We start from the raw sequence: 72,089 nt of genomic DNA, 5'->3' as shown, positions 1-72,089 counted from the left end.
AAAGGCTAAGTTTCAGTGAACAAGTGTGAGTGGAGGAGAAGCTTAGTATTTAGAACAAAGGGCTCAGAAATCAGCAAAGCTCAGGGTAAAATCCCACTGATGCACCTTGTGGTCTTGGAAAACTCACTTCATCATATAATACCTCAGGTAACAGACTTAACTTGTAAGTCCTCTTAAGGCTGGGAAATAAAAAATATTCTACCTGAAAGTAACTTGCATTGAGCTACAACTGGAAAAGGTGTGAGCTAAATCCAAAAATGATGATGACTGTTTCAATGAAAGTTTGCCTCTTGTCAAGTGGGGGGAGGGGGGGGGGAGGGGGGGAAAGATTATGTATGAGATGAGATCCTAACTATAATATCCCTTTTGCGTAAAATATTCTAGAAAGCAAAAGACCAAAATTTTAAATGCTAAGAATAAATACAAAAAAAACCTCCAAAAATCTTATTTTATAGCTGAGAAACTCAAGCTCACAGAGTACAAGTTTGTAAAGTAATTTTTCTTTTCTATTTAAAAATGTGTAGTGCTAAACAAGTAGTTATGGATTAAAAAATGACAACCTTAGTGATGCTTAGATGGCAACTCCAGTAATTTGGAAATATGGCCAGACTTCTATGGTTTGCGCCCCAATTATGACTAGACAGACCTGGATGGGCTGGAGCGAGGCTCTGGTGGCAACTCAAGAAGTTTGGGAATAACTTCAGTAGTGGGAAATAAGATCTACACTGTCTGTGCCCCAAAAATGGCAATGACAGATCAAGTATTGAATAATATTATTATTTGGTCCCAGGCCTGACTTTGGTTCATGATCCAAAATCATAGAAAAATTATAGGCCTGTGTCTCTGACTTGAACTCCAGTGTTGAAACACTGCAGAGGAAGAAGAAACACGCAAGGGTGGGGGTCTAACTGACAGAGTTGCATGAATGTATGGTGGTAACAGATGTTCTTGAAAAACAGAACAAAGATGGCTTCACAGGAAGATGACCAGGTGTCACAGAAGGTGTTTTGAGGAAGATGTGGTCAAAAATGTAGAAATGAGTGGTCTTGCAAGAACATGACTTTGTCTTCCAGTAAGAGGTGGTCTATTGTTGGCTTTTCCAGTAAAATATTAACCACTTCATTACCATAGCCAATCAGTGTTAACTATGACATTAAACATGAATTAGGCCCCTCCAAAGGGACACCACCTTGTAGTGGTGGAGGGGCTTCTGTGTTTCAATGACTCAGAGGGCTATGCTGAAGGGTTACCCATATCCGGCAGGCCTCTGAGGAGAAACCAGACAAAGAGTGTCCCAAACTAGGGAGAGTGGAAAGATGGTGACCTGAAGCTCGTACACTCAACGGCCCAGCTGTCCTCTGAAGTTCTGTCTTTGTTTATTCGAAATTTCCTCTGCATTTGCAGTTACCTTAACTGAGAGGAAGGGAACAATGGGGGGTCAGCCGCCGATGGCCAGCGTTTTGTCCCCTGTGCAGCAAGTGTGGGACCACCGCGCGATGAGCTGCCCACAGATGACTGAGTTGGTGAGTCCTTTGATTAGCGCCGGCGAAGGAGCGTCGATGCTCTTGGACCTGGAAACAACTTCATCACTCCCGAATCATTTAACCACCATGTCCAAAGGAGTGGAGGAGTGAGTTAGGAGTGTATGCTGAAACGGAAGTCATTTACAGCTGAACCCGTGTTGGCAGTGCCACTCCTAAACACGTAAGAGCTATCAGCTTGGAGTTTTTGGCTCCCGTGGAGGTTACATTGAATATCATCTGGAAGGCGCTCCAGGACCTAACAGTGGTAGTAAATAACTTTGCTTCAGATATAATCTTATTAGTGAGCCACATGGATAATCTAATCGAATCCTCTGAGAATGAAAAATTGATACTGCAAATGAAGTTCTACAGGAGTAGGAAATGGTTACGATTTTGAAAATGATAATAGACCAGAAAAAAATTGAACAAAATGAATATTATTACAGATGATTAATAGCGAGATTGTTGTTTTCCCAGAGTTCCGGGTATGACTCCTAAAGTTTTTTCCTCTGAAATGATTCCTCTTAGTATATTAATTCAAAAGGAGTGAAGCCTGTGAAACTGGGATTACCTTAATCAGTGGGAATTGGATTAGAGACTCAAGTGTTTGTATTGTTAAATAATTTCTGGTTTTGAAAGAGAAAAAAATGAAATCAGGTGTATTATTTCCACTAACATTGGACAATAAGTATGTTTCCAACGAAATAAATTGACTATACACCATTTTGGGTTTGAAGAAGCCAATCAGATGATCAATATGGAATAATGATTCAGATAAATAATAACTGGGGATAATCAGGTTAATACTATGTTTTCTTTGTTTACTGTTGTTTAATTGATCTCCTTGTCTTGTTTCACTCTCCCTATTTTGTGGTCTAAGGAAGAGTATAGAATTACCTGATCGACATAATTCTTGTGTGTTATTTTCTCTGTATTTCTGGCAGGAGGGACAGAGATTATTCCTTCAGGGAAGGGAAGGAAGATTTGATATACTGCCTTTCTGTGGCTACAATCAAAACGGTTTACATATTATATACTGGGGCAATGGAGACTTAAATGATTTGTCCATTATCACAAGGAGCCGCAGCAGGAAATAAATACATAAATAAAATGTAATCAAGTGACTAATCACAATTCAAACATTTTAATTGTGTGATTACTCGATTAAAAATTTTAATCAAACTGCAGCCCTAGAAAGAAACAGACAGAACAGGATGCCATGTCCTCATCTGAAACACTGCCAAGACCAGACAGAGCTAGCAGACACATGACAACATCCTCACTGCTGCTCTGCTGGAAGTGGCCAAGGTTAACTAAAAGGTCTTCACTACTGAAAGCTAATCCATTAGTAGAAATCACCCCATGTGACAGTATCTGAGGAAACTTCCAACTGTGGACTGTTTTGGGTAATCTAATGAAAATAAAGCAAAAGTTTTATAATTATACACAAATTCTCAGTATCTATTTTTATTAAAGTTCTACATGTGTCAGCATTTTCAGTATTTCTAGTTCACGGTGTTGCTGAAAGCTCTTTCTGATTTGGAACTGGCTGGGGAAAAATAAAGAGAGAGAGAGAGAGCAGGAGCAGAATCAGCTCCAAATGGTGGAAGAGATTGGTTTTCCATAGTGGCTAAACAGTGATGGTGCCGAGCTGTTCATACAGAGTTCTGGTCCATCAGCATAACCAGTATACTGTTCGACAGACTACCTTAGGATGAGGGCTGAAAAAGGACCAGCAGTGAGGGATGTTTTACTTTTTGTTATTTTTTTCCAACTCAATTAAGTTGTAGAGAATTGTACAAAAGAGGTTGACAAAATGTTTCTCTGGGGTAAAATAACTGAAAATTTAACAGGATTAGCTGAAACTTGGCATGAGAGAAAAAAGTTTAAAAAGACACATGAAGTCCAAAAGGTGAGCCAGACCAAACAGGGGATTTCAGAGAAATTAGCCCTCTCCAACCCCACCCCCCAAAAGTGACCTACTGCCATTTCTCTGAGACAAGCAGTTCCACTACAGTAAAACATAGCAACAACCAACCTTTCCACAGAGATATTTCCTTAAATTACTCCCCAAATCTACCCTTTCAACAACAACAACAACAACAATCATTTCTAAAGCGCTACTAGGGTTACGCAGCGCTGTACAATTCAAACATAGAAGGACAGTCCCTGCTCAAAGAGCTTACAATCTTCCTTATTATCTGACTCCTCATTCAAGAGCTTCCTTTTACCTGAAAGAGGACCACCTCCTGTGCATTTATACCATGGAGGTATTTAAAAGGTTTCTATCATTTCACCGCCCCCACCCCCCCCACCACCTTCTTCCAAAGAATACCCACGTAGAGCTTTAAGAAAGTCCCTATCCTATATGCTTTATAATAATCATTTTGGTAGCTATCCTCTGGACCGACTCCATTATTTAAATCCTTTTCAAGATGTGGTATTCAATTGCACATGATATTTCACATGAGATCTTACCAGAGATTTAAAGGCACTATCACCTTCTTTTTTCTGAAAGCCATTCCTCTCTGTATGTATGTATCAAAGCATCCTTCTTGTTTTTACTATCACCTTTTATACCTTTCTTGGCCACCTTAAGGTCATCAGATAGATAACCCCCAAAATGATACTCACCTTTCATTCACCCCCCCCCCCCCCCCCCCCCCCCCCCCCATACTGCACTGCTCCCTTGGGCTGCAAAAAACCCCAAAACAAAAACAAACCCAACTCCATGATCTTGCACTTTATCTCAGCTACATTACTTTAGAGCAGGGACTCTCAACCCAGTCCTCAGGACACACCTAGCCAGTCAGGTTTTCATGATGCCGACAATAAAAATGTATGAGATAAGATTTACACAGAATGGAGGTAGTACATGCAAATTTATTGTGAGTATCGTGAAAGACTGGCTGGGTGTGTCCTGTGGACTGGATTGAGAACCTCCGCTTTAGACTGTTCTTCGAGCTTTGCTAACTCCTTTGCATGTGAACCACAGTTTCCAAGATGTTGCAGATTTTGTTATCACCAGCAAAGATGCAACCCTTTCCTCGACAGCTCTTCTGTAATATCACTTATAAAACTACTGAAAAGAACCAAGCCAGAAAATAATCACTGTGGCACACCACCGGTAAAAACCCCAATCCTCACAGTGAACTCCATTTACTACTACTCTTTGCCACTTACATTCAGTTTCTGAGCCATTCACTTTACAGGCCCATTCCCAATACACTCAAAGTCACCTATGCAGAACTGTGTCAAAAGCCTTACTGAAATCCAAGTACACCACATCTAGAGCTCTCCCCAATTCAACTCTCTAATCACCCGGTCAAAGAAATTGATCATATTTGTCTTCTAAACACCTACCATTAGTAAAATCATACTGCCTCAGTTTCCATGTTCTACTGTACTCTAGAAACTGTTTTGCCCTCTGTTTTAGCAGTATTTCCATTAATATACTCTCCAACCTATCGTTCCCAATCTCCTCACTTCTGCTTTTGCAGACAGAAACCACATTCTACCCTTCTCCTTCTCTGGGACCTCTCCTGACTCTAAAGAAGTGTTGGAAAAGTCAGACAGTAGAGCCATAAGAATCTCCCCAAATTCCTTCAATACCCTAGGATATATCCTATCTCGTCCAATCGTTTTGTCTAGTCCTAGTTTAGCTAGCTGCTCATGAACACAATCCTTTTAAAATCATTCAAAGTCTACCTCCGTCCAATTCCAATTTGTGTGTGCGTGGGGGGTATTTTTCCTGTAGTCCTGCTCCCAGCCCTTTACCTGTGAACAGAGAACAAAAATACTAGTTAAGCTTTATCTTCATCAGTATCTATGCATCCCTCCCTTTCCCCTTTGAGTCTTAAAATGCCCTTATGGGATGCCTGAGGATCTGTAACTCCCTCCACTTTCCAGTACTGCATCTCCTCATCAAGGAGGGGTGCAGCCCTCGCATGCCCCGAACCTTATCAAGAACTTGCACAGCCAGTCACACTTTATATTTATTTTTAAATCCCTATGGAAAGTGATCCCGACATCAGATAAGCACGATTTTCGTTGTGGAGGAATATTACACCAGTTCTGTATGTATATGAGCTCTAAATATCTTGAACTTGGCAAGTTGATAGCAGGCTCATTGGTGTTTATAAATCCTACAGGTAAGTGTCCGACATATTTTCACAAGGCAACTAACTTGAAGCTTTTCCAGTGGTCGAATGAATATGACGACTTATCAGCTTAAAATGTTAACAAAACTCTGTAAGCCACATTGAGCCTGAAAATAGGTGGGATACAAATGAAATTAAATAAATAAATAAATGATCTACAAGTAGGCACAATGAGACAGTATACCAATAAATAAAAGGTCAGCAAACATCTAGACCCGAGACCGTTCCACTAAACCAACCACAGTCTAGAAGCCAAAAATCAGTAAGATTTTATTTCACTAGCATCACACTGTACACGGTTTCTTCCCCCCTCTGTCCAGAGAGATACCAAGTTACTCGCATTTGACTGCTGAGCACCCGCTCGTCACGGACATCAACACCCCACCCCGACCTAGCGTCTCTTCCACTTGTCTTTCTCCGGCTCCTGTACCCCGCCCGCGATCTCTGGCATCGCTCCCTCATTCTCAACCCCCCTCCCCAAGTCCTACCTTCAAACTTGTTTATTCTGAGGTCGCCAGAACTCATGCAATTCGCTCGCGTTGCCTGTGGCAGCCCCGGAGTTTTCCCTCTTTGCTACTGTCTGTCAGGCCACCACCGTCCCGCCTCCCAGTCCCTCTGACGTAATTTCCTGTTTCCGGGGCTGGGGAATGGATGGCTGCATTGCTGGCAGCAACAAGGAGGTTTAATAAACAGGACAGGAGTGGAAGTGAGCCTATCTGGTCAATTGTAAGCAAGGAAGCCAACTAGGACGGTTTGAGTTTCCCCTTCCCAGCGCAGCCGTCATCCCCGTTTACTCAAAACAAAGCAAGCAAACCTATGAGCTGCTGCATCCACATTGTCGTTTTTTTCTTTTTTTATTGTTGGTCCATCTGTAACAAGTCTGAAGTTGTTTCAATTGGATAGGCAGTGCCTTAAAAGGTGGAGGACAAAAGTTTTGTTGTTGTTGTTTCTTTACTTATTATTGGACAGCTTTTTAATGTATTTGAGTAGAAGAGTGTGGTAGCCGTGTTAGTCCACTCTTAAGGTTATCAATAGAAATCAAACAAAATAAAACATGGAAAAGAAAATAAGATGATACCTTTTTTATTGGACATAACTTAATACATTTCTTGATTAGCTTTCGAAGGCTGCCCTTTTTCGTCAGATCGGAAATAAGCAAATGTGCTAGCTGACAGTGTATATAAGTGAAAACATTCAAGCATTACTATGACAGTCTGACAGGGTGGGAGGATGGGGGTGGGTCAGAGGTATGCATGGGGACATCAAAGCATATCACCTATCCACACCCATCCTGTTAGAATATCAATGATATGCTTTGATGTCCCCATGCATACCTCCGACCCACCCCCATCCTCCCACCCTGTCAGACTGTCATAGTAATGCTTGAATGTTTTCACTTTTATACACTGTCAGCTAGCACATTTGCTTATTTCCGATCTGACGAAGAAGGGCAACCTTCGAAAGCTACTACTACTACTTGACATTTCTAAAGCGCTACTAGCTAATCAAGAAATGTATTACGTTATGTCCAATAAACAATTTATCATCTTATTTTCTTTTCCATGTTTTATTTTGCTTGATTTCTATTGATAATGTATTTGAGAGCTTCCCATATGTAGATATAAATATCATGAAATAACGAATATCACTAAAACAGCTTTAAAAATTATTATAGCTGCTAGAAACAGCAATTTTAAACTCTGTATTTTGTGCTTATTTTTCTACACTAAAAACTAAATAAATACACTGTATACAATACATATGGCCAAATTTCAGTGAGGATATCCTGTTTCCTGATGGGTTCATCTTAAATGTTGTTGTAATCTGCCTTGGGAAGCCTGGTGTTAGAAAGATGATGGAATATATTGGAATTAAATGGAAGTAGAATTAAACTCTGCTTTCACTGGGGCACAAGTAATCACATCTTCATCTGTTTTGTAGAACTTTACCTTGTAGATATACAAATGGATTATTCTGTTGTTTGAACATGTTTCAGGGACAAGTAGTTTATAAGAAAATAATATTTTCTGTCAAACAGATCTCTCATCTGTGGAAACATAACTAAATGGGCTATAAGCCCCTAATGCAGCCCATTGATTTTCTTCTATTTTGTTCTTGTGATGGCTCATACTGTGCCAAAACTGGAAATATAGTGAGACAGAATAATAGAATTCAGTAACATCCAAAAATTATTTTTTATGTTTTAATCATCTTTATTAAAAGCAAAACATTTGGTTGATAAGCTTCATACAGAACAAGAAAAAAAAAAACAGTAAACCATCCAACATGGCACAATAACAACTTTTACTTTTACTCCAAGAACCCTTCCCCTCCTGTACTCCCCTCCCTCCTTCCCTATAAGCCCATCTGACTGTTTCCACCCGCCAAAATAACACAACAGATATACAAATCAGTAGGGGTAATGACTGAGAAAAATGCTATTAAAATTATATTATAAAGCATGAAATTGACTTGGTTAACTTCTGCTGTATATCTACCAGTAGTAAATAATAGTAATAAACAATATTAAGTGCATTTTTATAATATACCACTGCATTCTTCAAAACAGAAGGAGCAAGTTCCCACAAACCATCTAGGCACAGGTAAAAAAAAAAAAAAAAAAAAAAGCTTTCAAATGCTCCCAAGTTTCAACCTAATACATGTTAAATGTGGGATATGACTGTCATAAATAAATAGATAGAAACTCTGAATGTTAAGCACCTGATTCTCATAACATGTCTGTTTTAGTGGCCCATTACCAGGAGAAAATAATCTCTGCATGAATATAACACGTGCTAGGGTGTCCCTGTAACCAGCCCTTCCAACTGACCACTGATTAAGATTTATAACTAATTACTACTCTACCTGTGAAAAATTATCCTGTTTTTATACTTCCTCTGTGTACATCCATATGCTGCACAAGCTGACATGTTTGAAAATATAAGTGAGATTAAATAAAAATGCTGCCAACAATAAAGAACGACAACGTAGATGCAGCAGTTCATAGGTTTGCTTGCTTTGTTTTGAGTATACGGGGATGATAGCACCGCGGGTAAGGGAAAACTCAGACTAACCTAATTGGTTTCAACGTTTTGACGTCACTTCATCTCCTTTCTATTAAACCTCCATGGCTGGCAGAGAGAGATCGGAGCCAAGCAAGGAGGTTAATAGACAGGAGACCAAGTGACGTGAAAATGTTGAAACCAATTAGGTCAATCTCAGTTTCCCCTTCCCCGTGCAGCCATCATTGCCATTCACTCAAAACAAAGCAAGCAAACCTATGAGCTGCTGCATCTACATTGTCGCTCTTTATTGTTGGTAGCATTAGTATTTAATCTCACTTATATTTTCAAACATGCCAACTTGTGCAGTATACGGATGTACACAGAAGTATAATAACGGAATATCTTTTCATAGGTAGAGTAGTAATTTGTTCTAAATCATAATCAGTGTGCCATTTGGAGGGGCTAGTTATAGGGACACCTTAGCAGGTGCTCGTGCAGAGATTTTTTTTCCACATTAAACATGAATTAGGTTGAAACCTGGGAGCATTTTAATCTTTTTTTTCCTGTGCTTACATCAAAAGAAAAAGATAGCACGTGGGAACTTGCTCCTTTTGTTTTATGGATTGCAGAGGTATATTGTAAAAATGCATTTGATATTTTTATTACTATTATTTAAAAGACAGATATTGAATAATGAGGGCAGAGCTACGTTCATGCAGAAGTCCAGAATCAGTCTTATTGGTGAAACTTGGCCACATCAGGTCTGTACTAATAAAGAACCTATTTGGACTCTCAGTGTCTGCTTTCTGTTTTTCTTCTCTACCAGATGAATATTCCATCATTGTTTCATTATTGCTACCACATATTACATGAGGGCATTTGCAACTTTGATTGTTTTAATTTGGTTATCCAGACCTTACATACACATGGTTTGCTTTTTAAACCCAAAGGTGAATCCTAAGGGTGGTTGAACACTTAGGTATAAACTGTGTTGTTTCTGACTTTACTTGTTTTGGAGTACTTTGGGTCCTGCTGATCTGTACATCTGCTGTCTGGAATTCTGGAAGATGGACATAACAAAATAAAAATTAAATGTTAGATGTACTCTGTAGAAGTCATTGTTTACTTTTGCAATGTGATGGATGCCTGTTCTGGTGTGTGCATGTGATAATCTTTGAATAACTGTCTATACTTATGGCTATGATTTCTGAACATGTGGTATCATTAAATGTTGCAAAATAACTCTCCTCTCGTGTGTCTGGGCAAAAAACTCTTTATTTGGGAGTCAATCCCCTTCTTATATACTCTATGAATATTCATGGATATTACATGTATTATCATTACTATTGGTTACATTTTGCTTACACAACCATGATCATGCATTGCTTACAAGAACAACTCTACATGAACAGCTCGTGAACCTGCTCAGGAATGTACAAACATCACCTGCTATTCTGCTACTTTCTCAGGAAAGAACAAAAACATCACATGCTAGATTCTCAGGAATATACAAAACATCATCTGCTGCCTGTATCCAAATACATTCTATCTACATCTCCACCTTTTTTTTTTTTTTTTTTTTTTTTTAATGAAATCTCCGTGGTGTGCCAGCTGGAGATGGAGGTGGAGATGTTTGTAATAGCTTATAAACATATTGAGCAGAGTGACGTGTTGGAGCGAATGGACGAGGAAAACATAAAGAAAAAAGGTTAGGAATGCATTGTATACAACAGCAAAAAATAGTGAAAACAAAAATACCAATGACTAAATACTGGATAATAGGGCGGAGCCAGGTCCAAGGGATCCATTGCCACAATTGATCCCATACATCAGAGAGTAGGTTATTATGAATAGTAATATGAGTAGTTAAATTCCGTAGGAAAGCTAATTGTTTGTCAATGGCCTTTGAATTGTCAGATAAATTAAAACAGCACATGTCCTGAAACTCTTCGCAACCATGATGGTTAAGTAATAAAAGATAATCAATGGCTGCTCGATTTTGTAAAACTCCATGACGTAATTGCTGTTGCTCAGCATTAAGTAAACTAATAGCAGTGGAGGTTGCATTGATTGATTTAATTGCCCAACAGGCTAATTCACGAATATTTTTTGCATTTGCCGCTGCCAATGCAGGGACACCTATTAATGAAAATGCAAGTGCCAGATATTCAGTTTGACTCAGAAATTTAACATTATCATTGCAATTGGCAGCAAGGGTCATACGCTTGGATCGCATATGTGAGGAGTTAGAAAATAAAATATGTTTACTGGGAAGTACCATAGTGAGTCGACTTAGACAGCATGTAGTACCATCAGATATATTAGCTGGAATATAATTAAAGGTATACATTCCACATGACCAAAACCAGCCAGGGGGTAAATGAGTAAATTTATAAATATATGAAACATTTTCGTAGGAGCTACAATTTAACAAAGTTGGTCCAAAATTAACACAATTTGATCGGGTACAATTAACCATACGAGCACATGTCATATTGATACTAGCTATTTGATTGGTTCTCACATGCATTGCCAAAGTAGGCGGCAACAGGGTTTGTGTTCCCCAATTATGGTATTCATAAGAAGCATTTCGATAGGATGAATTAACAGGAAGCTGTGAATAAAACCAAGTATCATTTTGCATATCTTTAGGATCATGACATACTGGAATCAGGCAAGTTGCCAAAACTTCTCCAACTGCCTTTTGATGAGAAAGACAGAAATCAGTTTGGTTCAGTGAAATTGCAAACGCTTCCCAAATATTTTTTGTGGGAAGTAATTGTGACTGTCCACAAGGTATGTACAAACAACAACACAGTAGAAGCAATGTAATGGAATTAGCATTAAGCGCTGCAATAATAGCCACTACGAAGTTATCATCAGTCTTTTCAATATGAGCTTTTTCTAAAGTCTCTGTAGCTTGTTGACTCAAGGCTTTAATTTGTCCCCAAGTAACAGGAGCATTAGGTTGACGAGTCACTGACCGTTTGCGTGTTTGCATCTGCGGTCCTTGAAGGGTGAGTGTGAAATTGGGAATTGGGTTGTGAAGACCTTGATGCCACGACATGAGGTTTCACCCACTTTGCTGGAATCCACACCGGGCCAGAATCTGTTTGAACAGCAGCGTAACCACGACCCCAGGTAAGGAGAGGCACAGGGGAACTCCACTGATCAGAAGGTAGTTGTCGGTATATGACCAAAGGACGAGATAAAGGTGGGGCAGGAGTACGAAAATGTTGTTCAAATCTGGAAGAAAAAGTTTTTGTAGCAGGATTATTGATGAGATTGAGATGATTCAGTGTGTAAAGGATTTGTGCTAAGCATTCATCAATGCTTACTCTATGACGGAGAATACCGTCTTTTTTTGTAGTCAGATTACTTAAAGCAGTTTTCAGTGTGCGATTAGCACGTTCAACAATAGCTTGACCAGTGGAGTTATAGGGGATACCAAAAAGGTGCTCAATATGCCAGAGGGTCAGGAACTCCTGTAAGGAGGTGGAAGTATAAGCAGGGGCATTGTCTGTCTTGAGAGTTTTAGGAACACCCATGACCGCAAAAGCTTGGAGAAGATGAGAGCGGACATGAGATGTAGTTTCCCCTTTTTGTGCAGTGACCCACAAAAATCCAGAATGAGTATCAACAACCACATGAAGCTTAGACCATTGACCAAAAGGGGGAAAGTGAGTAACGTCCATTTGCCAGAGGCTATTAACTTCCAGACCACGAGGATTAACTCCAGGAAAAAAGGTAGTAGGAGCTGAAAAGGAACATTGTGGACAATTTTTGATAATAGCTCTAGCTTCTTCTAAAGAAATTTGAAACTGGCGAGCTAGGCTAGGTGCATTTTGATGATGAAGTTCATGACTGCAGTGTGCTGTGGAGAAAAAATGAAGATGGCGATCCGCTCGAGCATTCCCTTCAGACAGACCACCAGGAAAAGGTTGATGACTGCGGATATGACCTATAAAGAGAGAAGAAAGGCGATTCTCCAAGTAACCTTGGAGGGTTAACAGTAAAGCATAAAAAGAGGCATCCATTTTGAATGATACATAACTGTCGGGCATGCGACGGACAAGATTAGCACAATATTGACTGTCAACAATAAGATTCAGTGGTTGATCTGAAAATAAAGAAAGAGCCAGGATGATGGCAGCAAGCTCTGAACGTTGAGCAGAGGTTTGTGGAGAGGTAAATTTGACGTGCCATTTGTTCAGATTGTACCAAGTAACCACCCCACGAGTGGGACTACCATCTGTAAAGACGGTGAGAGCAGTAGGGAGTGGACGTAAAGAAATGGGATCATGAAGAGTGATTGGCAAAATGGATGTGCCCTGTATGCGAGGGTCTTTAGGATAGTGGCAATCTATAATACCAACATAAGTGGCTAAAATAAATTGCAAGTCGTCGGAGAACTGAATCATTTTTTCCCACTGCCACAAAGAATGAGGAATGATGAGTTTAAGAATGTCGAAACCAGTCATGAATGTTGCTCGCTCTCGAGCTTTAGTAATCAGCAAGGCTAGTTGCTGGGGCCATTGTGTAATAGTAGAATGGAGAGTATTCTGTAAATAGACCCATTCTATCAATTTCGGAGGAGTTGTATCTTGATATAAGACACCAAACGGTTGTCGGTGGGTGGGGTCTTTGAGAACGCAAAAACAAAAAAGGGCAAATGCATCTCGTCTATCTGTCCATTTTGTTTGTAAGATTTGATCCAATTGTGACAGAATTGTTTGTTGCGATGCAGTGAGTGTAATTAATTCAGCAGGTGTTTTATGACCTTTTAATGCGAGAAACAGGGGTTGTAAAAATTCTGTAGGAAGTTTCAAGTAGGGACGTAACCAATTGAGATTTCCTAAAATCTCTTGTAATTGATGTAATGTCGTGGGAGACTGTAAATTGAGATGAGGAGCGACAGGTTGGGCTGCAGCTTTAGTCATACGGAAACCTAGATATAAATAGGGTTCCTTTTCTTGAACCTTCTCTGAGGCAATTGTTAATCCTGAGGAGGCCAAGATAGAAATTAAAGTAGATTTCCAAGAAGGGGGAAGAGTTATCCCTGCAATTAGTATATCATCCATATAATGATATACCAAAAGTTGAGGGAAATAGGCACGAAATGGTTGCAAGGCTTGATGAACATAGTATTGACAAATAGTGGGTGAATTTAACATTCCCTGGGGCAAAACTTTCCAACAATACCTAGTAGTAGGGTGTGCATTATTGTAAACAGGTACAGTAAAAGCAAAGTATTTATAATCTTTTTCCTGGAGAGGAATTGAAAAAAAACAATCCTTCAGATCTATAATAGCTAATTGATAATCATAAGGAATCAAATTAGGATTTGGAATACCACATTGTAACGGGCCCATTGGTTCTAAAATCGCATTAATAGCTCGTAGGTCATGTAAAAATCTCCATTTTCCGGATTTTTTCTTGATCACAAATACCGGAGTATTATATGGAGAATTGGTAGGCTCAATGTGATTTAATTGTAATTGTTCTTCCACCAATTGATGTAAAATCAACAGTTTTTCTCTGGTAATCGGCCACTGCTCTACCCAAACAGGTTTGTCAGTTTTCCATTCCAAAGGAAGAGAAAAAGACATATTTATGAACTGTTAATCAGGTAGGATCAATGATGCATCTAATTGTTCCAAAAGGTCACGACCCCATAAATTAAAGGGTACTTGTAAAATACAGGGCTTAATATGTCCTAGAACCTTGGTATCGTTAGGATATGTAATAGATAACCATTGAGAACTTTGGGAGGCTGACTGAGTTCCCCCTATTCCTGTCACATGTGAAGTATCTTCAATGGGCCATTCCACAGGCCATTGTTTATAAGCTATGACAGAAACATCCGCCCCGGTATCTAATATACCAACAAAGGGCTTTTGTTGCAATAAAAATTGAGCAGTGGGTCGTGCATTAGAAACCGGTTTTAAAACTGCACTTACCTGTCGCGTAGATCCAAAGCCCCCTGTACGAGAGACAGTAGAAGGAATAGGTGCTGTAAAATATGGTAAAATAATTAATTGTGCCCACGAGTCCCCGGGAGAAATTGTTAAAGGTGATGAGGACCATACTTGAATTTTAACAATGCCTGTGTAATCAGCATCAATAACTCCAGGGATAACATGAATACCTGCCTTCGATGCAGAGGAGCGAGGTAATACTAAACCTACAGTAGCCGCTGGAATGGGTCCTTTAAAGGTAGTATTATATACCAAAACTTCATGAGGTAAGATGGCAGTTTTACATTCCGCTGCAATAAGGTCAATTCCTGCACTACCTTGTGTAGCAGTAGTACTATGAGCAAAAGACCCTTGCACTCCCTTTGGACCGAGGTTAGGAGTTAACCCGGAGCAAAGTTTTTTGGGGGTGGCGGTGTGGAATTAATTGGATTAGAGCGACATTGATTGGCCCAATGATATCCTTTTTGACATCGAGGACATTTTCGAGAAGGTCGAGAAGGTCCTTTTGCAAAGTTGGCACCCCCTCCTGGGGCTCTACACTGAGCTCGAAAATGTCCTGGTTTCTTACAATTAAAACACGTCCCCTGTGGCTTATTACCTTTTGTATAGCTCCTGCTAACAAATTCATAGAATAACCATGAGTCCCCACATCTGCACATGCGCTCAATAAATCTGCTAAAGTAATTCCTGGGCGATGAGCTACAGTCTGCAATGCCTTTTTGCAATCTGAATTTGCATTTTCTTGGGCTAATTTAATCAATAACTCTGTTTGCGCATCAAGATTATCAATTTGCCTAGTTACAGCTTCCTGCAATCGATTAACAAATTGAAGGTAAGATTCGGTTGCACCCTGTTTAATTGATGCAAAAGATTTTGTTGGTTTATTCCCTTCTGGTGTTCTTTTAAATGCTCGCAAGATACAAGTGCCTATGGCTTGAAAACAGGTATCGTTTTGTTGAATTTGCATATCAAGGGTTGAAAATGGTCCCGATCCATAAATTTGATCAGGCACCAAATTAGTCCCAGTGATAAGTTGTGCTGCTTGCTTATATTCATTATCCCACACTACATATTGCGCAGGAGTTAACAGCATACGGAAAAGGTCTTTCCAATCTTTTGGAGTCATTAAGTAACCGTTACTAATCCCTTCTATCATGCCTTGAACAAATGAACTTTTTAAACCTGATTCTACGATAGCTCTACGTAATTCTCTCAAAACTTGATAAGGTAGAGCAGTCCATTCTGCATGATGTGTTTCGTTCCCTGCCTCTATTGTTGTAGTTCTAGTAACTGGGTATAAATTAGGATTAGGTTCCGAATTATCCCATAGATCATCGTTCCAAATGAATTCACCATTTTTTCGTGCTTGCTGTATACCTAATTGAATTAAACTAGGTCGTTCTACGCTCTTTGGTGTTTTGGTAATAATAACGCTATCATTAGCGTTGTTGTTTTGGATATTTTCAATTGGTTTATTAGGGGTAGTAGTAGTAAAGTCAGGAGTTTTGTTTTGCTCTTCCCTTCCCATATCGGTGGCCAGCCGACAAGAAGGAGGAGAAGGTGTAGGTCCAAGAGTCGCGGGAGGTAAAAGAGACCAGGTCTTGCCTGGCAATTTGTTGGATATATTTTCGTTAGTAATGCCTGTCAATCCAGAAGAGAGAATTACTATAGTAGAATATATCTCTCTCCAAGTCAATAATATAGGAGTCGAAACTCTAGGCTCTAAACGAAACTGCTGCCCTATCTTTTCCCATGTTTGAGGATCGAATGATCCCTTCTCTGGATACCAGGGACATTGACAAACTATTTCCTCAATTAAACGCTCTATATCTTTAAGAGTTATTGGATTTCGGGAGGAACCATATCTTTGCGTTATAGTATATAGCTCCTGTGCATGTTGTTTATGTGATGATGTTAAATTTCCCCCCATACTTACAGTGTTCCGTAGAAGGAATGGCGCGCTGACTGTTCCAGTCGTAGTAAGTACGTCACGTTTTCACCGATCACGTCGGGGTCACCAGATGTTGCAAAATAACTCTCCTCTCGTGTGTCTGGGCAAAAAACTCTTTATTTGGGAGTCAATCCCCTTCTTATATACTCTATGAATATTCATGGATATTACATGTATTATCATTACTATTGGTTACATTTTGCTTACACAACCATGATCATGCATTGCTTACAAGAACAACTCTACATGAACAGCTCGTGAACCTGCTCAGGAATGTACAAACATCACCTGCTATTCTGCTACTTTCTCAGGAAAGAACAAAAACATCACATGCTAGATTCTCAGGAATATACAAAACATCATCTGCTGCCTGTATCCAAATACATTCTATCTACAATTAAAGGATAAACTTTTAAATGCCCAGTTGGGTATATATGCTAATCTCAACTTTGTTAAATGTTTCAGACATATCCAGCTATTTGTTCCCATGATATAACTGAATTCTATTATTCTGTCTCACTGTTATTTTCAAATGTAAGCCACATTATCCCAAGCAAAGTCGGATTCAATGTGTGATAGAAGTGTAAAGAAAAAAAATCCTTTATCCTCCACCTTTTAAGGCATTGCCTACCTGCTGGATAGTGATGGCACAAGGAAAGCAAGTTTGGTCCAGTGAAAACTAACTCAAAATAACCTGTTCCTTAGCTGGGCCCTAGTATTACTATATTAAAAATGCGACCATACCATTCCTCTGTGGTTATGTCCCACTAAAAATTAAATGATTAACTGGATTTCTTGAAAGGATTATAGAAACGTAGGATGCATGACTACGGACACAAATATACACTTATTTATTCAATATCACAATTTGTCATGTACAAAACAACTTTTTAGGGTGAATAGTGTTCCTTTTATTATCAACCAGATAGAGATAGGTTTAGTATAGTATATAAGTCATCACAAGAACAAAATATAAGAAAACCTATGGACTGCATTAGGGGCTTATAGATCATTTATGTTTAAACAAAAGAGACCTGCATGAAACAAAATGGATCCTCAGGAGCTTAGCCGAGATTGGATAACAGAGCCGGTAGTGGGAGGCGGGGCTGGTGGTTGGGAGGCGGGGATAGTGCCGGGCAGACTTGTACCGTCTGTGCCCTGAAAAAGCGAATGCTACATACCTGTAGAAGGTATTCTCCGAGGACAGCAGGCTGATTGTTCTCACTGATGGGTGACGTCCACGGCAGCCCCTCCAATCGGAAACTTCACTAGCAAAGTCCTTTGCTAGCCCTCGCGCGCCCGCGCGCACCGCGCATGCGCGGCCGTCTTCCCGCCCGAAACCGGCTCGAGCCGGCCAGTCCAGTATGTAGCAAGACAATACACTTCAAGGGAAGACTCAACTCCAAAGGGGAGGCGGGCGGGTTTGTGAGAACAATCAGCCTGCTGTCCTCGGAGAATACCTTCTACAGGTATGTAGCATTCGCTTTCTCCGAGGACAAGCAGGCTGCTTGTTCTCACTGATGGGGTATCCCTAGCCCCCAGGCTCACTCAAAACAACAACCAAGGTCAATTGGGCCTCGCAACGGCGAGGACATAACTGAGATTGACCTAAAAAATTTACCAACTAACTGAGAGTGTAGCCTGGAACAGAACAAACAGGGCCCTCGGGGGGTGGAGTTGGATCCTAAAGCCCAAACAGGTTCTGAAGAACTGACTGCCCGAACCGACTGTCGCGTCGGGTATCCTGCTGCAGGCAGTAATGGGATGTGAATGTGTGGACAGAAGCCCACGTCGCAGCTTTGCAAATTTCTTCAATGGAGGCTGACTTCAAGTGGGCTACCGACGCAGCCATGGCTCTAACATTATGAGCCGTGACATGACCCTCAAGAGCCAGCCCCGCCTGGGCGTAAGTGAAGGAAATGCAATCTGCTAGCCAATTGGATATGGTGCGTTTCCCTACAGCCACTCCCCTCCTATTGGGATCAAAAGAAACAAACAATTGGGCGGACTGTCTGTGGGGCTGTGTCCGCTCCAGGTAGAAGGCCAATGCTCTCTTGCAGTCCAATGTGTGCAGCTGACGTTCAGCAGGGCAGGAATGAGGACGGGGAAAGAATGTTGGCAAGACAATTGACTGGTTCAGATGGAACTCCGACACGACCTTCGGCAGGAACTTAGGGTGAGTGCGGAGGACTACTCTGTTGTGATGAAATTTAGTGTAAGGGGCCTGGGCTACCAGGGCCTGAAGCTCACTGACTCTACGAGCCGAAGTAACTGCCACCAAGAAAATGACCTTCCAGGTCAAGTACTTCGGATGGCATGAATCCAGTGGCTCAAAAGGAGGTTTCATCAGCTGGGTGAGAACGACATTGAGATCCCATGACACTGTAGGAGGCTTGACAGGGGGCTTTGACAAAAGCAAACCTCTCATGAAGCGAACAACTAAAGGCTGTCCTGAGATCGGCTTACCTTCCACTTGGTAATGGTATGCACTGATTGCACTAAGGTGAACTCTTACGGAGTTGGTCTTCAGACCAGACTCAGACAAGTGCAGAAGGTATTCAAGCAGGGTCTGTGTAGGACAAGAGCGAGGATCTAGGGCCTTGCTGTCACACCAGACGGCAAACCTCCTCCAATGAAAGAAGTAACTTCTCTTAGTGGAGTCTTTCCTGGAAGCAAGCAAGATGCGGGAGACACCCTCTGGCAGACCCAAAGAGGCAAAGTCTACGCCCTCAACATCCAGGCCGTGAGAGCCAGGGACTGGAGGTTGGGATGCAGAAGAGCCCCTTCGTCCTGCGTGATGAGGGTCGGAAAACACTCCAATCTCCACGGTTCTTCGGAGGATAACTCCAGAAGAAGGGGGAACCAGATCTGACGCGGCCAAAAAGGAGCAATCAGAATCATGGTGCCTCGGTCTTGCTTGAGTTTCAACAAAGTCTTCCCCACCAGAGGGATGGGAGGATAAGCATACAGGAGGCCCTCCCCCCAATCCAGGAGGAAGGCATCCGACGCCAGTCTGCCGTGGGCCTGAAGCCTGGAACAGAACTGAGGGACCTTGTGGTTCACTTGAGATGCGAAGAGATCCACCAGGGGGGTGCCCCACGCCTGGAAGATCCGTCTCATCACACGGGAATTGAGCGACCACTCGTGAGGTTGCATAATCCTGCTCAACCTGTCGGCCAGACTGTTGTTTACGCCTGCCAGATATGTGGCTTGGAGCACCATGCCTTGACGGCGAGCCCAGAGCCACATGCTGATGGCTTCCTGACACAGGGGGCGAGATCCGGTGCCCCCCTGCTTGTTGACATAGTACATGGCAACCTGATTGTCTGTCTGAATTTGGATAATTTGGTGGGACAGCCGATCTCTGAAAGCCTTCAGAGCGTTCCAGATCGCTCGCAACTCCAGAAGATTGATCTGTAGATCGCTTTCTTGGAGGGACCACCTTCCTTGGGTGTGAAGCCCATCGACATGAGCTCCCCATCCCAGGAGAGACGCATCCGTGGTCAGCACTTTTTGTGGCTGAGGAATTTGGAAGGGACGTCCCAGAGTCAAATTGGAGCAAATCGTCCACCAATACAGGGATTCGAGAAAACTCGTGGACAGGTGGATCACGTCCTCTAGACCCCCAGCGGCCTGATACCACTGGGAGGCTAGGGTCCATTGAGCAGATCTCATGTGAAGGCGGGCCATGGGAGTCACATGAACTGTGGAGGCCATGTGGCCCAGCAATCTCAACATCTGCCGAGCTGTGATCTGCTGGGACGCTCGCACCCGCGAGACGAGGGACAACAAGTTGTTGGCCCTCGCCTCTGGGAGATAGGCGCGAGCCGTCCGAGAATCCAGCAGGGCTCCGATGAATTCGAGTTTCTGCCCTGGGAGAAGATGGGACTTTGGGTAATTTATCACAAACCCCAGTAGCTCCAGGAGGCGAATAGTCATCTGCATGGACTGCAGGGCTCCTGCCTCGGATGTGTTCTTCACCAGCCAATCGTCGAGATATGGGAACACGTGCACCCCCAGCCTGCGAAGTGCCGCTGCTACCACAGCTAGGCACTTTGTGAACACCCTGGGCGCAGAGGCGAGCCCAAAGGGTAGCACACAGTACTGGAAGTGGCGTGTGCCCAACTGAAATCGCAGACACTGTCTGTGAGCTGGCAGTATCGGGATGTGTGTGTAGGCATCCTTCAAGTCCAGAGAGCATAGCCAATCGTTTTGCTGAATCATGGGGAGAAGGGTGCCCAGGGAAAGCATCCTGAACTTTTCTTTTACGAGATATTTGTTCAGGGCCCTTAGGTCTAGGATGGGACGCATCCCCCCTGTTTTCTTTTCCACAAGGAAGTACCTGGAATAGAATCCCAGCCCTTCTTGCCCGGATGGCACGGGCTCGACCGCATTGGCGCTGAGAAGGGCGGAGAGTTCCTCTGCAAGTACCTGCTTGTGCTGGAAGCTGTAGGACTGAGCTCCCGGTGGACAATTTGGAGGTTTTGAGGCCAAATTGAGGGTGTATCCTTGCCGGACTATTTGGAGAACCCACTGATCGGAGGTTATGAGAGGCCACCTTTGGTGAAAAGCTTTCAACCTCCCTCCGACAGGCAGGTCGCCCGGCACTGACACTTGGATGTCGGCTATGCTCTGCTGGAGCCAGTCAAAAGCTCGCCCCTTGCTTTTGCTGGGGAGCCGCGGGGCCTTGCTGAGTCGCACGCTGCTGACGAGAGCGAGCGCGCTGGGGCTTAGCCTGGGCCGCAGGCTGTCGGGAAGGAGGATTGTACCTACGCTTGCCAGAAGTATAGGGAACAGTCTTCCTTCCCCCGAAAAATCGTCTACCTGTAGAGGTAGAAGCTGAAGGCTGCCGGCGGGCGAACTTGTCGAATGCGGTGTCCCGCTGGTGGAGAGACTCTACCACCTGTTCGACTTTTTCGCCAAAAATGTTATCCGCACGGCAAGGCGAGTCCGCAATCCGCTGCTGGATTCTATTCTCCAGGTCGGCGGCACGCAGCCATGAGAGCCTGCGCATCACCACACCTTGAGCAGCGGCCCTGGACGCAACATCAAAAGTGTCATAAACTCCTCTGGCCAGGAATTTTCTGCACGCCTTCAGCTGCCTGACCACCTCCTGAAAAGGCTTGGCTTGCTCAGGGGGAAGAGCATCAACCAAGCCCGCCAACTGTCGCACATTGTTCCGCATGTGTATGCTCGTGTAGAGCTGGTAAGACTGGATCTTGGACACGAGCATAGAGGAATGGTAGGCCTTCCTCCCAAAGGAGTCTAAGGTTCTAGCGTCCTTGCCCGGGGGCGCCGAAGCATGTTCCCTAGAACTCTTAGCCTTCTTTAGGGCCAAATCCACAACTCCAGAGTCATGAGGCAACTGAGTGCGCATCAGCTCTGGGTCCCCATGGATCCGGTACTGGGACTCGATCTTCTTGGGAATGTGGGGATTAGTTAATGGCTTGGTCCAGTTCGCAAGCAATGTCTTCTTCAGGACATGGTGCAAGGGAACAGTGGACGCTTCCTTAGGTGGAGAAGGATAGTCCAGGAGCTCAAACATTTCAGCCCTGGGCTCGTCCTCCACAACCACCGGGAAGGGGATGGCCGTAGACATCTCCCGGACAAAGGAGGCAAAAGACAGACTCTCGGGAGGAGAAAGCTGTCTCTCAGGAGAGGGAGTGGGATCAGACGGAAGACCCTCAGACTCCTCGTCAGAGAAATATCTGGGATCTTCCTCTTCCTCCCACGAGGCCTCACCCTCGGTGTCAGACACAAGCTCACGGACCTGTGTCTGCAACCTCGCCCTGCTCGACTCCGTGGAACCCCGTCCACGATGGGGGCGTCGAGAGGTAGACTCCCTCGCCCGCATCGGCGAAGCTCCCTCCGCCGACGTAGTCGGGGAGCCTTCCTGGGAGGTGGCCGCGGTCGGCACCGCACGCGGTACCGACGTCGGGGACCTCAACCTGGGCGATGGGCCAGCCGGCGCCACGCTCGACGGTACCGGTGGCGCAAGCACCGCCGGTACCGGAGGGGTAGGGCGCAACAGCTCTCCCAGAATCTCTGGGAGAACGGCCCGGAGGCTCTCGTTTAGAGTGGCTGCAGAGAAAGGCTGAGAGGTCGATGCAGGCGTCGACGTCAGTACCTGTTCCGGGCGTGGAGGCTGTTCCGGGCTGTCCAGAGCGGAGCGCATCAACACCTCCTGAACAGAGGGTGAGCGGTCCTCTCGGTGCCGATGCCTGCTGGGTGCCGACTCCCTCGGCGACCCAGAGCTCTCGGTGCCGACACGGGGAGGAGACCGGTGTTGATGCTTCTTCGATTTCTTCCGAAGCATGTCACCGGAGCTCCCCGGCACCGACGAGGAGGACGTCGAATCCATCCGTCGCTTCCTCGGGGCCGAGACTGAAGAAGGTCGATCTCGGGGGGGCTGTACCGCAGGAGCCCTCAGGGTAGGAGGAGACCCACCCGAGGGCTCACCGCCACCAGCAGGGGAATGGACAGCCCTCACCTGCACTCCACCCGATGCACCACCGTCCGACGACATCAGCAGACGAGGTCCTGGTACCACCGACGTCGATGCAGCTATCCGATGTCTCGGCGCCGATGCAGAGGCCCGATGCCTCGATGCACTCGATGCAGGGGCGGCCGAGGAAGATGGTCTGGACGCTGACGACGTCGATGCACTCGAAGATCCCGGTGCCGATGCCGACGAAGAGCCCGAGAACAACACGTTCCACTGGGCTAGTCTCGCTACCTGAGTCCGCCTTTGAAGCAGGGAACACAGACTGCAGTTCTGAGGGCGGTGCTCGGCCCCCAGACACTGAAGACACGACGAGTGTCGATCAGTGAGCGAGATAACCCGGGCGCACTGGGTGCACTTCTTGAAGCCGCTGGAAGGCTTCGATGTCATGGGCGGAAAAATCACGCCGGCGAAATCAAAAGCCGAAATGGCGAAATTTGAAGCACCAAAATTTAGAGGGAGAAAAAAATCTCGACCGAGGCCGAAAAGAGGCCTTCCCCGACGACGAAAGAAAACTTACCGGGGCAAAAAAGCTGGAAGTACGGGGAGGATTTACACGAAACCCGGCGGGGGGTTTCCGGAGCACTTCCCGACTAAGGTAAAGCTTTCCCGAAGGAAAAAAACACGCTCAAAACAAATTGGACGCGCGAGGTCGACTTTCCGGGGCTCGACACGGCGAAAACACGACCGTACCGAGTGCGGACAAAAGAAGACTGGCCGGCTCGAGCCGGTTTCGGGCGGGAAGACGGCCGCGCATGCGCGGTGCGCGCGGGCGCGCGAGGGCTAGCAAAGGACTTTGCTAGTGAAGTTTCCGATTGGAGGGGCTGCCGTGGACGTCACCCATCAGTGAGAACAAGCAGCCTGCTTGTCCTCGGAGAAAGACAGGTACAAATCAAGGTAAGGTATACACAAAAAAAGTGGCACATTTCTTGGGCAGACTGGATGGACCGTGCAGGTCTTTTTCTGCCGTCATCTACTATGTTACTATGTTACTATGACCTATAAAACCACTTGACCCTGAAACATGTTCAAAACAGAATAATCCATTTGTGTATCTAAAAAGTAAACTTCTACAAAACAGATGAAGATGCGATTCTCTGTGCCCCAATGACACCAGGCTTCCCAAGGCAGATTACAACAGTTAAGATGAACCCATCAGGAAACAGGATAGCCTCACTGAAATCTGGCCATCTGTATTGTATAGAACAGTGAAAAAAAATGAGCACAAACTACAGAGTTTATAATTGCAGTTTCTACCAGCTACAATAATTTTTGAAGCAGTTTTAGTAATATTCAATTGTTATTTCTTTTCTCCTCCACCTTTTAAGGCACTGCCTATCCAACTGAAACAGCCTTAGCCTTGTTACAGATGGACCAAGTAAAAAAAATGACAACATGGATGCAGGTCATAGGTTTGCTTGCTTTGTTTTGAGTGAATGGCAATGATGGCTGCGCAGGGGGGGGGGGGGGGGGGGGGGGTAGTAAAAACAGAGATTAACCAAATTGGCTTCCTTGCTTACAGTGGACTAGATAGGCTCACTTCCTCCTGTCTATTAAACCTCCTTGATCGGAGCAATGGGGCGGGGGTTAGTTGTTGACTGGTTTTTTTTTTCCATCACTTCCATCATGCTGGCTTTGGCTTCGACTAAGTTAATGTACTTGTGTTGTTTGGGTTGTCCAGGAGCTCCCTGGAGGATAGGTACAGAACCCGTCCTTGGAAATCCCTGATGAGAGAGCTCCCAAACCACATTTCACCATACAGGCTTTGCCTGTGTCCAGTAAAGGGTATCATAAGTCTGGCAAACATCTCTCAAACGTATGCAGTTACCCTAAGTATAGGCATGCATGATTATGCATATGCGCTCTACTTTTTCACACTTAACCCCCTTTGCATCTATAAATGCAAGTTTTCTACCGCCTATAGTATATAGCTTTATTCAACTGTTATTGAGATTTTGAAAGAGAATGTTTCCTTTTAAGAACTTTCAAGATATTTTTAAAGCATTTTTTAAGGCATGTTCCACATGTAGAAATAGCTTTAATAAAATTGTTCGAGTCTATGTCCATGTACAGGTATATGCTCCAAAAGGAGCGTATGCACTTTTAAGAAATCTACTCCTGATATGCTCAGGGACTGCATTTGGATGGAGCTGATGGGGAATTTATTTGTAGTGTACCTGTGTATTTTATTTTATAGAAGATGTAGGTAGCCGCACTTGAATAAATACACCTGATCGAAGGAAGATGTATCTTGCTGTGAGCTTAGTGTAAAGCATTCATACAGGTTAATTTTTTTTCTTTTTTAAGCACTCTTGTAAAATTACTTTCCACATGCATTATTGTCAGCAACACAATCTGTAAACGATGTTCCTTTACATTACATTATTAATACGGTTGGGAAGCTTGCCAGGTGCCCTTGGCCTGGATTGGCCGCTGTCATGGACAGGATGCTGGGCTTGATGGACCCTTGGTCTTTTCCCAGTATGGCATTACTTATGTACAATTCTTATAGTCTGCTACATCCTAATTAGGTTCAGTACAGATACTCAAGGCAGCCTGGACAACCAGGATACTATAATTATATTTATTTAGTTAGTTATGAATGACATTTATACCCCACATTTTCCTGCAGATTTCAAGTTCAATGTGGTTAACAAGATACAAGAAGACAGTACAAAATATAAAATAAAACCTATAGTTCCATACATATCAACAAAGGAAAGAACTGTAAATACATATGCAATGGGGGAGGGGAAGAAAACACTAGGCATCAGCATCAATTAACATTTTTAAAAAGGAAAGGTTTCAAAAACATGTGAAAAGCTAAGTAATCATGCTAGGATCTAATGTGTTTTGGCAAGGAATTCCACCACTTAGTACCTTGGTAAGAAAAAGCAGAAGTATAAATGGACTTTTAGACTACTTTCTTACAGGTAGAAAATGAAGATGAAGGTAGTCTCTCGCACCACAGGTAGTGTTAGAAGAAGGCAAAGTGACAAGGGGCAACATATAATCATGGGCAGTGCCATATAAAGTCTGACATATGAGAGCACAGAGCTTAAAAACAACCCTGGTCTTATCATGAAGCCAATGCAATTGAATCAGCAGTGGAGTAGCCCTTCCAAACAGTGGCACATGCAACACTAACCAGGCTGCAATATTCTGGGCAGTTTGAAGCTTCCTTAAAACACACTCTGCAACCAGCGTAGATGGAATTACAATAATCAAATTGGGCCAAGACTACGAGACTGGACAAGTAACTTGTAAATATCTATTGGAAAAAAAGGCCTGATTCACTTCAGCTTCCAAAGTACCTTAAAAGATTTAGTGACCAGAGGACCCTTAGATTCAAAGGATAAGTGCCAATCAACAACCCCCAATATTTTGAGTGGTTTCCAAGGGATAAGTAATGCAGTCAGTGCTAAAATTAATGCAGGAATCATGGTCAGACTGGTTAATACCAAAAATGTATTCTTATCCAGGTTTATTTTAAGCCTAAATTCAGAGCCCCAGGAATCCATTAAGTCAAGGCCTGATTTAATTCTATGGAGAATTCCATGTATGCCACTTTGAAAGGGGATGTAAATAGTGACATTGTCAGCATAAATAAAAGAATGGAATCCCATAGACTCAAGTTTTCCCCCTAGTGAATCACTTATGACATTAAATAGTATTGGAGAAAGACGAGAGCCTTGCCCAACATCTTTATTCTGTAAGACTTTGATTTATATTATTCCTTTATCCCCATACCCACTGAAATCCTTGATGAAATGAACTCTGGGGCTGATGCACAAAGCTTATCGTGCTAGCAATGTCCTATTTAGACTGGTTCTAGGCAGTTTAGCCAGTGACTAATACACAAAAGGGTTCTGCATAGATCTTATCGTTCGCGGTAGCAGTCAACTATAATCCAATGCAAATGTATTACAATGAGCTGATTAGTATTCAAATGAGCATTCCGAGCAATATACAGGAGCACCTACCTTGAACGTACAAAAGTTTCCATAAGGTCTGGAGCTGTTGTACTTCTCGATGGAGTAGTCTGCTGTCTTATTTTACTAGTATTTGCAACTGTGTGTTAAATATACCATAGGCATGCACCCCACCCGTAACAGCACTGTGAAAAAGCTATCATGGAGCCAAAAAAAAGTCTGAAGCACATTGTGGAGGTGCATCCACGGTACACGCAGATGGAAAAAACAGCTTTAATATATGCACATATAAACAATAAACCTCCCAGGGTGTGAAAATTGTTGTGGAACCCTACAAAAAGAAACTCTAAAAAAAAAAAAAAAAAAAAGTTATCATAATGTAAAAAAAAATGCTGAAGCACATTGTGGAGGCACATCCACAGCATCTTCCAGGCTTGATCCTTGGCTTTTCTTGCCAAATGTCTCACATCCCCCTCTGGCCCTCCTTCTTTATTTCAACATAAACTAGAGTTTCCCATCTGTGTAAACACGTTCAGTTTCAACACTTCATCTGCAATATGCTCATGAAGTAAACTGAAACAGTGTTTTCTTAGGATGTAAGACCATAATCCTGAAAAGACTTCAGACTACCCAGAACACGGCAGCCAGACTTATCTTTGGCAAGTCAAGATTTGATAGCGCAACAGCTCTTCGGAATAAGCTTCATTGGCTCCCCATCAGAGAAAGAATTAATTTCAAAGTCCATACACTAATTCATAAGATTATTTATGGAGAATCCCCTAACTACATGAATAACCTCATTGACCTCCAAACCAAAAACAGATCAACATCTTCTCGCACTTACCGCAACTTACACCTTCCCAACTGCAAAGGTGTTATGTACAAAACCTCCTATGCACCCAGTTTCTCCTTTTTGGGCAGCCAGCTTTGGAACGCTCTACCAAGATCCATCCGAATAATAAACAATCATCTGCCCTTCAGAAAAATGTTGAAGACCCATCTCTTCAAGAAAGCTTACCCTAATGACCCAACTTAACTCCTTAGCCCATCCACATGATTCATGCCCTGATGATTATTATACCTGACCTTGACCATGTCTCCCAATCTCCTTCTGCTCATCCCCCAATCTTGTCTTCTCCATTCTTCATACTCCTTACCTTTTGCACATCCTTGTTTACCCCTCCACGTTTAATTTACATATCCTTAAAACCCCACCAATACTGTTTACTACAATTTGTAATATTCTCATTCAAAACTTGTAATTCTATTTACTATGTATGCCGCATTGAACCTGCTCTGTGTGGGAAAGCGCGGAGTACAAATGTAATAAATAAAGCATAATGTAAACTAAAAGAAAATGGAAAGGGCCAGGGAAGAACTTCACAGAGATGGGAAGTCCTTTTCTTGTGACATGTCTTCACCATTTATCAAAATATAATAAAAATGTAGCAGAAGTAACAGTATTCAGGAATAAGATGTGCTTCCTTAGCAATCAGGTACACCTATCTAATGACCGAGTTGTATTCCCTTCCTACCAGCAGAGGCTGAGGTTTTTAAGAGCTACAATGTTTCTCTCCTTCTCCCCCCCTCCCCCCCAATCAATTTCTCCCATATCGCCCCTTTCCTGTAATCCTACTCTATAAGACATGAGACCTCCCCAATATCGTTAAGCATGGACTAGTCCAGTAGATCTCCTGCTCTCTTAATAAGCTTTCATTTATTAGTGTCAACACCATAACCCATCCTGCTTTTAGCGGTATGTAAACCCATACAGGATACAGAAGCATGGTTTGACCAGGTGATTCTACAACTGCCTTACTTCAACTAGAATGCACACCATGAGTTGTCTACATGTATTTGTCAGCATTTAGTAGGAAAAGGAACTGCATTAAAAGATAGGAAAGGCATTCAATCACTCGGAGAACAAAGAAAGGCATAGAGGGAGAACCAAGACTCAGGAGACAATGAAACACTCGAGCTGGCACTTCATGCTACACCATCTCCCCAAAGGCTTGCTGGAAGAGCCAGGCCTTTAGATTTGATTTGAAAGATAGGTCACTACAGAGGGAAAGGGGACGGTTATTCCAACGTTAGGATGCAATGAAAAAGAAGGCACAGTGTCTGGTTGCTTCAAGATGTGCTAGTTTAGAACCAGGCGATGGTCATTCTAGAACCACAGTGCCCTAGCAGGAGAATTCAGGATAGGCAGGCATGCAAGGAAAAAAAAAGAACAAATGTGAAGGCCTTAAAACTTATAACCTAGGAAATCCAGAATTCTGCAGCTAGAATGATTGTGAGTAGGAGGTTTGTGCATGTTACACCATTGTTAAAGAAATTACACTGGTTGCCTGTGATATATCTGATTCAGTACAAAGTTTTGACATTAATTTTCTGTATCAAGTCACCTCATGGTGTATAGACCTTTGCACCAATTAAAATCTGATGATGATAGGCGTCTGTCTGTCCCAGTTTTGAGTAAAACCCGTTATGCAGACACAACAGCATGTGTTTTTCTGTGACAGGTCCATTGCTACTTTTCAATAGTTTAAGAAAATATTGAAAACACACTTGTTCATGCAGGCTTTCTCTAATACTTAACTGCCTGGGTTCAGTAGGCTGAAGGTTCCTCTTTTCAGACTTTTTTTTTTTTTTTGTAAGTTGGTACTTTGGGGCTCATTTTCAAAGCACTTACCCTTCCAAAGTTCCATGGTAATAGCTGGCTCTGGTGGGGTGGGGGGCACCCATTTTGATCGCAGTTTAACTCTAGAGATGTCAGCTCTCTCCTCAGTATCATTACCAAAATAAGATCTAATGTGGATCTTCCTAAGAAATTTTTCCAGGTCCACACGACTCTGAAAAACATCATGTGTTACCGTCGGTACAAACGTTAGACCTTTCGCTAGGACTGCATGTTCAACTGTCGACAGTGGGTGTGATGATAAATTAATAACTACCGATTCCTTTATTGTTGTGATCGTGTAAGCGGATGCTCCGTCCTCTCTTGCCCGTAATTCCGATCTTGTTTGGGTCGCCTTCTCGGGGCTCTGCCTCTCCCTCTTTGTCCATGGCCTGACTCTAAAAAATATTGACCAGACCCTGAGCTGGACGAGTCTGTACCTCCGGACTCACTTCCATCTTCAAAGGCTGGTCTATGTGTCTGTTTTTATTGTAAGCCACTTAGTTTTAGGTGGGGTATGTTTTGTTTTGTTACATTTGTACCCCGCGCTTTCCCACTCATGGCAGGCTCAATGTGGCTTACATATTGTATACAGGTACTTATTTGTACCTGGGGCAATGGAGGGTTAAGTGACTTGCCCAGAGTCACAAGGAGCTGCCTGTGCCTGAAGTGGGAATCAAACTTAGTTCCTCAGTTCCCCAGGACCAAAGTCCACCACCCTAACCACTAGGCCACTCCTCCACTCCATACAAATAAATAAACTCCCCAATTAAGAGAGGTTTATTGTTTGAAGTATGAGAGCTTACTTCGTTTCCTGGGATTTCCTGGAATATGTGTGCCTCTATACAAACACATGGAAAAGATTGGGCTACTATTTGTTTCCAAAATATGTAAGATTACTGATACAAAGTTGGGAGAGATGCTATGGTTCAAATAGAAGTAAATAAGATATAAAGTTCAAATATATTTGTCTAACAGCAGCCACCCAACCTTCTTTTGGCAGGTACTAAACTTCATGATGGGGCATTAATATGGGGGGAGGGAGAGATTTTAACCTGACCTGAGACCCAAGATTGGGAAAAGGGACTGGGAGTTCCATTTTCCTGCACTTAATTCAGCACTTCAATACAAATAAAAACTGCTCAAAGCTCAATAGATATCCTTTATTGTGATCCACAGTTGTATCAGTTTATAAACCTTGTAGAAATAAGCCAGTGTGCTAAAAATCTACAACAAAATATTTTTAACCTAGTATTTCTTCAGTGGCAGAAAAAAAAATCAAATCCCCCCCAAAACAAAAAAATTCTGTGAATGCTGCTTATGCTATGGCAGCCAAATAATCCTTTACTTCAGCTGGAGTGAGCCTTTTAAATCCTGCTTCATTGCAGATACCGACTTCTATATTGTCTTCTGTCATTTGCCCCTCAAAGCTTTCCTATTAAAAAAACAAAAAACAGACACGTAAAAAATAATACTAGAAAACAGACAAACACCTAATAAATGCATCTGTAAGCCCACCTTTAGTGTTAAGATGGCTGTGTGAATGGCATCTTCAAGTTCCAGTTCTTCATTGTATCTGTAAAACAAGAACGGATAAGTCAAGAAGAGGAGTCAATATGTATTAGAACCAGATGATTCTTTATTATTCTTATGGTCAGCAACTGTACATGAGGGAAGACCCGCAGAACAGATTACAGCCCTTTCTATTCTGCACTGCACTGATAGCTCCTCACAATAAGCCACTGTGGGGGAATTCTACAGTATAAGTGGGCACCTCCTGCACAGCGAGAGTCTATTCTATAACGGCATTAGCATGCCTAAAATATACAGCCATATATCTGGTATAACTGCAGAGTCTACATGTGGCAAGGGTGCACATAGCTTACAATATTCTGTAAGTTGCATGCCTAAGTGGCAGCACTGCCCGTGTCCCTTCCACCTATGCACACCCTTACAGAACAGCACTGAGTCGCACTGCTGCCACTTACACGTGTAAGGATGGTATTCTGTACTGTTACACATGCAAGTGGCACACAAATGCGGATGCCCGGTTATAGAATTGCCCTTTTTGTTAACAAACAAGAGCCCAATTAGTTAAGTGGCAGCGAAAGCAGAAGATTCTAGGACACACTGAAGCGTATTTTCAAAGCACTTAGATTTCAAAAGTTGCATAGTAGCCTATGGAACTCTGTAATCTAAGTGCTTTAAAAATGAGCCCCATAGCTTCCCTTCCTTTTGTGAATAATTACCCTTAACTATTAGAGCAGTAATATTTATGTTTTAGGAAAGTAACTATGGCATGGTGTTTTGCCTGCACTCTTAGTTAATGTTATTTTTAATATCTGGATTGTTGTGGGGTAGGATAAGATCCTATTTTAGCCAATTTCCAGGGAGATTTGTTTTAATGTAATATAAGGATTTTTATAGCTTTTTATGCTTTATATCCAAATTTGTGGTTTTATTGGCCATGAGTAGAAGGTAAAATTATGTATAATCATACCTGATAATTTTCTTTCCATTAATCATAGCTGATCAATCCATAGACTGGTGGGTTGTGTCCATCTACCAGCAGGTGGAGATAGAGAGCAAACTTTTGCCTCCCTATATGTGGTCATGTGCTGCCGGAAACTCCTCAGTATGTCGATATCAAAGCTCCATCCGCAGGACTCAGCACTTAGAGAATTACACCCACGAAGGGACACTCTGCCCAGCTCACCACCGCCGAAACGGGGGAGGGGAATTAACCCAGCTCATCCCCACACAAGTGGGGGAGGGGAATCCGTCCAGCTCATCCCCGCGGAGCGGGGGAGGGACACCACACCCGCCGATGCGGGGGGATCTGGCTTATCCTGCAACCGCAACCGCGGGAGGAGCTGACTGACCCTAACACCGCCGAAGCGGGAGGGGTACAAAGCTGCCCTACAGCCGCACGAAGCGGGAGGGAGTGCCGGCAGAATTTATGTCTCAATCCAGCCCCGTAAAACGGAGGGGAGAGGAATGCAGCAGCTCACTGTAACACAAACTCGTCTCAACTCTTGAAGAATCCAAGTGAAAGAAGAACTTGAACACGAAGTCCTCCTGAAGTAACTGAAGGCTAAACTTGAACCTAAAATTCAACCAGAATATAAACAGTACAGATATCTGGGAGGGGCTATGGATTGATCAGCTATGATTAATGGAAAGAAAATTATCAGGTATGATTATACATAATTTTACCTTCCATATCATCAAGCTGATCAATCCATAGACTGGTGGGATGTACCGAAGCAGTACTCACCCAGGGCGGGACATAGAAATCCCTGACCTCAACACTGAAGCTCCAAACCGGGCCTCCGCCCGTGCAGCCACAGTCAAACGGTAATGCTTGGAGAATGTATGAGCCGAAGCCCCGTTGCCGCCTTGCATATCTCTTCCAAGGAGACGGATCCGGCCTCTGCCATCGAGGCCGCCTGAGCTCTCGTGGAGTGAGCCTTCAGCTGGATAGGCGGCACCTTCCCCGCGGCCACATAAGCCGCTGCAATGGCTTCCTTGACCCATCTTGCCACTGTAGGCTTAGCAGCCTGCAGACCCTTACGAGGACCTGCAAACAGGACAAACAGATGATCCGATTTCCGGAAATCATTGGTCACTTCCAAGTATCTGATGATGACTCGTCTCACATCCAGATATTCAAGAGCGGAGTACTCCTTTGGGTAGTCCTCCCTACGAAAGGAAGGGAGACAGAGCTGCTGATTCACATGGAAGCGAGAAACAATCTTGGGCAGGAAGGAAGGCACTGTGCGAATAGTCACTCCTGCCTCAGTGAACTGCAGAAAAGGCTCTCGACATGAGAGCGCCTGGAGCTCGGAAACTCTTCTGGCTGAAGTGATAGCCACCAAAAAGACTGCTTTCAACGTCAGGTCTTTCAGAGATGCCCTCGACAAGGGTTCAAAAGGCGGCTTCTGCAATGCTCTTAGCACCAGGTTGAGATTCCACGCAGGCACCACTGAGTGCAGAGGAGGGCGCAGGTGATTAACTCCCTTGAGAAAGCGCACCACATCTGGCTGCGAAGCCAGGGAAGCACCCTTCAGGCGGCCCCTGAAGCAAGCCAGAGCCGCTACCTGGACTTTAAGGGAACTGAGCGACAGGCCTTTCTCCAGACCTTCTTGCAGGAACGCCAACACTGAAGAAATTGGAGCAGTGAAGGGAGAAAGTGAGCCTGCTTCACACCATGCTGCAAAGATACGCCAAACCCTGGCGTAAGCAGTAGAAGTAGAGCGCTTCCTCGCTCTCAGCATAGTGGCGATGACCTTGTCTGAGAAGCCCTTCTTCCTCAGACGCTGCCGTTCAATAGCCAGGCCGTAAGACCAAAGGGAGAGGGATCCTCCATCACCACGGGACCCTGACGTAACAGGCCCTGCTCCACTGACAGCCGCAGAGGATCGTCGACTGAGAGCCTGATCAAGTCCGCATACCAGGGACGTCTGGGCCAATCCGGACCCACCAGGATTACCCTGCCGGGATGCTTTGCCACCCGGTCTAGCACCCTGCCCAACATGGGCCAGGGCGGAAACACATAGAGGAGCTCTTGTGTCGGCCACTGTTGGAGAAGAGCATCTACTCCCAGGGATCGAGGGTCCCGTCCTCTGCTGAAGAAGCGCGGCACTTGGCAATTGGCCGATGACGCCATCAGATCTAGGCTCGGCTGGCCCCAGCGCTTCGTGATGTCCAAGAACGCCTGAGCAGATAGTTGCCACTCTCCGGGCTCCAAGGAATGGGGACTGAGAAAGTCCGCCTTGACATTCATGACTCCGGCAATGTGGGCCGCTGAAAGCTGCTCCAGGTTCGCTTCCGCCCACTGGCAAAGACTCATAGCCTCCTTGGCTAGAGGGGCGCTCTTGGTACCTCCCTGGCGGTTGATATAGGCCACAGCCGTGGCATTGTCCGACAGGACCCGTACAGGCTACAACACCAGTACCGGGATGAACTCCAATAACACCAACCGAATGGCTCTGAGTTCCAGGAGGTTGATAGACCACTTGCCTCTGCAGGAGACTAGAGCCCCTGCGCTGTCCTTCCCAAGCAGTGGGCTCCCCAGCCCATCAAAGAGGCGTCTGTCGTGACGACAATCCACTCCGGGGTCACCAGAGGCAATCCTGCAGACAACTTGTCTGTCTGCGTCCACCAGCTCAGCGCCTTGCGCACTGCTGGGTCCACGGGAAGGCGCACAGCATAATCCTCCGACATCGGAGTCCAGCGCAGCAGCAGAGATAGCTGTAGTGGTCTCATATGAGCCCTGGCCCAGGGCACTACTTCCATCGTGGCCGTCATAGAGCCCAACAGCTGCACGTAGTCCCAAGCCCGAATAGGAGAGGCTACTAGGAACTAGTCCACCTGAGCCTGAAGCTTGACAATCCGATTGTCTGGCAGGAACACTCTGCCCACTTGGGTGTCGAATCGAACTCCCAGATACTCCAGGGACTGAGTCGGGCGCAGCTGGCTCTTCTTCCAGTTGATGATCCATCCCAGGGAGCTCACCAGAGCAACTACCCGGTCCATAGCTTTGCCGCACTCTGCATAAGAGGGGGCTCGGATCAACCAGTCGTCCAGATAAGGATGGACTTGTACTCCTTCCTTTAGCAGGAAGGCCGCTATGACCCCCATTACTTTGGAAAAGGTCCGCGGAGCAGTAGCCAACCCGAAAGGGAGGGCTCTGAACTGGAAGTGTCGTCTCAGGACTGTAAAACGCAGAAAGCGTTGGAGAGGAGGCCAGATGGGAATATGCAGGTACGCTTCCTTGATGTCCAAGGAAGCCAAGAACTCTCCTGCCTTCACTGCCGCTAGAACAGAGCGGAGAGTCTCCATGCGAAAGTGCCTCACTTTCCAGGCCCGATTGACCCCTTTGAGGTCGAGGATAGGCCGGACAGAACCTCCCTTCTTTGGAACCACAAAGTAAATGGAGTAACGTCCCTTGCCAATCTGATTTTTTGGCACCGGAACGACCGCACCCAGGCGGATCAGGTTGTCCAAGGTCTGCTGCACTGCCACAGCTTGACCGGAGACTTGCAGGGAGAGAGTACAAACCCGTCTCTTAAGGGTTGGCAGAACTCTAGCTTGTAGCCGTCTCTGATGACTTCCAGCACCCACGCGTCTGAAGTTATAGTGGTCCACTCGCCCAGAAACGAGGACAGCCGTCCTCCAATCTGCACTGGGGCGTGGACCAAGGCCCCGACATTGGGTACGAGACCCTGGGGGAGGACCGGAGGGAGCACCTCCGGGACGGCGGTCTCTGCGAAAGGAATGCTGCTTGGGGGAGAAATTCCTCTTGAAGGAAGAGGGGGCAGAGGAACCCGACTTGCCCGGGCGGTACCGACGGGCTTCCAGCAACCGTCCTCTGGAGGTACCGGGACGAGTACTAGCCCGAGCCCTGACCTCTGGTAATTTCTTGCCCTTAGACGTGCCGAGATCGGTCACGATTTTGTCCAGCTCGACCCCAAAGAGCAGCTTGCCTTTAAAAGGCAATCTAGCCAGGCGGGATTTAGAGGCGTGGTCAGCCGACCAATGTTTCAGCCAAAGCCACCGCCGCGCAGAGACTGTCTGAGCCATGCCCTTAGCTGAGGCTCTCAAGACATCATACAGCAAGTCTGCCAAATAGGCTAAGCCCGATTCCAGGGCCGGCCAATCAGCCCTCAAGGAAAGATCCGAAGGGGAAGCCCGCTGCACCATAGGCACGCCCTGGCCACATAGGAGCCGCAAACTGCGGCCTGCAAATTTAGCGCAGCTGCCTCAAAGGACGACCTTAAGGCCGCCTCCAATCTTCTGTCTTGGGCGTCCTTTAGGGCGTGCCACCTTCCACCGGCAACGCCATTTTCTTAGTCACCGCAGTGATTAAAGAATCCACGGTAGGCCACAGATAGGCCTCACGTTCACTCACAGCCAAAGGATAGAGGCGGGACATAGCCCTAGCCACTTTAAGGCTCGTTTCCGGGACATCCCATTGAGCCGCAATTAAGGTGTGCATGGCATCATGCACGTGGAAGGATCTAGGCGGGCGCTTCGTCCCCAGCATAATGGCAGAGCCAACAGGGGCTGAGGGAGAGACGTCCTCCGGAGAGGAAATCTTCAAAGTGTCCATGGCCTGTAACAACAGGTTGGGCAAATCCTCTGGGCTAAAAAGCCGCGCTGCAGAGGGGTCATCCGCTCCATCCGAGCGGGGATCTATCTCCTCCAAGGAATCCGCAAAGGACCGTTGGGAGACCTCAGACACGCTGCCCTCATCTACATCGGAGGAGACAAAGTCCTCCAAGGCCTGGAAATCAACCCGAGGGCGTTTACCTCTGGGAACCTCAACCTCTTTATCAGAAGAGGGAGCAGGGGCAGCGTTTTGCATGAGGAAAGCCTGATGCAGCAGCAAAACAAACTCGGGGGAGAAACCCCCCAGACTGTGCACTTCCGCAGCCTGGGCAACAGCCCTAGAGGCACTCTCAACCGGCGCTCACAATAGCGGGGGAGAGACATGCTGCGCATCCAAAATGGCGTCCGGCGCGAAACTCCGCGAAGGAGCCGCGCGGGAAGAACGGCGCTTAACTTTAGCCGCTTTGTGCCGTCGCCCAAATTAAGGGCGTTCATGGCATTAATGTCTCCAACCTCAAGGGCGGCCCACGAAGAAGCCGTCCGAGCCGCGTGGCCGGCCAAGATGGCGGAGGCGAGGAGCGGGGGATGGGCGTTTATGGCGGGAAAAAACCGCCACGCCGGAGGAACGACCGGGACATTCATCGGTCACTAAACTGTCACCCATCAAGGGCGAATCAGGTTGTAAAACCCCCGCATCCCCTCTAGAAGCGCTCCAGCGATCCGGGGAGCGACCCTTCGCGCCCTCGCCCTCCGACGCCATATGCCACGAGGAGAAGAATCGGGGAACCCCCTGCCCGCTATAAAAAGGTAAAATTACCTGCTTGCCGCTCCGAGCTGTAACGAACTGGTGTCCCAGTGAGTAGCTGCAATGAACGTTTAAAGAAACGTCGAATTAAACGCCTTTAAAGACGTTTAAAATTTTTTTTTTTTTTTTTTTTTTTTAAACGGAGCCAGCGGGAGGGGGGAGAAAAGGAGGGACCTGGCACCACCAGGTTTGCACTTGCTCAAAAGAGCCCTCAACCCCAGGCCTCAACAAAACCTAAGGATTAGGCTTGGAGGCCTAGCCAGAGCTGCTGCTGTGTGTGACCACCACCTGCTGAGATAGAGAACATACTGAGGAGTTTCCGGCAGCACATGACCACATATAGGGAGGCAAAAGTTTGCTCTCTATCTCCACCTGCTGGTAGATGGACACAACCCACCAGTCTATGGATTGATCAGCTTGATGATATGGAATATCAAGTTTGAGTAAATAAATGCCATCAATGAATGCCCTTTCTTCCGATCCAATCCCAAATGGGTAGTGTTTGAACCATACTAGTAGTTTTCAAATTAAGCCATAGATTTGTAAGCAAGTCCCAAAATAAAACCATTTAACAGTTTAAAATAAAAAAATCCAAGAGCAACACAGAAGTTTGTGAATGTTTCTAAAGGTACAGCAATACAAAATTTAACATTTTTGTGCAAAATTGCCCCGTGAGTATCAAATCCAGGTGTTACCTATCCTGTGGGCTCTAGTTTCCTGCTCCTTATTTTGTCTTTGCATTACAACACTTAACATTTTATATAGTGAGCTGCAAACTTTACTGAAGATAAACTAAGACACCTTATTTATGGTTCCACAGACAATGAAAAGTGCAAAAATAACTCCCAGTACTTAGAAGTCTGACTTGCCTCTCAGAAATCACTATGACACAATAGGATAATTTTTGGAATAACATCTACAGAACTACTGAACTAAAGGACTTTTGTTTTACTTAGTTCAAAAAACACTTGCCATACAATCCATGCACAAAACTAACCACAAAAGTGAGTGACACTACTTCTGCTTTCTGGTGTAAATAGTTAAAGCAGCCGTAACAAATTAACTTGAAGGACTTTAATGGTCAAAAAGTGAAAAAGCTAGTTAATAGAAATATGCCTTTAATCTCTTGAAAATGTCAAGTGAGCAATAGCTCTTAGAGCTCTCAGCAAAGAATTCCAAGTGTTGGCCTTGATAATTCACATAATGAAAAATAATTTATAAATGTATAAATTAAAAAAAAAAAAAAAGCAAACAAGTAGCAAGTGATCACACAACAGCACCTTTCACAGATCTGTTTTGTCTTCTTGTGACAGAGCAGCTAATCTACCATAGTGAGAAGCAGCAGCCTAGCAACTGCAGCAGTGGGATGAGAACCAGGGAAGCAAGTCACATCAGTTTACCCTCGACTGCCTCATGTACCAAGTTAGACTCTAAGGGGGTCTTTTACTAAGGTGTGCTAGGGTTTTTAGCTTGTGTTAAAAATCAACTGGTGCTAAACACTGAGACGTCCATTATATTCCTATGGGCATTTAGAATGAGCTAAAAATGCTAGCGCACCTTAGTAAAAGACCCCTAAGTCCTCTAGGGAAGGGAAATACTTACAGTACCTAAATGTAATTTGCCTTGTGCTTAGATTCGGAAATGCTAAGATCAGATCCAAATACCTCCAGGAACACTGATCATGGAGTTCCCAAATTGCCATGGCAATAATCAGCCAAAAGGAGGAGAAGAGGGAAAAATTCAACTCTGCTCACAAAAAAAGGTGGCAAGCTGGCTGGTGCTGCAGAACAGATATAGCCCCTTCACTTCCTTCTGCATTTGTGTTTTATTATTTTTTCTCTTGTGTTTAGTAGCTTGCATCTTTTGAAGGCCACCAAATACAGTCTATGCCAGAAAAAAAAAACCTGCTTCCAATCCGGTCCTTCCCTGTGACATAGGATTATGGAAAAGGAGGAGACTGATTATCAGGAGTTGGCATCATCTTAACTTCCTCCTACTGTTGTGAATGTCTTTGAGTAGCAAGGAAAAAAGGAGTTGGAGATTAGCTAAAATTTGTCAAACATGGGAAGGGGGGGGGGGGTGAGAGTTTTAATAGCAATGAACCCTCTCACCACGAGCTGCAGTGCAAGAAAACTAGTGTGTTGCTAGTCTGGCTTTTGCATGGACTAATGTTCTTCCTCCTCAGTACTCTAAAAGCCTTCTGTTCCTCAGGTGGAAATCTGAAGCTCCTCCTCCCCCTTTGCATGCAAGAGCTATTAATATGACCTACTGTAAATATACAGAAATAAGTTGCTTCTCCTTGAATTAGAACATTGGATCAACTCCTTCCAATAACTTTCTGGAGCAAATACTGTCATTTTCTAAAAATTCAGCCAACTTTTGAATGTTACCTTTTTTCAAGAAAAGTTTTTCCATTCACATAATTCTTTCCCATAGCAGTCGCTTTCCATGCAAAGTAGGCCCCCTACAGAAATAAAATTCAAACATGACACACTTACAATTCTGCATAAAATCTTCACCATATTTCTTACATCAAACTATACAAACTTTTGGAATATGAAAAAAAAAAAAAAAAAACAGCTAGCATCTATGACCAATTAATTAAAAAGATTCAATAACTTCTTGAATGCCCTACCATAGCACATCAAGGCAGTTTACAATAAAATAGATAACAACACCCAAACCCAACACAAATGCAATAAACACAAAAGTCAAAACAAAGTCCCGTGCTATTTCCTACCACTAAGTTAATACCTCAAAAGCTTGCTAATAAAACCAAGTGTTCAAACCAGAGTTAAATTAATAAAATACAGGCCTCTTGTTGAAGAAACAACCGCAGGGCCGAACATGCAAATGTTGAGTGAAGAAAACACTCCATATGAATCCCGGAGGGTGGGGGGTATGGGGGAGCAGACTGAACTTGAGATGACTGAAGACTGTTGAGAAAAACAGGGGATAAGGCAGTCTTGCCAAGCATTCACAGAAGGAATAATAGAATAGTAACAGAAATAGAAATTCAGCTTTTTGGCAGACGCATTAAGAGGTGGTCTGAGGAAGTGGGGAAAATCACCCTTAAAAATAGCGCAGGCCTCCTTTAAGTGCATCTTTGTAAAAGAGCCCCTAAAAACTCTACGCACTGGTCACTTTTTCTACACTACAAAAGATGAGTAACAGATGTAAACTCATTTTATAATAGAGGCTAGGTGATTGTTTTTGAAACTTTCAATTTCCTTAATCCCCAGGAACAGTAATGTTTAGAACAATGTCACAAATGACATCACGTGAAATGGAATCCAATAAGTTTATTTTTAATGTATGTAACTTATGACACAAAAAGAAAAATATCTAAGTCATTTGATTTAACACCTTCTGAATCTTCTGAAGATGGGTCTTCAATACTCTTAGGGGAAAATAAAATGGAAAAATGTCTTCACATCCTCAAGCAGACAGGTTTCCTTGACCGGGGCAGTTCAGTCCAGTTTTATGCATGTTGCGGTTCTCTACCACAGAATCCATGTCTGTATTTAATTTGTCTTCACATAGCTTGACTAGTTGTAAGTTACAACTATTGACCAAAGGTCTATCTTTTCTCCGAATTATGAGGTATGATGCTTTCTCTATGCAATCCTAACTTAGAAGAGATTGGGTGGTGAAGCCGGTGGCGGGAGACGGAGATGGTGCTGGGCAGACTTATACGGTTTGTGCCAGAGCTGGTGGTGGGAGGCGGGACTGGTGGTTTGGAGGCAGGGATAGTGCTGGGCAGACTTATACGGTCTGTGCCAGAACCGGTGGTGGGAGGCGGGGCTGGTGGTTGGGAGGCGGGGATAGTGCTGGGCAGACTTATACGGTCTGTGCCCGGAAAAGGACAGGTACAAATCAAGGTAAGGTATACACAAAAAGTAGCACATGTGAGTTTATCTTGTTGGGCAGACTGGATAGACAGTGCAGGTCTTTTTCTGCCGTCATCTACTATGTTACTATGTTTACGGGATCCTTTACTAATGGTTAGTGCACAATAACGGCATTAGTGCTCTTTGCCGCAGGGCATTTTATTCATATGGTCCCTGTGGCAGATAGTACATACCAACATTGTTAGTATATGTTGTTAGTAAACAAATCCCTTAAATTTTTCCATTGCATAAACATCACACTAGATTTTGGCTAATGTTCCTTCTATACTATATCTCCGTAATTGCTCAAAAATTATTTTAGATACTTCCTGGACCAGATGATCCACAGGTACATCAAATATGGTTTATCAATCTTACATGTGATGAAAAGGATGCTTTATCTTCCTCTGAAGAATGATTCTACTGTTGTGATAAAACTGGCTGGTTAAGATTGGTGGAACTGTCATTCTTGAGCTGGTAGGCTTATGTTGCTGAAGCATACAGACAATTGTATGAGTCTCAGTTCTATCAATCATCACAAGTGGATCCAACTTCAGAAATTATTTCTATTATAAAACAAAAACTTTCTCCCGACTATAAATGGAAAATATTTGGAAGGCAGTGGGTTGGGAAGAGGAAGGGTACGATATAAGGAATCACAGAGACAAGATCCTTTGTAAGATAAGGAACTGGGAATATAATTAGGTTTCAGATTTTAGTTGGGGGGACTTAGTATTAATAAAGGAAATCTATTAACGTAATGGAAAAAAATAAAGTATTATTTGCAAATTATTCTTGATAGACATTATGCTATGTTGTACACTTTAATAAACAGCTTTAAGTAAAATAAAATTGTCAACTACACATTTTCTATGTGACTAGAGAAAAGCAATTTGATTCTATTTTAACAATCACCTATTATTCCAGCTTTTTAACTTTTACCTAAGATTCACAAATCCTTTACAACAGTGGTCCATGGGATATACCCAGCCAGTCAGGTTTTCAGGATATCCACAATTAGTATGCATCAGATATTTTCACATGCACACCTCCACTATATGTAAATCTATCTTATGCATATTCATTGTGAATATCCTAAAAAACTTGACTGGCTGGATATGTTCCGAGGACTGGGCTGAAAACCCCTGCTTTACAGTATCACTGGGCTACCCTACATCTCAGGGAACGGTTCAAGTCTAGAGAACTTACTAAAGTGTGTGGATACTCTTCTTTTTAACAGCCTTTGATTTCACTAATTTGCTTATACATAATAGAGGCTCTTTTAATTTGATTACACTTCCAGAGAACTTACAGGAAGTTGCAAAAGATTGGATTCTAGAGATTCCAGATATCACTGCACTTTGTATCAATACAATTTTTCTCAAGTTTCTGCGGTGAGTCATATATGAATCCATGGTCTAGTGCAGAACTCTTCACTCCCAGTGCTTGACAGCTGCCAACTGGTCAGGTTTTCAGGCTATCCTTAACAAATAGGTATGAGAGAGTTTTGCATATAATGGATGCAGATTTATCATATTCATTAGTGGTATCCTGAAATCCCAGCCCATTGATGATAATCAAAGATTGGGGGGTGATCACTGGGGTCTTATCCACACAGACAGGTTTTTGTTTTGTGTTTTTGTAATTTGACCAACATTACTTTACCAATAAATTATTTTATTTTTGAAGACCACTTTTTCTAACAAATCAAAAGGCATTGCACTAACTACCACTATTGCAGTCTCTTGTTTGCCTTTATGTGGTGTCTCTTGAGGTTCATTTCATCTCTATTTATTTTTATAGTTAAGTTATTAAGCAATGGAAGAGATTTATTGATGACATTTTGTATGAACATCTAATGTGCTGCACTGACAACGGTTTGTGTACTTGCGGTCCTGAGTTCACCTGTTACCTTTACCTAGAAAGCCTTCTCTTTTTGGATGTCATCAAATATAAGTAGATAAATAGACTTGGGGCAAAGCTTCAGTATAGTCAGTGACCAAAATAGCCTGTTACAGTCATGAATTTCACCACCTTAGAATGCTGTGGGATAGCACCCAATGGGTTGTTTTTGTTTTTTACAGCTGCATCACTTATGTTCTCTATAACTGGATTTTCAGATGTGTAAATGAGACGTGTGCAAGGTTTTTACAAAAATGATATCCATTTAATATTTTAAAACATGCTTCTAAAAGTGTCCTTTATAACAGAGAATTTCTTTTTCCAACTCAGTCTGATAAATTTTCTCAATTAATGTGCACTTTAGCAAATTATGTTCATGCTATATTAAGAAACTAGTCTTTACTAAATTTTCACAAATTATTTCTAGAATGCCACCTTTTTGCATTTATGAGAAAGACATCTGAAAGATTTTTTGATCTCACCTTAACTTGCACTAGCATCAATACCAGATGAATCTCCTGTTCTTGGCAGTTTAAAAATGTGGTTGATGCACAGCTTGGGTCTTTGAACTGAAAGGGCCATCCTTTCCTCTCCCCATCATTCTCAGCATACTTACCTCCATTCACATATAGACTGCAATACGACCAGTGTTATTTATGTGCAATTTGAGCAACTGAATTATTTGTACAGAATTAATTTAATGAACCTGGAGTTATCTTGTTTAACATGTAAGTAAAGAAACTATGTACAGAAGTTTAACATTTTTTTCAGTGATATGAAAAAGTTTTCCCCCTATTATTACATACTAGTAAAAAAGGCCCGTTTCTTAACGCAATGAAACGGGCGCTAGCAATGTAATGAGTTCCTGCCATTAATGTTTCCACGGTTGTATTCTGAATATAATTGTTGTTTACATGTGTAAGATTTCTTTATATACAATATTTTTTGTGTAAACTGTGTTACAATGTGGTAAAAGTTTTCCTTGTTCAGGCCCTTCAATCAGTTTAACAATCACATCAGAAGAGCTCCTTACTCGTGAGAATGCAACATACAGTTGCCCATGTGAGAGACAGAGTGACAGTGTGTTTTACAGACAGTGTAAGAGAGAGATACACAGAGTGATTGTGTGTGTGTGATGTCTGTGTGTGTGTGTGTGTGTGTGTGTATGTGTTTGAGTGACAACGTGATTAAATGTTTGTCTTCCCTTCCGTTCTGTGCACTTGCCTCCACTGATCGTACCTCCATGTATATGATTGTTTGTTAGAGACAGGGTTGCCAGGTGGAAAATTTTTTTCCAGCCCGATGGAGCCCAAAAAACAGCCCAAAACCCGCCCAAACACAAACCCCGCCCCTGACACCCTCACCCCCGCGTCATCACCCCCGCCCCCGCCGTCATCAACCCCGCCCCCGCCGTCACCGGCCCCGCCTCCCACGTCACCGGCCCCGCCTCCCCGTCATCGCCCCCGCCTCCCACGTCATTGGCCCCGCCTCCACGTCATCGGCCCCGCCTCCCACGTCATCGGCCCCGCCTCCCACGTCACTAACCCCGCCCAAAACGTCATTAACCCCACCCAAAAACGTCACTAACCCCGCCCCCCGCGGCCGAAAAAAACCGCCTTGAAGGCCAAAAACAGCCCAAAAAACCGCAACCCGCCGCGGGCAAAAATTTCCCGCGGCGGGTCGCGGAAAACCGCCCAATTGGGCGGTAAAACCGCCCACCTGGCAACACTGGTTAGAGATTCAATCCACTCCACTTCCCTCCTCCAAGTTCCGTTCTGTCTGATTGGTTCTTCGTTCCTGTGATGTCACGTTTGTTTGCTTGGCAACTATGCAGCGTTCCATTTCCTCGATGTGAGGGCGGGGACAGTGAGAGCCAATGAAACACTGAATGACAGACTTACGAACCCTACACTGCTACGGAGTCAGCTTCAGAATGTTGGAGGTGCTTTTTATTATATAGGATATGTTGCACTGAATGGTTTCTGATCTTTAAACAAAATGTAATATTAGACAAAGGAAATCCGAGTAAACACACATAACTCTGGTACTTACTGAAGGATCAGACTGAAACAAATATGGCCGTCCCTCATCCCATCCAGCAATTAACAATGATACTCCAAATGGACGTACACCACTAAGGCAAGAAAAATAAAGACAAAGTTAACAAATGTGAACTTTGTAGACAGAGCGCATTATTAATTTGGAACATCTTCTACATTTCTATCCAAAATGGGGGAAAAGAAGGGAAAAAGTGTATATCCTTGTCATTCACACTTTGTAAAAAAAAAAACCAAAAAAATCTATTTTCCAATCTTTGTCCATAACTTGCATGTCTTATTAGATGAGTAGTAAGATTCATTCAAGCTAGGCATGATAGGAAACTGCAAGACAACCTGGGTGCCACAAGGTGGGGAGGTAGTGGGAAGGGGAATCTTCATTTAAAAAAAAAAAAAAAAAAACACCCCACAACAACCTTTTCTTGATCTTTTTGTCTAATTTTTTTGACAGTTTTAGATACTCCTTACAGCAGTGATTCCCTAGTCTGTCCTGGGGGCTCCCCAGCCAGTCAGGTTTTCAAGATATCCATAAAGAATATTCATGAGAGAGATCTGCATCTCCACTGCATGCAAATCTCTCTCATGAATATTCACGGTGGATATCCTGAAAACCTGACTGGATGGAGAGCCCCCAGGAAAACACCTTGTATTGATGTAGGTTTCTGTTCATGCCCTTTCTACAACTTGTGTGTATAAAGCATTCCTGCTCACCTGTACCAGATGTTTTCCCATAGACAGCAAGTGAATGACATTATCTTATGTCGCTGAGATGGAATAGCTCTCCCAGAGCTCAGAACTTAGGGCCCGATGTACAAAGCTTACCGTGCAGGGAATGTTTGCTTTAAACTGGTTGTAGCCAGTCTAAAGCAAACATTATTAAGCGAGTAATGCACGAAGAGGTTTTCTGAGGCTCTAACGTGTGCTGTTAGAAGCCACCGAGAACCCCTAATGAGCATTCCGGGCAATGCACAGTTGCAGAGCACCTAGCTTTAATGAGCAAATTTTACGGCTGCTCTGGAGCTGTCAAAGAAGAGGGAAGCACAAGCAGGAATGCATGTGCTCTCCACTCCTGACCGCCACCATGTTGAAGATTCCCTGCTGGACCCTGCTGACTCCCTGAAACAATTCCCTTGTGGTCCAGTGGACCCCGCAACCACCCTAGCAAAATCACCCTGGTGGTGCAGTGGACCCAGTTCCTCTCCCCACACACACCAGCAAAGATCTAACCTGGTGGTCTAAGGACACCCCCCTTTAAAAGGTTGGAAGCAGCAGCACCTCCTGCCTCGGGCCCACTGCTTCCAAAATGGTGGTGCCCAGCTCCTTCCCGGTACATTCTGGGATGCACTGGCTGGGGGTTGGGCAATGCCATTTTGGAAGTGGTTGGGCCCAAGGGAGGAGGTGTTGCTCCTGCCCTCCTGCCTTTTAAGATATGTGCAGGGGACAAGGGTCACTAGTCCACCAGGATAGATCTTTGTGGGTGGGGGGGGGGGGGGGGAACCACTGGATCACCAGGGTTATTTTATTTAGGGGGGTGTGGGGTCCACAGAACAACCAGGGAACTGTTTTTTTTTTTTTTGGGGGGGGGGAGGGAGGGGGGTCGACGTAGTCCACAGGAACACCAGGGTATTCTACTTTGGAGGGGGGAGGCTGAGGTCATCCACTGGACCCTCCTCCCAGAAAGTCTCAAGCTGGGGAAGGTCCTCCAGATAACCAGAGGCTTTTTGTGTTAGGGGTGAGGAGGCATGGGGAAGCACCAGGAGGAGGTCCACTGGACTACCATGGATTTTTGTGTAAGCTCTCAAATGCATTTGACAGATCTGAGTCGCAAACAGCGAGCGATGCACAAAGGAGGATCCGTGCATCTCATCTGCATGCGATCCCCCTTTGTGCGTTGGTCACTGTTTGCGCCTCAGTAAGTTTTACTGAGGCAGGCCATATTTTACAGCTATCTTTGTGCACTGGGCCCTTAGTGTAAGTTCTGAGCATGTTCAGCTCTTCCTGTTTGACAGTTTCCTCAGCAAATCAATTAGTTCCACAGCTCAAAGAAGGAATATTACTCTCAGGGAGGTGGGAAGAATTGTGTACCTGATCAGTTCTATCATATACAGAAAGGATACCTGATACGTGTGAGCAACAACACTTTTTCCATTGACAGGAAGAATTGAATCAAGCACACAAGAGATGCTCAATTTCTCATTTACTGTCCATTGTCTCCTGCAAATCAAAAAGGTGTGAAAGTTCCAATGTCACCCAAACTGTCCATCATAGCTTGATCAAATGCATTGCCACTTACTCTGGCCTGATCCAAGCCATAATGTGATGAAAATGCATAAAGCAACAACCAGATATTCTTTACAAATGGTGTCCAGTGAAGCACACCTGATGAATTACAGCAGCTGCAGTGGCTCTGATCTGATTTCACTTTAGAGGCCGGAGGAGCATCAACTTTTTCTTAACAGACCTGGATGCCTGATGGCAGCCAATTAGCTAAAGTTCTTTTGGTGAATGGAATGCCAATTGTGTTGGGGTGAAAGGACACAAAAATGTGTGTAGACCAGTGCTTCCCAAATAGTGGACACCATGGTTGGGGTCTTAACCTCAACAGGTGCTACATATCTTTATAACAAGTCTGCAGGGTCACTAGTACTATTGCAGTGACGACCATGGGGTCATGGCCAGAAAATGTCTGAGCAACACTGGTGTAGACTACCTGATGGATTCAGTTCTTTAAGTGAGAGCTGGTTTAAATCCAAAGCATCTAAGGCTTTCTTGCATAGATTCTTATGGGGCTTTCAAGTCAGAAGTACTATTACCGTGGAATAACCTTACCACTTCCAGGAAAAACTAGGTATAAGTTTGGAGAACTACTTTGAAATGATAAAACTCAGTATAAGGATCCTAGGGAACTAGACCCTGAAGCTCTATTATTCTTTTAGATAAGATAAAAGCCACTAGAAAGCATAGTTTTCACGTGAAATCTTGTATGACAGATACTTTTGGTAGAAATGGCAGCCTCATAAGGGTTGAAAGGATGACAATTAACAGCCCATGGCACAGAAGGTTTCTGAAATGGAGGGGGTGTGAAATGAAGAAGCCCTTCGATAAATTAGTGAAATTAGAAAGCTCATAGCCTATTAATGTGAGCAAGATAGGCTGAGAGGACACTAAGTAGAACTTTGATAGAAGCAGCACTTTGATACAAGTAGTTTCAGGTCTCCAGTAACAGGAGTACATGAGATTGTGATTCTTCGTGAAGTACCATACAGAAAACCTACTTGAGGGCATAGGTATGTCTGGTAAAGGACTTCCTTACAGGAACTAAAATACCTTGAACATGCACTGGAAGTCCTAGCATAGAGACGATGTACAATTTCCATGTTGTGAGATTGCTTTGACGATAAGTTGAAGGCCACCTCTGTTCTATGAGGATGATCATGCCTGGCCTTTATTAAAACTTGCACAGAGTTTTTACTCCAAGTGGGACTGTAGGATAAGTACAAGTGAAAAAGTGCAAGAGGACCTTACAAGACTAGGAGACTGGGCATCCAAATGGCAGATGATGTTTAATGTGAGCAAGTGCAAAGTGATATACGCGGGAAAGAGGAACCCAAACTACAGCTACGTGATGCAAAGTTCCACATTAGAAGTCAGGATCAAGGTATCATTGATAATACACTGAAACCCTCTGCTCAGTGTGCAGCGGCGGCCAAGAAAGCAAATAGAATGTTAGAATTATTAGGAAAGGAATGGAAAATAAAAATGTTATAATGCCTTTGTATTAGGGCTGCATTTCGATTAAAATTGGCGGGACATAGCCAGCAGTCCATTTTTTTTTTGGGGGGGGGGGGGGTGTGGAGGGGGTCATGCATTTCCTCTCCCTCCCCACATTAGGTATCATACATACATTTGGTGGTGGGGATGCCAAAGAAATCCACTGCCAAAGCAGCCCCCTTCCTCCTTGTGCTGCCTCAGGAGCAAACAAGTCAGCTGACTTCCTTGCTCCTGAGGCAGTATGAGGAGGAAGAGGGTGAATCAGGCAGTGGATTTCTTCAGCTGGCAGGACTTTAACTACCCTACCAGCCATTAAACAGGTACTGCAGCTTTGATGGGGGCCTGAGTCCATTCTCTCTCTCATATGTGCCCCCCCCCCCCATGCCATCACCCATTCTCTCTCTCTTGCCATGTGCGCTCCCCCACCCCGTGCCTTCACCCGTTCTTTCTCTCTCTCAAATGTGTCATGCCTCCCCTCCCCTCCTGCGATTCTCATTCAATGTCATTCCCCACCCACCTGCATGGTCAGTCCAGCATCCCTCCTTCCCTTCCCGGACCGCCAGCGCCTCTCCCTCCCCTCCATGTTTACTTTTTAAGTAAATCTTCACCCTGCAGTGTCAGTTGTATTCAAATGCTAATTTGGCCTGCATCAGGCCTTTCCTTCTGACTCACCCCGCCCTCTTCTGAAAACAGGAATATATATCAGAAGGTGGTGGGACGGGTCAGAAGGAAAGGCCCAATGCAAGCCAAGGCAGCGTTTCAACATGGCCTGCTGCTGCAGGGTGAAGATTTACTGGAAAAAAAAATTAAACCAGGTGAGGACTAGGGGGCATGCGATGAAGCTACAATGTAGTAAATTTAAAACGAATCGGAGAAAATCCACTATTTCTGGGATAAGCAGTATAAAATGTTTTGTACTTTTTTGGGATCTTGCCAGGTATTTGTGACCTGGATTGGCCACTGTTGGAAACAGGATGCTGGGCTTGATGGACATTTGGTCTTCCCCAGTATGGCGATACTTATGTACTTATGAGGAGGGGAGGGGAGAGAGCTGCCCGCGGTTCAGGAGGGAAGGGAGATATGCCGGATCCACTGTGTGTGCTTACGTGCGAGCAGGCAGGGAGGGTAATTAATCATTAATATTGTGATTAATAATGAACGCATTAATCGCAATTAGCCCTACTTTGGATTTCTCCATGGTGCGTTCGCACCTCAAATTGTGTGTGCAATTCTGGTCACTGCATCTCAAAACAGATACAGCATAATTAGAGAAGGCTCAGAGAAGGGCGACGAAAATGATAAAGGGGATGGAACGATTATTTCTCTATGAGGAAAGGCTAAATTGGCTAGGGCCCTTCAACTTGGAGAAGAGACGGCTGAGGGAAGATATGATAGAGGTCTATAAAATAGTTAGTGGAGTGGAACAGGTAGACATAAATTGCTTGTTTACTCTTTCCAAAAACACCAGGTCTAGGGGGCAAGCAATGAAGCTACTAGGTAGTAAATTTAAATCAAACTGGACAAAAATATATTCACGCAACATGTAATTAAACTTAGGAATTCATTGCCAGAGAATGTGGTAAAAGCAGTTAGTTTTGCAGGGTTTAAAAAAGGTTTGGATAATTTCCTAACAGAAAAGTCAATGAGCCATTATTAAGTTGGAGTTGGGGAAAATCCACTGTTATTTCCAGGATAAGCAGCATAAAAACTGTTTTACTGTTTTTGGATCTTGCCAGGTACTTGTGACCTGGATTGGCCACTGTTGAAAACAGGATACTGGGCTTGATGGACCAGTATGGCAACGCTTATGTTCTAATCCAGGGTACTGCTAAAAGCACCGAACTAACTAGTCTGGGGATGGATACACTGAACGGTAAAGCTGCAGCAGTTTTGCATTTTTGATGCACATGAATAGATCTATTTGAATGGTCCCTGAAGCCCAGAAGATAGGTAGCAGAACCCTGTTGGTCTCTTGATTCTAGATGCCAGGGAGGTAAGCTGCTTCTATTTGGACATGAATTGCTATTATGAAATCTCAGTCTTTGCTGCTTCTTGGAAACCCTAGCACTTTACTGTCTTGTTTGAATAAGACAGTGATCTTGAAGGTGGACAAAAGCTGAAGGGCATAAAAGTATGATTTGGAACTTCAGGTGATTGATGTGAAGGAGCTGTTCAGACTTTGACCAAGTCCCTTGAGCGAGGTGGGAGTCTTAAGTGGACTCCTCGCCTGTGTTTGAAGCATCCATTGTCAGGACAAAAATGAAACTCTTGTTTTAAATTTACTGCACTCCAGCTTCATCGCATGCCCCCTTGTCCTAGTATTTTTTGAAAGCGTAAACAGACGCTCCATATCTATCTTTTCCATTCCACTCATTATTTTATATACCTCTATCATATCACCCCTCAGCTGCCTTTTCTCCAAGCTGAAGAGCCCCAGCCGCTTTAGCCTTTCCTCATAGGAAATATGTCCCTTAGTGCGTAAGTCCTAGGAACAGCTTCCCCCTCCCAACCATGCCCCTCCCAGGTCCATACCCCTCTACCAGTGAGCTGCACACTAAATAAATTATGCACTAAGGCAAAATACATGGGATAAACAAAAAGGAATCCTGTTCAGAAGAAATGGATCCACAGAAGCTTAGCGAAGATTGGGTGGCAACACCAGTAATTGGAAAGCAAAGCTAGTGCTGGGAAGACTTCTACAGTCTGTGCCCTGAAAATGGCAAGGACAAATCAAGGTCATGTATACATATAAAGTAGTTCATACAATGAGTTTATCTTGTTGGGTAGACTGGATGGACCGTACAGGTCTTATATGCCGTCATCTACTATGTTACTATGATGTTCAAGCTTTTCTGTCTCACAGCATACTTACATGGTGCTAAAATTGTCAAGGCACACAGCCATACACAGTTCAGTATTTTACCTTCTCTCTCCCCACCCTCACAGAGACCAGTATTTACCCTCTCTTCCCCCAACCTCACAAATAGTCCAGCATTTACCTTCTCTTCCCTCCACAAAAATAGTCCTATATTTCTCCCTCCTGTCCCTTTCTCCAGCCAGCAACCAGGCATTTCCACTTGTCATTCTTAACCTTTTAAAAGTTTTCTTGTCTCTAGCGGTTGGCAGCAGCGCTTCATACAGCCTGCTCGTACCAACTCTGGAGCCTTCTGATGCTCCCTGCCTATATGGAAGCAAGAAGTTACATCAGAGAGAAAGATCCAGCATTGGTGCGAGCAGGCTGTATGAATCGCTGCTTCCTGCCACCGATTGCTACAGACAAGAAAACTTACTCCATTCTGGCAAAAATTAAGATAGCCCAACTCCCGCGGCACACCTGGGAATCAGTCAAGGAACATTGGTTGAAAAACAATGCGCTAAGTTTACAGAATTACAAATTATGGCAGCTATGCATGTAACTGAAAATTAGTGCCAATTATCACCAAATAACACCAATTATTGGTTAATACCAATTAGCATCTAATTTAACAAAAAAGGTATGTATGTAACAGACAGTATCCTATAACCAGAGTGCACAATTTTGCACACTTAAGCACAAAAATATGCACTCAACATTATAGAATTATGGGGAAAGTGTGCATGAGGACAGACTTATCGATCTGAATAGGTAGACTTAGGGAAAAAGGAAGGAGAGGGGAGATATGATAAACATTTAACTATCTCTGTGGCCTAAGTGTGCAGGAGGCGGGCCTCTTTCAATTGAAAGAAAACTCTGGGACAAGGGTGCATAGGGTGAAAGTAAAAGGAGACAGACTTAGGAGAAATCTAAGGAAATACTTCTTTATGGAAAGGATGGTGATTGCATGGAACGGCCTCCTGGTGAGGTGATGGAGACAGACTATTTGAATTCAAGAAAGCATAAGACAAACACAGATGATCTCTATGGGAAAGGAAGTGATAGTAGAGATTAGAAGATGGTATGATGAGCAGAATGTACAGGCCATCTGTTCCTCATCTGCCATCAGGTGGTGGAGATGAAAACGGTAACGGAGTTCAAACATGCGTGGGATATGCATAGAGGAATCCTGTGCAGAAGGAATGGATCCTCAGAAGCTTAGCTGAAATTGGGTGGCGGAGAAGTTGGGGGATAGAGGGGGGTGGTGGTTGGGAGGCGAGGATAGGGGAGGGCAGACTTATACGGTCTGTACCAGAGCCGGTGATGGGAGGCGGGACTGGTGGTTGGGAGGCGAAAAATACTGCTGGGCAGACTTATATGGTCTGTGCCCTGAAAAGGACAGGTACAAATTCAAGGTAAGGTATACACATATGAGTTTGTCATGGGCAGACTGGATGGACCATGCAGGTCTTTATCTGCCGTCATCTACTATGTATGTATGTTACTATGTTTCTGTGTTATGCTTCTCAACAACATCCCTGCTTGACCTCCAAGTTCTTTCAAAGTTCCAAGAAGCTCCCTTAGAAACACACCTTTCACCTTCTATCCCTTGAGCCACAGATCCTCAACAACCTCACAAGATCTCACTCTCAATTGTGTCAATCTCACTATGATCGATGGTCATCCTGTTCCAACTACTTACCTACCTCATTACTCCTAAGAGACCCTCCCCACTGTACACCTTAAACTTGACTCCTAGAAGAGCCGCTTCACAGTGGCTACAGCAGTTTTAAAGGAGGCTTTGCTTGATTACCACGACTTAGCTGCACAGCAAAGGCAGAGTTATAGTGGCCCCAAATGGACTCTCAACCTATACGTCTAGTAGCGCTTTAAAAAATGATAAGTAGTAATAGTAGTATATAGTGGCAGGTAAGATTCCCAGACAACAGGGAGATACTCCTGAACCTCCATGATTATCTTCCTGAGCAGTGATGGGGATTATTTTCCTTCTGTGCTGATGACTACATTGGTCTTGGTTACACTAATATTTAAGGGCGGAAAGAAGGCAATGGTGTGCTGGTAAATGTTTAACAACCGCCTCTCTCCCCGGTCCGCCTCTGAGCACCCCTGCCCCCCAAAATTGCAGAGCTGGCTATAGCCAAGGAGAGAGTCTGGGGGGGGGGGGGGGGGGGGGGCAATGCATTACTCTCTCCAGGAAAAAAAAATTAAATGCTCCCAGGTTCCAATCTAATTATTTTTTCTACCTTTGTTGTCTGGTGACTGTTTTTCTGATCATGCTGGCTCAGTATCTGATTCTGCTGCTACCTGTCCTCTTACCTCCGTTTACAGGGCTTCCTTTCCATTTATGTCTTTATTTTCCTCCTTTCTTCTTCATTTCTTGCCCTACATCCATAAGTAAAAGCTGGGTCCTCCGCAGACTTGACTGTCCAGTGGATCCAGCTTCTGCCTATTTTCTCCATCCAAGTGCAGTTTTTCTCCTCTCGTCCTTTTCCCTCATCTCATCTCCTTCCTCTCTCTTCCCTCTCCTCCATCCATGTCCAGCATTTTTCCTCTCCCCCCTCCATCCATCCATGTTCATCTCACTTCCTCTATTCCCTCCCCTCCATCCCATGTCCAGAATTTCTTCTCTCTCCCCTCCATCCATGTGCATCTCCTTTCTGTCTTCCCTCCCCTCCATCCATGTCCAGAATTTCTTCTCTCTCCCTTCCCCTCCATCCATGTGCATCTCCTTCCTCTGTCTTCCCTCCCCTCCATCCATGTCCAGAATTTCTTTTCTCCCCTCCATCCATGTGCCTCTCCTTCCTATCTTCCGTTCCCTCCCCTCCATCCATGTCCAACAATTCTCCTCTCTCCCTGCCCTCCATCCACCCATGTCCAGCAATTCTCCTCTCTCCCCTCCATCCAACCATGTCCAGCAACCTTCCTCTCCCCTCCCCTCCATCCACCCATGTCCAGCAACTCTCCTTTCCCCTGTCCTCCATCCATCCATATCCAGCAATTCTCTTCCCCCTCCCTCTATCCATCCCCAGCAACTCTTCTCTCCTCTGCCCCCCCTCCATCCATCCCCAGCAATTTTCTTCTCTCCCCTGCCCCCCTCCATCCATCCATACCCAGTGATTATCCTCTCTCCCCTGCCCTCCCCTCCCATCCATGTCCAGCGATTCTCCTTTGCCCCATCCTCCCCTCCCATTCATGTCCACCTGCCCGCCCTCTTCTCCCCCAACATCCCCCTTTTTCTTCCTGCTACAGTGCCACCCTGCGTGGTTTAAATCTTTTTTTTATTACCTCCGTCACAGCGACCGCGTCATTGAAAGCCCTGCCCATCTCTAGCCTTCCCTTCGTGAGTTCATTTCCTCAGAGTCCCGCCTTCTTCTGACGTCATTTCCTCTTTCCGCGAGGGCGGGACTCTGAGGGAGCAAACTCACGAAGGGAAAACTAGAGACGGGCAGGGCTTTCAATGACATGGTCGCTGCGACGGAGGTAAATAAAAGATTTAACCCCCCCCACCCCAGGGCAGCTCGGGGCGGGTGCAGGCAAACGAGGGCTGTGGGAGATGAGGTAAGCGGGGTAAGCATGGCTTGTGGCGCCCTTCTGCCATGCTTACCTCGTTTACCAGAGCCGGCTCACCGTGCAGAACCGGCTTGCAAGATCTTAGAAAATTTAACAACCGGCTCTTGCGAGCCGCTGCAAGCTAGCTCCAGCACACCACTGGAAGAAGGGGCATAACAGAATTTAAATACAAAACAATTTTAAAGGCAAACCACCACCAGATTTAGTAGTCTAATATTTGATTGATATGGCATGTTGCTCTTAACATGGAATGGTGGGTGTTATAGTAAAATCCGAATAGGGACATCATTTAACACACACACACAGACAAACTACTTACCCAGACTGTGTGTACTCCTGCATCACAGAAGCCACTCTTTGCACTAGCTGAGCAGTTGGAATAGGCTCCTGATAAACCAGCCAGTACTGCTGGGCCAGTTTCCGAGCTCTACGCACGAGAACCCTGTTAAAACCAATGCAACTCCATTAATGTCACAGATACTCAAGAAGAGAGTACTTAAATGTGCTGCATGACTGACTGTCACATTAAAGTAGCTTGTGAAGTACCAGGCAAATGCTACTCTACCATGTGGCAAAATTAATGAGCATGAGATGGAGGGAAGGAAGTCAGAGAAAAAATACATGGCAAACTTGTTTTAAGTACAGTGAGCCCCAGGGATGAATCCCTATCACAAGAGAAAAGAACTGGCCCTCAAAATTGTGATTCTAATTAGGTTAAGAGGCTCCAAGTATGGAAAGAGCTCTGAGTTCACTAGAAAATGTCAGGATACCAATGGTCCATAGATGCATGCATCCTTTTCTAATCAAAATCCAACATTTAGAGGTATTACTTTCGCATTGTTTCTGACCAAGAAATCTTATATCCCCACCCCCCATCCTTAAGTAGCAATGGAAACACTTTTCCATCCTTATTTTCCAGTGTTTCTCACCTGTAATAGATATTCTCACATTCTCAGAGGACAACAGGATTTTCAGTCCTCATGTACGAGTGACATCATCTGATGGCGTCTAGGTTTGTGTAATATAACAAAAGCTCTCAAAAATGCTATTCTGAGCAAGCTAGTCATGCCCTTCATCACAACATGGAGGGCTCCTCTCAGTTCATCTTATGGTTCTTTATTTAATATTTTCTAGGTAAAGTGTAAGTGGGTCCAAGTATCCTGCTGTCCTCAAAGAACACCTGATGCAGGTAAGCAACTTTACTTCTTCTGAGGACAAGCAGAATACACAGTCCTCGCATATCAGAATCTCTAGCTGCAGGATGTTTTCAAATAAAGGGAAAATAACAACTATACCGATAGGCAAACTGTTTTTGTTGGCAACAGGTCATTTTAGGATATCCCTCTTTTTTTTTTTTTTTTTAATAGAAGGCAACCTGAAAATAATAAAAATGAGTCCTAGAAGGGACAGAATTTGATTATATTCTTCAAAACAGATCATGTAGGAGAAACTGATCAAAACTACTGTCATGTAGGGAGTCCTCATCCAAGCATTAATGTGATGTGAATGTGAAGATGCAACTCCACCTTGCGCTCTGTAGATCTCTTCCATGGAGGCTGACACTATAAAAACTTTGACATGCCAGAGTCAAAGCCTGCCTGGGCAAAACATCAAGCTGAGAATTTGTGTAAAAGGCTGTTTTTCAAACTAAGACAACTTAGAGTTAACAGGTCCTCTTTTTTTCCAGAGCAATTTAGATTGTTAGTGCAGGCTATTATTTTGCCGCAACTGGATTATTGCAACTCTTTATATGCTGGCATTAACCAGACCTTTTTAAAAAGTCTTCAATTACTGCAGAACTGCGCTGCGAGATTGTTTTTTTTTTTTTTTTGTCGTAAGAGATTTGAACATGTAACACCATTATTTAGGGAGTTAAGAATCAATTAAGAATAGATTTTAAGGTGGCCTGTTTGGTTGACAAAATCTTTTACGGTTGTTATCCTCTGGGCCATATTTTTTTTAAATTTCATAACCATTGCTAAGCTGGTCTACTCGTAAATATTATTCATTAAACTTAGCTCTTCCTGCAGTTGCTAAGATTCGATATAAACGTTTTTTTGATAGTTCTTTCAGTTACCTAGGGTTCGCGAAATTACAGATTATATCTTGTTTAGTAAGCTTCTGAAAACTTTTTTGAGAAACATTTTAATGATTGAATTTTGATTGTGTATTGATCTCTTTGTTACCCGCTAACCGCTATGATTCCTTAAGGGAAATTAGTGGGATAGAAAAGCCAGAAATAGAATAGAAAAATAGAATAGAAATAGATGAAATCTGCTAATTAATTGTGTAATTAGTTACAGCAATTCCAGATCTATTTGGATCAAAAGAAAAAATATCTGGGTGGACTTCCTCAGGGCTGCAATTCACTTCAGACAGAAGGATAGGACACTTAACTGTATAAAGGCTTTTTCCCTTTTGTGGCTATATGGTCTGGGGAAAAATGTTAGAAGGATCATTGATTTGTTAAGATGGATTTCTGACACTATGAGGCATATTTTCAAAGCACTTAGCCTTCCAAAGTTCCATAGGTTTCTATGGAACTTTGGAAGGCTAAGTGCTTTGAAAATATGCCTCTATGGGGCCTATGTAGGAGGTTTTGTGGTACAGTATGCACTCTATCGCAAAACTACTGCTATAAATGTGGCCTTTCCTGTCAGTGGCTGAGTGATGACTGGCTCAGGCACTGACAGAAAGGATGACATGGAAGAAAGAAAAAAAAAAAAAAAAACTGCTGGCGTCCTGACCCAGCTTTCTGCAGAGCCCCTAGCAACCTTGTCCCCTCCCTCTCCCTGATGCAATCCCCCTATCCCCAAATGTAAAAAAAAAAAAAAAAAACAACAAAAATGACTGGTAGTCTAGTGGGACCCCCCCCCCCCCCCCAAACCCAACATTAACACAAATGTCGCTGGTGGTCTAGTGGCCCCACCCCCTCCTTCCACTGATTAAATGCCATGTCCCCAATTTAGAAAAAAATCCCTGGTGTCTAACAGCACCACCCCCAAGCATCCCAGACCCATACCCTCAAAAGAGGCAGAAGTGATGCCCACTTGCTCCCGTTTCCAATGCTGCCATCTTTACCATCGACTACAAGGGATTTTGTGGATGATGGTGGGGTTGGGGCAATCAAGTTAGGTCAGATCAGATGGGTGGGGAGGGGCCACCAGGGCTCGACAAAACTTCTTAGGATCAAGGAGCCAGCCCAAAAATCTAGGGAGTCAGACTTGGGATGATTGGAATTTTTATTTATTTTATTTATTTATTTATTGCATTTGTACCCCACATTTTCCCACCTATTTGCAGGCTCAATGTGGCTTACATAATACCGCCAAAGGCGTTTGCCCAGTCGGTTGATAACAAATGCAGGTTGTATAGAGATCGAATGAGGTATATGTGGAGGATCGGAAGGGATGAAGATTGCGTGATGTCCGGTATGATCATTAGTCATGTTATGTTCCTGGGTGAAGAGGTTTACGTGGAGGTCATTGGAATAGGCCTTTTTGAAGAGGTTGGTTTTTAGTGATTTCCTGAAGTTCAGGTGGTCGTGCTTTGTTTTCACAGCTTCTGGGAAGCCATTCCATAGTTGTGCGCTTATGTAGGAGAAGCCAGATGCGTGAGTTGTTTTCTATTTCAGTCCTTTGCAATTTGGGTAGTGTAGGTGTAGGTATGATCTTGAAGATCGATCCGGCTCTGTTTCTTATTGGTAGATCTATGAGATCTATCATGTATCCTGGGACTATGCCGTATGTAATTTTACGGACGAAAGTGCAGATTTTGAAGGTGATCCGTTCTCTGATTGGGAGCACATTTACAAATTGAACATTCATAATATGCCCAAAATGATGCACAGCAAGTTATTTATTAAAAGTAGCAGGAAAGCAGCAGATAAGAGGCTACAGTTCTCCCCACCTCTCACCCATCTGCATCAATATCTGGTGATGGAGAGAGGATTTGGCTGTGGCTGCTGGGGCAGAAACTGAAGCTAAAGCTGCTAAGGATGGATGAGTGGGTGAGATGGTGCACCCACCCACCTGCTTCCAGAAGCTGCAGCCTTAGCCTTTTTCTCCATTGCCCACCTGCTCCCAGTAGCTGCAGTTTCAACCCCTAGTCCACCCACTCCCAGCAACCACAGCCTAAATCTCTCTCCATCACCTACCCAGCCATTCCAGCAGCAGACTTGTTACATACTTGCCCCCAGAAGAAACCTTCACCACTCCTCCTCAAACCCCACCACCACCACCAGATTCTTTTAAAATTTTAATTGATCCTACCGACAAAGTACCGGAGAATCTCCTCAGTAATGATGCTCCTTTTGGGCTATTTCTGCAGTTGCTAGTGCTCCAAATATCCTCCTGATTAAGGCGCGCCATGTGGGTCACATTTCCAGGGTGGATACACCTTCTCTCTCTCTCTGCATCCCCCACAGTACTCTCTATGTCTTCCTCAAAGCAGACACCCAGCATTCTTTCCCTACCTCCCCCCCCCCCAGTACATCAGACACCCACCTCCTGCCTCTCCCCCCTGGCACACAGATACCCATCTTTTGCTACTCTTTGCCCCCCCCCAAAAAAAAAGAAACTCACCTCTTGGCTCCCTCCTGCCCCCTTCCACCTCACACCAGCACACAGACACTCGCCTCTGGCTCCCTCGCTGACCTGCTCCACTCCTTTCCCATAACTGATCAGAAGCATGCGTTTCAACTCCTGTGCCTTTCTATGCCAATGCTTCCAATGCCTATGGACCAGACTTATCTGACTTAAAGAGCTTCCACATTAGGTCCTGCTGGATTTGTTAGCATCCAGAAATGCCATGTCTCCAGGAAGACTGCACAGACATGTATTTCTGTGATGAACAACAGGTGACTGCACCAGGGGGCACTTGCTAAAACTGTTGGCCTATTCTGTATGGGGCACCGAATGAAAAATAGCTGCTGCAGCAACAACATATAAGGATTTGGACAAAAGTAAAGTCACCTGATGATATAATTATTGGTTAAATTAATGTTTGCCTCAGGGGTCAATTCAAACAAGCAAAACTGAATACATAGGTTGTTGTTAAGCAAGAAGTCGTATCTCTACACAGTGAAAGTCCACTCTAAAGACGGGAACATAAGCTCTTGGTGTGCTTTTTCTTGGTGGTTTGCACCACACCAAGAACTTAAGCTCCTGTCCTCAAAGTGGACTTTCACTGTGTGGAGATACGACTTCTTGCGTAACAACAACCTATGTATTCAGTGTTGCTTTTTTGAACTGACCCCTGAGGCAGGCATTAGTTTAGATCAAAACAAGGCCCATGTCAGGTCATAATAAAGCACACTTATTCCATTCTTGAAAGCACTTTGTGCTTTTTTTCTGGACTGCTTGTGTTGTGTACTCTGACCCTCTCTGTTGTATGCTGCAAGAACATAAGAACAGCCATACTGGGTCAGACCAGTGGTCCATCTAGCCCAGAATTCTACTTCCAATAGTGGTCAATCCAGGTCACAAGTACCTGGCAGAAACCCGGTTAGTTGCAACATTCCATGCTACCTTCCCCCATGTCCATCTCAATAACAGACTATGGACTTTTCCTCCAGGAGCCTGTCCAAACCTTTTTTAAACCCAGATACACTAAAGAGGATAGTATGACTTCCCTACCAAGAAAAGTTAAAAAGGCTACGGCTCTTCAGCTTGCAGAAGAGACAGCAGAGGGGTGATATGACAGAGATCTATAAAATACTGAGTGGAGTAAATAGGTAGACGTGAATCACTTCCTTACTTTTTCCAGAAATACAAGGACTAGGGGACATGTAATGAAGCTACAAAGTAGTACATTTTAAACAAATTGGAGAAAATATTTCTTCACTCAATGTGTAATTGAACTCTGGAATCTGTCAGAGAATGTGGTTATTGCAATTAGTTTAGCAGGGTTTAAAAAAGGTTTGATCAAGTTCCTATAAGAAAAGCCCATAGTCCATTTTTAAGATTGACTTAGGAAAATCCACTGATCATCTTTTTTGACACTTTAGGAATCTTGCCAGGTATTTGCGACCCGGATTGGCCACTGTTGGAAATAAGATACTGGGCATGATGGACCTTCAGTCTGACCCAGTAAAGCATTGCTTATGTTTTTATGAGGCATGATGAAGGCTTGAGGGGGAACATGAGGAAGAGATAGACTGGGTGTTCTCAGAGAGTGCATATGTGATTCTCAGAAAAACAGCGCAAGTGCACAGGTGCATGCGTGTGTTTTGGCCTTCCAAATATTACGAAATATAAAATGTGGCCCCCGATAGAAAATGGTTGGACAAGCCGACTACCCAACATAACTACACATATGCTGGCGTTTTTCACATTGGTATGGCAGAAAGATTACTGACCTGCTGGTGAGTTTGGGGAAGCTCTGTAGCATTTTTTAAAAGAATTTTAATGAATATTTTGTTTAATTTTGACATGAAATTGGAAAATATTAAATAACCGATAATAACAACATATAATCGGAAAAGATAAACTATGGACCAATAGTGGATGTTATTTACAGTAAAAAGTTATAACTGCTTTATGGAAAACGTATCCCTATATTCAAAACTGTAAAAGAAATGCTCAAAGATTAATTACTGACTTGTACTAATAATGACAATCTAAAAATGTTTCACTTACAATTCAGCACATCTAAACAAAAGAACCTCCCCTCTACCTTGAACTGTGAGTACAGTTCACCCACCAGAAACCTACCTGTAATCTGGGCCCATACCGCTGTACACCATGCCCACATGTTTGGTAATTGGTTCCACTTTATGTACACTCTGTTCATCGTACAGAATAGATTTTTGTTTCTTTTCAGTCGCCAATACCACACCATTTGCAGCTAAGAGACAAGAAAAAGATATGTAGGTGTTTAAACATCCACAACTCAAAGACTTTCAAAGTAAAATACAGATCCTATATGGAAATACCCATTAATGTCAAAATAATGTCCCTTAATGAGAATCAAAATTCAATCAGAAGCAAAGAAAGAGTCAGTATGGTTAAAAAAAAAAAAAAAGGCTTTCTTCAAGGCAAGCAGGCCAGTTGTATTCTCACAGCTGGGTGACGTCATCCTATGGAGCCCTGTGAAGACGCTGATAGCGAGATTATTCTACAACTTTCTAGCAGCGTCCCACCATGCATGCGCTGGTGTCCTCCTGTCTGACGTGCGAGCGCAGGCCCATCGGTCTTCATTTTTCCGCAGAGAAAGGAGGATGTGTCATCGTGTTCTCTTTTCAGTGCGAGATTTTCACTAATCTATAGTGCCTTCCTGTGCGGGTATTTTTGTCCATTTCGATTATTTTTTCCTTACTTCTAATTTTGTACCTTTCCCTTTTATTTTTTGTAGTGTTTTCGGCACTTAAAATTTCCTTTCTTTTTCGTGGGTTGCTAGGCCCCTTTCAGGCTGCAACACCAACCTCAATTTGAACACTGTTCACAATTGAGGAATTTAATCTGGCCATGATTCTTTTCTCGATATCCAAGACAACCCCCAGTGGCTTCAAAAGGTGAGCCCAATGTAACTGGGTGATTTCCGTGACAGCCCCGCAGAATTGATGGATTGGGTACCTTGGGCCCAACCATAAACCTAACTCTTGTTCTGTTTACAAATGCAGTTGTGAACACAGAGGGTGCAACAGCTTCAACAAGAGTGACTTTTTGGCTCCTCGAAGGCTGATATATTGACCTCAGCACTGGAAGCATCAACCTCAATTGCTGTTAAGACTTAATCTACCACTGGAAGTGCACCAGCATCAAGGTGGTCTCCACCTCTCTTGATATCGGGTGCTGAAAGTAGGCCCCGGGACTTGTCAGAATTGGACCAGACACGAGAGCACATACAGGTTTATCACCCTCGTTAGCACCGAAGGACCTTGATGCTTCGAACTGGGGGATGCCCTTGAAGCATAAGCATTGGTCCTCATCAATGTACGGTGTCAGGAGCTCTGGGGCATCAGCATTGCCGGTACCTGAGAAGCACCAGGCACAAGGAGGAGTGCTCCCACTCTGGAATAAGTACCGGTGCACAAGTCTCCAAGCAGCCAAGTCCCCACTTCCAGTTTGGCACCGATGCCTTCTCAGGCTGCCTCTCTCTTGGCTCCCCCACCTTTGCCAATGCCTACATTCGATGAGTGGTTCACAGCCATGCTAGGGGAGGAGCTGGCACAGATACTGCAACTGCAATCCGCTCAGGAATCGTGGGCGCTTGTACTAAATGCAGGTCAGTCCCAGATTCTTCCTGAGGCTTCATCCACACTTGTGGAGAGATCCTTGACGCCGGACCCTCAAAGCTTCCCTAGAGTCTGAGAGTAGGACTTTACCTCGGCACACATCGGGGCGTGGACATAGTTCCACTCAACTGAGGCAAGTGCAGATTCATTCAGTCCAATCAGAGTATGGTGAGAAGTATGAATGGGATCGCTCATGGAACTTAGAACATCCTCATTACTTCTCAGAGTCATCATCTTATGGGGTACTTTCTGATCCCTCTCCACCTCAAGAGTCTTACATCTCCACCCGAGGGTTTCTCTTTTACTAGTTTCATCAAGGAGATGGCTTTTGCCATCCCATTTAAGTTGGACACGGAGAAGAAATCCAGGGCAGAGATGTTATCTGTTCTGGACTTTGAGTCACTTCCTAAGGAAGGCATCACGGTACCATCGCACCCTATCCTTAAAGAACTGGGAATCTCCCCCCTTACAGTGCCGGTCACAGCGTGGATACACAGTATTGTATCTAGAAGGCTCCCAGATTTGAGAGGCCTCAACTGCCTCACCACTCTTTGGTTGTTGAATCCACTCTCACTCAAGCTAGGAGCTCCAGTTACTCATGCCTTGGCTTTCCCGGGTAGAGAGGCTCGGACACTACACTCATTTGGGAGGAAAGCTTTTCAGTCTCGATGCTCACTGCCCACATCCAATCCCACCAGCTCAACATGAGCCTCTACTTGCAGTCTTTGCTATGCAGTACACAAAGTTTTGTGAATTCTCTCCCACAGGAGCAGGCCACAGAGCTTTGTCAGTTACTCAGTTAGCAGCTGGAGTGTAGAAGTATCTGGCCAGGGGCGCATACGATTCTTTTGACGTTGTGTCCAGACTCTCTGCCATGGTTGTGGGGATGCGCAGACTCTCATGGCTGTTTGTCTGACCTAGAACCAGCAGCTCAGGAGAGGTTAGAGGACGAGACAATTTTTAGGGGATAAAGTGGAGATTGCTGACCTCATAAAGAAGAATATCCATACCATTCAAACCCTATCTCAGCACCTTCCAGATGTAACCTCTTAATCACGGAGGTTTTGGAGTGGGCCTTATCAGCGGCCCTACTATCATCAAAAGTGTAGGTTTCCGCTGCCTTCTCACTCTGCCCAGAACCCCCAAGGCCAGTGTTTTTGGCCTCGCCTGTCCTGACCTCAGAAGTCCCAGCTGGCTCCCCAGTCAAAGCAGGGAATGAGCTTATGACTACCTACAGGAGAGCACAGCCACACTCAAAGTAACTATCCCAGATGACCTACCAGCAGGGGGGGGGAGGGGGGGGAAGGCAACATTTTTTCCAACACAGGTGGCCCTTTGTATTCTCTGACCGGTGAGTTCTTCAAATAGTATGTCTTGGTTACACCCTGCACTGGCGTCAAAGACCACCAAATTGCCCACCAAGAGCATCATTCATCAGCTCTCAGAACAAGCAGGTACTTGTAGAGGATCTCCACCCTTCTACAGGCCAATGTGGTCGAACTCATGCCACCAGGGGAGCAAGAAATGGGATTCTATTCCAGGTACTTCCTTGTGCTCAAAAAGATGGTGGGTCGGGGGCTCATCCCATCCTAGACCTAAAGGCCCTGAACAAATTTCTGGATGATTTCCATGAGCACCCTTCTTCCCATGATTCAGGAAAAGAATACCTATGGACTTAAAGGATGCCTATACCCACATTTGGATACTTCCCAGACACAAGAAGAATCTCAGATTCCGAATACGGAAATACCACTACCAGTATCGCATCAGTTCCCATAGAGTCACCAAATGTCTAGCAGTAGATGATGAATATTTGAGCAGACTGGGAGTTTGTTTCCCTATCTGGAGGACTGGCTAGTCAAGAGCACATCGCAAGATGGAACAACAGTTAATGCACTTAACTATTCAGATGTTGGAGTTACTAGGGTTTGTCACAAACTAACCCAAGTCCCACCTTCTCCCAGTCAAGCAACTGGAGTACATAGAAGCCCTGCTCGATGCATTGCAGGCTGGAGCTTTTCTTTCACAAGCAACAGAAGAGATCTTAACAGCACTGGCCTCACAGGTCCAAAGCAGCAAGCAGATCACAGCTCAGCAAATGTTAAGATTGATGGGCCACATGGTCTCAACAGTATATGTCGCTCCCATGGATTGGCTCCATTTGAGAGTGGTCTAGTGGACCCTAGCTTCTCAGTGATCTCAGGTGGATGGGAATCTAACAGATGTAATCCAGATTCCACCCAAGCTGACTCATGCCCTTCTCTGGTGGACGATTCAATCAAATTTAAATGTGGGACTACCATTTCAAATTTCACCTCTTCAGAACATGCTAACAGATGCATCTGGCCTGGAATGGGGGGGGGGGGGGGGGGAGCTCATGTAGATGGGCTTCACACCCAAGGATCTTGATCTGCTCAGGAAACAGATCTCCATATCAACCTGCTTAAGCCAAAGGCATTTGGAACGCTCTAAAGGCTTTCTGAGATTGGCTACAGAAACTAATTATTCTCATTCAAATGGACAACCAGGTTGCAATGTTCTATGTGAACAAGCATAAGGGTACAGGATATTACCCTTGAGTCAGGAAGCAGTGGGGCTGTAGCAGTGGATCCTCCTTCATGGAATGAGTCACATACCTACTAGGAAAGGTCAACTGCCTGGCAGACAGACTGAACAGAGCTTTGCAACCACGAGTGGTCTCTCACCATGGGCGTAGCCCGCAAGACCTTCCAAGAGTGGGGAACCCCTTCGAAGGATCTTTATGCTACTCATCTCAACAAAGTCCCCCAGTTCTGTTCCAAGATCAGATCACATGGTAGACTAGCATCAGATGCCTTTCACCTACACTGGGGGAAGGGTCTTCTATATGCATATCTTAAAATACCTCTCATAGAGAAGACTTTGCTGAAACTCAAACAAGACCAGGGAATTATGATCCTAATCATCCCTTACTGGTCGAGGCAGATCTGGTTTCCTCTTCTACTTCTGGAGTTGTCCTCCGAAGATCCACGGAGATTGGAGTATTTTCTGACCCTCGTCAAGCAGAACGAGGGATCCCTTCTGCATCCCAATCTGCAATCCCTGGCCCTCACAGCTTGTATGTTGAAAGCGTAGAACTTGAATCCTTAGATTTGACGGAGGGTGTCTCTTGCATCTTTTGCTGGCTTCCAAGGAAAAAAAAAAAAAAAAAGACTCCACTAAGAGGTGTTACTCATTTAAAGAGGAGGAGGTTTACCATCTGGGGTGAGGGCAAGACCTTAGATCCCCTCAATTGCCCTACATAAAAACTGCTTGAACACCTCCTGCACCTCTCATAGTCTGGTTTGAAAACCAACTCTGTAAGGGTTCATCTAAGTTGTTTGCTTCAGGAGAGATTTGCTACTGACAAAGCCACCTATCAAACCTTCAACTGTGTCATGGGATCGCAACGTTGCCCTCACCCAGCTGATGAAAGCTCCTTTCAAGCAACTTGATTCCTGTCATCTGAAATATTTGACCTGGAAAGTTCCATTCGTATGGTACCATGAAGACATCAACATCCTTATACAAAGTTGCAGCTGGCAACCAGTCAAGTAAGAAGAAAACCAACAGTAAACAATCCCGCTTAGCTCCATAGAACAAAGCTAATGTAACAATATATTATGATTAACAGAATCAAAGGCTGCGGTGATATCGAGGACACCTTATTTTAGGACTCTAACAAAACAATCAGTACAGTTTCTACACAATGAAATGAACAAAAGTCACACTGAACATTTTTTCTTGATTCTCAGTTTCACACTAAACTTGAAGTTGGTGGAAGACCAGACGCTCAAGAAGCTTCCAAAGCAAAGGAAGACTAGAGATTGGCTGATAAGAGGTAGGATGTAAGATGTCCAAGGCAAAGCTTTTCAAGAAAGGCCAAACACCTGAACTAAATATTTACTACTTTCAGTAGGTTTAGAGCATTCTTTGATCAAGGCTGAGAAAATCTCAACACAGGCAATTTATTTCTTTTTAAATTAATATAATTAAGAATGGAACTGCATGGCAGATACATCAACAAAATTGAAATTCAACAAGAATGCTTCCATATGGTCATACTTCATCCAAAGTTAACATACCTTTAATTCCTACTGATGGTGCACCTGCAGCTACAGCCGCCAGAGCATATTCAATTTGGACAAGTTTACCAGATGGGCTAGAATAAGAACACATTTTTTTGTAAAGACATTTTGAATGAACTCAAGTCATATTACAGACTGCACTTGTATTTCACAAGTACTTCTAAAACAAAACAGTATGTTTTTATTTTTCCAATTTTACCTGTTTATTCAATGCTAACATGTTAATGAATACTACTCTAAATCTTAATACCCAAAGCAACTGCTTACCATAGTCACATTTCCATAAATGATGAAACTGTAGCCTTTAATGGGACTACATGACATGTAATTAAACCATAATGGACAGTGTTGTTCAGCTTTCGGGGTTACATGAAAATAAAGTTATTTCTTTCTATTTTCAACATTACTTATTACCTAATGGAGTGATAACTGTAAAGAGGAAAGAATTTCCAGGAGCAATTATTTCAAGTCACTGATCTTACTATATTTACTGTAGTGTACAAGTCTATATAAACAAAGAACTACAAAATTCATTTCAAAATCCTCTGGTATATTACAACAAAAAAACAGCAGAAATAGCAAAATGTTGTTAGAAATTTACTTGCCACAGAAAAAAAAAATCTATAAGTATCAGAAAGTATCACAAACGGAACCTCTCATTCTGTTTTAGGAGTCCATTATACCAAGGTGTACTATCACTGACTATGTTAATGCCATGAAAATGAGAGAGACAAATACATGTATACTTTATGAACGTTACCAGAAAAATTTACTCTCCGAGACATAGTTATGCTTTCTGGAGGCCTAGTGGTTAGGGTGGTGGACTTTGGTCCTGGGGAACTGAGGAACTCAGTTTGATTCCCACTTCAGGCACAGGCAGCTCCTTGTGACTCTGGGCAAGTCACTTAACCCTCCATTGCCCCAGGTACAAATAAGTACCTGTATACAATATGTAAGCCGCATTGAGCCTGCCATGAGTGGGAAAGCGCGAGGTACAAATGTAACAAAAAAAAAATCCGGGAAAAAGTTTTGAGATTCCAACCCTTGGACACATATAATGAGCTCTTTCCTTGCCACAGGATTCAATTCCCCCAGTTAATAGGGTGTTTTATTTGCCAACCAGAATTTTGGGGATCAACAATCAGCTTTGGATATATCTGCTATTTTGGATGCTTCACAAAAGCAAGTCTCAGACTGAGCCACTTTACTTGTACAATTTGTATTTGAACAAGATTTGAATATGATTATGTGTTCATACTTTCGCAATTTACAATGCCAGTCAGGGGCATTGCCACGGGTGGGCCTAGGGCCACCCTCAGCAGTGGAGCACCCTTAACAGAGCCGGCAGTGAGCACCTTTATCAGCACCGGCAGTGGAGGGAGCAAGCCGAGCTCCCACAATCCTGCATCTGCCTCCCTCATTCAGCAGCAGTGATTCCCACACACGACGCCTACTGCCTCTAACCTGGAAGCGTTTCATCTGTCGCGTCCTGCCCTTTTTGTCGCAACTTCCTGTGTCTGCTGAGACAAGAGTCACAGGACACAGCAGAGGAGACGCTTCCAAGTTAGTGGCGGTAGGCAGTGTGTGTGGGAATCGCTACTGCTGCCGCTCAGAGAGGGTGCTAGATGCAGAATCGTGGGAGCTCAACCTGCTTTCTCCAATACCAGCACAGTTAAGGGTACTGCCAGATTGAAGTGAAAGGGAGAGTTGGGGAGGGGGGGTCTCCTCCTGAAAGAGAGATGCTGCACGGGGGGGGGGGGGGGCACAAAGTGGGGAGGAGCAAGAAAGAGAATTGTGGGACATAGGGTGGAAAGGGGTAAGAAAGGAAAAAATCTTGCATATGGAGATGGGAGAGGGACGAGAGAGGGAGAAATGTTGAAACATGCAGGAGAGGGCAGGAAGGAAGACAGAAGGGACAGAGAGATGTAAGACTTCAAGAGTGGGGAAGGGAGAAAGAGGGCGCAGATGCTGGGCTAGAAGGGCAGATGGAGGAAGATTCTGGGAATGGTGGGACAACGTGGGAGAGATCAGGAAGGGGAGGAAGGGGGTGGCAAGGAAATGAATGCAAGGATAGTGATTACTGAGGATAGAAATATGGTAATGGAAGAGAATGGAGGGCTGGGGAAGGAATGAGATGGGGGCTGGAAAAGCTACTGGGTGAGAGAAGATGGAAATCTGATAGGTAGCTGTAAACTAAAAAGGAGGAGAACAGAGTAGGCCCTTTGATTTTTCTGGATTCAAATTCATTTTATCGTCATTAAGCCTGCTAGTTACCTCACTAAACTTGTCATTAAGGACTTGTATTTCCTGAGGATTACATGGATCCAAAGATGTCAGTATTTGGAAATCATCTGCATAAAGCCAGTAAGTTTAATGGACTGAAGAAGATTAAGAAGTGGTGCAAAAATATATCGAACAAAGTCAGTGCTAATATGGACCCCTGAAGGACACCACGGGTCGAAGGTTATGATCCAGAAAATGTATCTTGATAACACACTTGATACTCTCGGGATAAAAGATATGACATAAACCAATCTAATACTGAATCAAAGTGTTGTGAGCTCTTGGCAAAGGAATCCCTTAGGGTCTGAATCTTATCTGAAAAATAATCTACCAGAGCCTGGGCAGAGGGCTGAGAGACTTGGACTTGCAAAGAAGGGAGAGGGGGGGGGGGGGGGGGGGGAAGTAAGTGATCTTGCAATTTTATATAATACAAATGTATTGGAAGCTTTTGCAATATGGTGTGAATAATAATCTCTTAGCTTACAGAACAACCTTTCTATACAAAGAAGAGTTTTAAAGTTAGTAAGCAACACAGGCATCTGCCCCTACGTTCGGAAACTCAGATTGCTAGCTGGATTCCTCCGTGTTCCAGTGCTCACCCAGCTACAACATTTACACAAAAGTAAAAGTGAAACTGCAGCTATCCGGATTGGAAAACACTCAACCCACTCCTCTCCCCCACTTCTCTAGAGGATTGCAAGGAGACCGTGGAAGAGGAGTGGGTATAACTGTGGGGAAGGGGGAGAGCAGCGGAGGGGGGGGGGGGGCTCACTGCTCCCCATCGTCCCAGAAGCCAGTGACTCAGCAAAGCTCCCGACAGCCTCTCAGCATCCATTTCCCTCTCTCTTGATCTCTCTCGATATTTGGGCAGGATTACAAACACCCAACTGTAAAGCTCAAACCCGAACCAACATCACATTGCTCACCTGAAAGTGGTTAGCGAGAAGCTATATCCGCGCTCCGCCATGTTTCACTACTTAGCACACCACTACAGTACCAGAAGCGGATCCGGGCGGCCTCTGCTGACACGTGCAGCCGGTGCCACCGCTGATTGGACAGAGAGCAGAAAGAAAAATACATAGTCTCATCAAGGCACGCTGGTAATTGTAGTTTACTTTATGCTTTCGAAAACCTAAACTGTGCGAGACATCGCTGGAAAAAGAACTACGATTCCCACACGTATAAGCGGACAGATAGTAGGAGGACCGTAGATGAGGATTACTTTTTTAATTCTCTCAAGAGTGACTACGGAAGTTTCATACTCGTTTACCTCAAGGAGGTTCCAAGCCAAAGAGGCTACATAAACCAGGAACGAAGTGACGTCAAACGTTGAAGCCAATTAGTGTAGCCTGTTTCCCCTTCCCTGCGCAGCCGTCATCGCCGTACACTCCAATCAAAGCAATCAAACCCATGAGCTGCTTCATCCACGTTGTCATTCTTTATTGTTGGTAGCATTTTTTATTTTATCTCACTTATATTTTCAAGCATGCCGGCTTGTGCAATATACAAAGGAAATATAATAATGGAATAACTTTTTATAGGAGTAGTAATTTCGTAATCAGTGTGTCATTTGGAGGGGCAGGTTATAGGGACACCCTAGCACTGTTACATTCATCCAGAATTTTTTTTTTCTCCTGGTAAAGGGCCACCAAAACAGACATCATGTTATGAGAATCAGCTGATCAACATTATAATTTCTATTTATTTATGACATTTGTATCATACATTAAATAAGAATTAGGTTGCAACCTAA

General features: G+C 44.2%; 2 protein-coding genes across 3 annotated transcripts in view; both read right to left on the bottom strand.

Moving 5' to 3' along the window:
- C1H7orf25 (chromosome 1 C7orf25 homolog) overlaps nucleotides 1-6,314 on the bottom strand; it is an 8,260-nt gene extending 1,946 nt beyond the window's left edge. The window contains exons 1-2 of one of the 2 annotated variants that reach the window (XM_030190006.1): nucleotides 6,172-6,314; nucleotides 2,883-2,934 (exon numbers count right to left, since the gene is read on the bottom strand). In XM_030190006.1, the coding sequence (XP_030045866.1) occupies nucleotides 2,883-2,934; nucleotides 6,172-6,208 (89 nt within the window). In that variant the 5' untranslated portion in view covers nucleotides 6,209-6,314. The remainder of the gene's footprint in view (nucleotides 1-2,882; nucleotides 2,935-6,171) is intronic. The other variant, XM_030190007.1, reaches the window with a different exon arrangement.
- A 24,556-nt stretch (nucleotides 6,315-30,870) lies between these two features.
- PSMA2 (proteasome subunit alpha 2) lies at nucleotides 30,871-71,369 on the bottom strand. Its single transcript, XM_030190005.1, has 8 exons — nucleotides 71,263-71,369; nucleotides 68,051-68,127; nucleotides 62,425-62,557; nucleotides 56,031-56,153; nucleotides 45,491-45,572; nucleotides 40,037-40,110; nucleotides 31,247-31,304; nucleotides 30,871-31,163 (listed from the first exon to the last, which is right to left on the bottom strand). Exons 1-8 carry the CDS (start codon nucleotides 71,301-71,303, stop codon nucleotides 31,047-31,049), a joined length of 705 nt encoding a protein of 234 aa, XP_030045865.1. The 5' UTR covers nucleotides 71,304-71,369; the 3' UTR covers nucleotides 30,871-31,046.
- Between the last annotated feature and the right edge of the window lie 720 nt (nucleotides 71,370-72,089).

Source organism: Microcaecilia unicolor, chromosome 1 (genome assembly GCF_901765095.1).
Source record: "Microcaecilia unicolor chromosome 1, aMicUni1.1, whole genome shotgun sequence".
NCBI classification, from domain to species: Eukaryota; Metazoa; Chordata; class Amphibia; order Gymnophiona; family Siphonopidae; genus Microcaecilia; species Microcaecilia unicolor.
This window is presented reverse-complemented; position numbering and strand designations above follow the sequence as displayed.

Coding starts and splice junctions, on each gene's coding strand:
- PSMA2 (XM_030190005.1), bottom strand. CDS start 71,303: ATGGCGGAGCGCGGATATAGCTTCTCGCTAACCACTTTCAG. Junction 31,305..40,036: donor AAAACTTTTCTTGAAAAAAG/GTAACATTCAAA, acceptor CTTGTTTTACAG/ATACAATGAAGAACTGGAAC. Junction 31,164..31,246: donor CAGCCATCTTAACACTAAAG/GTGGGCTTACAG, acceptor TTTTTTTAATAG/GAAAGCTTTGAGGGGCAAAT.